At 42.2% G+C, this 72089-nt stretch overlaps 2 protein-coding genes across 5 annotated transcripts; both read right to left on the bottom strand.

Annotated features, from left to right (window-relative positions):
- Positions 1–2399: 2399 nt before the first annotated feature.
- LOC147897947 (late embryogenesis abundant protein At1g64065-like) lies at positions 2400–3182 on the bottom strand. Its single transcript, XM_087380154.1, has one exon. It carries the CDS (start codon positions 3180–3182, stop codon positions 2400–2402), a length of 783 nt encoding a protein of 260 aa, XP_087236280.1.
- Positions 3183–33959: 30777 nt separating this feature from the next.
- On the bottom strand, positions 33960–71576 carry ACDO1 (Protein kinase superfamily protein). Of its 4 annotated transcripts, XR_015541670.1 has the most exons (16): positions 71070–71576; positions 70780–70986; positions 69873–69962; positions 69592–69738; positions 51800–51964; positions 51456–51596; positions 51133–51312; positions 50801–50996; positions 45334–45461; positions 45148–45219; positions 44730–44833; positions 44497–44650; positions 35498–35567; positions 35293–35385; positions 35156–35199; positions 34432–35103 (listed from the first exon to the last, which is right to left on the bottom strand). XR_015541670.1 is itself a non-coding variant. In XM_087380298.1 (15 exons), the coding sequence occupies exons 1-14, from the start codon at positions 71439–71441 to the stop codon at positions 35321–35323; spliced, it is 2091 nt and encodes a 696-aa protein (XP_087236424.1). In that variant the 5' UTR covers positions 71442–71576; the 3' UTR covers positions 34432–35199; positions 35293–35320. The 4 variants fall into 4 exon arrangements, 3 of the variants coding, with proteins under 3 accessions (XP_087236425.1, XP_087236424.1, XP_087236423.1); XM_087380298.1 differs by having other exon boundaries at positions 34432–35199; XM_087380297.1 differs by lacking the exon at positions 34432–35103 and having other exon boundaries at positions 35185–35385.
- Between the last annotated feature and the right edge of the window lie 513 nt (positions 71577–72089).

Genomic DNA, 72089 nt, shown 5'->3' with positions numbered 1-72089 from the left:
TGAGAATAGTGGTCAAAGCCAGTCTGACGGGAACCTTCCCAATGGAATTAAATGCAATGGCTAGTGGAGATAGAGGAAAGACATAGGTGGGAGCTTGGGGGTGCACTACTAAGAAATCCTAGCTATCATGTGCATTCAAGAGGTATTTAGAAAACCCCTCAATTAAATTTTTTTCCTCAATAAAACCACCCCTCTTTACTTATATGAACTAATGGATTTCGCCCTAAAATTGAATTAAAAAACCCCTCCTGTTATTATAATCCTATAATGTTTTTCCCAAAAGTGGGATTAAATACCCTTCCTTTTGAATGCATGTGGTACACTAAAAGTTTTGGAGGTGAACCCTTGAGGGTGGGAGCAACTTCAACAAAGGCGAGAACAAAGGAAAAGAGGATGCAGAGGGGATGAAGCAGGACCAAGCAATACCGATGGATCTTCTTCGAGCCTAACGACATGGGATCTCTGATCTTACAGTGCGTGCACTGAGAGTATTCAGCCAGAGTGCTCCAAGTCCATGAATATTGTGGAAATTCTACTTGCACAAGCTCTCTAGCCCAAAATGATTGTAATGCAGTTTCACAGCACTAGTCTAACTTCTCATTAGGCCACAATTGTTAGTTGTGCCATGTGTTAAGGGATTAACAATGCGCGGGATTGTCGCAGATTTCTAGAAGTGTAATTACACGCAACCGCACGCAGATGGCAGTTGCAACCGCATGTATTTTCATGCGACCATCATCTCTTGGGACATTATTCTATACTATCTATTCACGCATTCGTGTATTCACGGAGATGTGTTTCTTTCCACATTCTTGAGTCTCTGTGTATTCCACATTCACGTGAGTATGTGTTCTGTGTACTTTGTAGTGCCTTTCACTTAGGGAGTTACATACCCCATTGTTATAATGATTCATAAATCAATAGTATTTGCCCCATCCCAAATTTATCCTTTGTCTTATGCATTGTATTCATCCATGCTTAGTCGGTACATCAATGCCAAGATGCTTAATGGATACACACTTTCAATGGGCTATACTACATGATACCTCGGGAGGTTCACCTCACAAAATTTTAGAATACCACATGCATTCAAAAGGAGGGGTATTTTAATGGAACTTTAGGAAAAAATTTATTAGATTTACAATAACAGGAGGGGTTTTTTATTTCAACTTTAGAAAAAAATCCATTAGTTCATAAGTAAAGAGGGGCATCTTTACTCGGGGGGAAATTTTAGTTGAGGGGTTTTTTAAATACCCTTTGAACGCATGCGATACCTAGGGTTTCTTAGGATTGCACCCCTCGAGCATGATACACACGGGAGTGCGTGGCTATGTTGTCTTTACTACCACTTGCTTACCACTTGCTTTGTTTTACTGACATTAGTAGCTAGCCTATTGTATGTGTAAAAGAAATGCAAAATGTCCTTTCATATATTCCTCATTATGTGAGAAAAATACCAAGGTCCACACAACCCCTCCTTGCATGCTATCTCCTCAAGTAGCTCGTCCAACCAAGTGTCTTTAATTAAAATTGTTTAAGGGAACCTATATATATATGTATGTATAAAGAGAGAGAGAGAGACAGAGAGAGAGAGAGAGAGAAGGGACCTTCAATTATCTTGTCCTAATAGCATTTTTTTAAAACACCAAGGGAAAGTGCTTGTAGGCACTTCGTTGCATGCATAGATTTGGAGAGAGAGAGAGAGAGAGAGAGAGAGATGTTCCCTATACATAAATTAAAAAACAAATAATCTTGATAAAAAATTACTAAGGTGGCATGACTTAGCGAAAGGAAGTCTCAATGTGAAGGTGGAAGGAGATTGGAAGACTACTAGGGAGGAAAGCTTTGAGGGTGAAGGTGGAAGGAGGTTGAGGTGGTTGTTATCATGAGAGACTTGATACTAGAGCTTGATTGTGAAGGGGCGGGTGAAAAGAACAATACAAAACGTACGTTGCAGTACTGTTAATTAGCAACAAAAAACCATGCCAATTCTTCTGTAGATATAAGACAAGAGACCAACTCTTTGAAGAAGGCGCTCTTCAAATTTCTTTTCTGCGTGGAAACAAAGCACTCTTCAATTATGGCAAGGAGCTAATAAACAGAGGTTCTATAATTTGTAGATAGAATAGCATCGAACAACTGTTAATAACTTCACCTCTTACGTCAACAAAAACGGATGCGACCTCCCAAGAGGGTAGACATCCTTGAGGTTAGCTAAAACTGGAAGACTATCAGGGCCGATTCTGCTCATGTACAGAGCTTCTCATGCACTACCACACCTAATAACAGATCTCTCAATAGTAAGCATAGACTCACCAGAACGTATCTGCTTCTTCTCCAAGCTTTAATATATATCTTGCTGTTGCGCAATTGCTTGTTGCTCAACCTTTTCCTTCTCCTTACAACTTCACATGATATTCACACGTCAAGTTCTGGACAGAACGCATGGCGACAGAAACGAATAAGCTGCAGTAAGAAAAGGATCTCGCATGGTGCTTGAAAATGTTGAGGACGTTTAGCCTGCCGGAAACTTCCGCGGTGGTAGTGATAGGAAAGATTCCAAGCCCCAAGTCCGTAGGGAAATTACGATTTGTGATCACGCTGCTTGGAACTAGTTGCACCTTTGTGCTCAAGTTCTCTGTACCCCTGGCGCCGATTCGTCCTGCGGGTATAGAAGCCTCGCCCACTTGCGTGCTATGGTAGAACATGTAAGTAGTGCTGTTGGTGTACTTGAAGCTAACGTGGTTGGGGTTAAATACAGTGACGTCGAGTCTCAGAGTCAATCTTACAGACGCATCGATGTTAGAGAGATTAATGGCACCAACATTCAGGTTCTCCAGCACAACATTGTCGATAGTAATGACAGGTTGCTTCGTTTTGAAAAAGGTGAAGGAGAGGATCAGAATCACAACTCCCAGAAGAACTACCAAGCCAACTACAATCCCACGGCAGATAGACGTATGTTTGTGGCGCCTGTACAAGGGCAAGTCCTCCTGCACTTCAGCGTCTCCCGCCGAGAGAACATTGGTGCCACCGACGCTCACAGTAGCAAGCTGGTCGACTGCCAATGGCAAGTTTTCCTTCTTATTGGCGCCACCCAACGCTAAGGTACCTTCACATTCAAAGCCGGGGTTCTTGTTGCCATCATGATCTGAAGCCAAGTGGCTCTTAGATTCCGCCATTGATGAAACACTCCTAGCAGGAAACAAGCGTTCTGAGGAAGGGCAGAAGTGGAAAAAGAGGAGGCGCCAGAACTTAGAAGCTGGTAACAGAGATGACAAGGAGACAGAAAACTGCCGGACTCATGAAATTCTCGTAGTCCTGAGAGAATCACAAGTGAAAGCTAAAAGGAAAGGCGAAAGTTTTGGCAATTCATGCTTCTGCAGCATAAGTGGAATGTTCTACAAGGACCACGGTCCACCACCCTTTATCTGCGTCTGGACTCTAGATATCGATCTCTCTTGGACTCTCTCACTGACCATCCTCCTGCGCGAATATATGGAGTAACCGAATTTATACAATTCGATGCAGCAGAGTTTTCCAACACACGAACGTCAATGAAGCAGTTACGAATCCTTGAATGCACCTTAAACGTTTCTGCCTTGGATTGGCAGGCGTGGGAGGCCATTGATGAGCCTGGGAAGAAGAGTCCGCAAAAGACAATCTGAGTGCCTAGCGTTGATTACGGAGACAATACTTGGCAGGCCATTGACTTTGCCTCTTCGTGAGTCAGATGGCCATGGCCCATATGTATTCTTTCCATTCGAAGAATGCTAGATTGCTTTACGATATGGAGGTAAAAGGAAGAAAATTCTTCTTAAAGCTTTTTGACCTTTGTTTTTATGTTTCTAATATTTCTTATGAGGAGTGTATGTCATTTGAGGTTTTAGTAGGCATTCTCTAGTGTAGTGTACAATAGTGAATGATGGATCCATAAGAAGATTCAATGCTCTCTTTCCCCCTTCTCTATTTCCTCTAACTCTTATTCTCTATTTCTGCATAAGCTCATGCATAAGCATAAGCTCATGCTTATGCTTCTCTCTTTCCCCCTTCTTTATTTCCTCTAACTCTTATTCTCTATTTCCGCATAAGCTCATGCATAAGCATAAGCATGAGCTTATGCTTCTCTCTTTCCCCCTTCTCTTTTTTCCCCCTTCTCTTATTCTCTCTTTCCCCCTTCTCTCTTTTTCCCTTCTCTCTTTCCTTTCCCTCTTATTCTCTATTTCCGCATAAGCTCATGCATAAGCATAAGCATGAGCTTCTCTTATGCTAAGCATAAGCATAAGCATAAGCTCATGCTTATGCTTCTCTCTTTCCCCCTTCTCTATTTCCTCTAACTCTTATTCTCTATTTCCGCATAAGCTCATGCATAAGCATAAGCCTTCTTTATTTCCTCTTCTCCTCCCCCTTCTCTTTTCCCCCTTCTCTTTTCCCTTCTCTTTTCCCTTCTCTCTTTCCCCCTTCTCTATTTCCTCTTCTCCTCCCCCTTCTCTTTTCCCCCTTCTCTTTTCCCTCTAAAAGAGAATGTGCTTCTCTCTTTCCCCCTTCTCTATTTCCTCTAACTCTTATTCTCTATTTCTGCATAAGTTCATGCATAAGCATAAGCCTTCTCTATTTCCTCTTCTCCTCCCCCTTCTCTTTTCCCCCTTCTCTTTTCCCCTTCTCTTTTCCCCCTTCTCTTTTCCCTTCTCTTTTCCCTTCTCTCTTTCCCCCTTCTCTATTTCCTCTTCTCCTCCCCCTTCTCTTTTCCCCCTTCTCTTTTCCCTCTAAAATCCTCTTCTTTCCCTCTTTTCCTTCCCTCTTCTTCCTCTTCTCCTCCCCCTTCTCTTTTCCCTCTTTCCTTTCCCTCTTCTTTCTCTTCTCCTCCCTCTTCTCTTTTCCCTCTTCTCTCCCTCTTCTTCAGATTCCTCTTGCTCTTCTTCCTCTTCCTCTTCCTCTTCCTCTTCTTCCTCTTCTTCCCCTCTTTGCCTATGCCTATGCTTATGTTTGTTTTTTTGTTTTTTGTTTTCGTGTTTGTGTCTATGTTAGACATGGGATCACGTCGCTCATCCGATGAGTACGGACAGCCTCGCAGGAGAAGAGCTCATGATCTTTATGCTCCAGAGGACTTTGATTCCTCTCAAGCGACTACCCCGAGGACTACCCCTAGTCCGACTCCTCTTGGACCTAGCACTACAACTACCCCTGGTCCGACTCCTCTTCCATGTAGCACTACGACTACCCCTCAGGGAACTCCTTTGCTAGCTGCGCATGGCTTTGTCGGGAGTCCCGACGAGTTTTAGCGTAGATGAGCGATGAGGAGGCAGCGAGATTCTTCTCTCTGCTATCTCAGAGGACCTTAGCAATTCCCTCCCCTACACCGACGGGTGGACATACTGCCCAGCCATCCCCTCGTGCCCCTTCGACCACGGGGTCATCACCTGCGCATGCCTCTCATAAGGGAAGGAAGAGTAGGAAGGGTGGCTCATGTTGTGCTGACTCGGGAGATGTAGACGAGTCAGCACACTCATGTTCCTACAGGTCTCCACTTGGTCCGGAGACACAGTATCAGTCAGGTCCCTTTCCCTCTCCTACTCCCACTGCTACTCCTCGCTCCAGAAGCGCTCGCGCAGCTTCCACTCCTTCTATCAAATCACAGTTGCCGAAGAGATAATAGAAGATAGAAAGGGCAAAGCAGTAATGGCCACCATGAGGAGGTTGATGAGTCATCACTTCAAGAGTGGCATTGCTACCGATTGGCGGTATCAAGATGGCCAAAAGAAGCAGGCGGTCATCGATGAGTTAAAACAAAGATACCCTAACCCGCCAAATGTGGAGTTTAATGATGATTATATGCGAGAGCGCATGGGTTTGGTCTTGAAGCATCGTAGATCAACCTTGCATACTTCCATCACAAAGGGGTTGGCTAAACCCAATTAGGTAGACAAAGCTGATTGGAAGTACTTCAAGAAGAAAAATAGGGACCATCCCGAATTGTTTGAGGGTTAGAGGAGGGATGCGAAGAGACGGCTGGACGTTGTAGGTACTTCGTACTTTGGTACAGGTGGACGGTATGCGTTCGAAGCAACCATGGTAAGTCTACTTCTTCTCATTTAATGTATTGTTCTATTTGTTTTACTACATATTACATGCACTTTAGCTAACTCTAACTCTCGTAAATTGGATCCATAGCAAGTTGCGATGGGTCGTCTTCCTACAGATGTAGAGATGCGACACGCATTTCGGATAGGAACAAAGCCGTGGTTTATTGAGCAAGAGGCAATGGGAGCGATGGTCGATTGGGTTGAGGTGGCTGCTCGCACGGTATAAGTTTACTCCTACTTGTAATCTCACTTTTTAATTCTTTTCTGACGCTTTTAGTGACTCTTATAGCGACGTTTGCGCCCGTGAAAAAAAAAATTTAATGTAAAAAGCGTCGGTATTTTCGTCGAAAAATGACCTATGCCTTGTAGTGAGTCAAGCAAGATGTTAGCTTATAAGAGAGAAAGAAACATTAGATCGACATTTTCTTTTGCATGTCAGGCACACCTACATGATATTTAGCCTACTCCAGATCAAATACAATGGATGGCCTATAGGCATGCTTGATTAACAAAGATGAAAGAGAACCTGCTTTCAAAATCATAAGATAATCGAAAGTAGCTCTCACCTTCAAAATAACATAAAACATTTAGGAAATCAAAAGTAAATTATAAGATAATCGAAGAAAATATAGCCTTCAAAACAATACAAAATATTTTGGAAGCTCCTTTGAATCAATCAGCTTATGCTGAAAGTAAAGCTTGATATATAATATTTGGCAAGTCTCTTTAACCGAGATTTATGAAAACTTGAAGCTGTAGCTAAACTTGCTAGCAAAACATAATAATACATGTATTATCATTGTGAATAAAACACCAAGCATATGAATGTACTGGAATACAAATAACATAACCTTTCAAGTAGAATATCAAGAACAAAGCATTGTACTGAACTACAATGATATCATGATTCCTAATCATGTACAACATTAAAGAAAGTCAGTTTATCTCTATACCAACAAGCAAAGAAAAGCTCCAACACATATATGCATGTCATAGTGATTTTGCTAAAAAACAATCAAGTTTTGTGAGGCACCCGAGTATAGATATTGATAGAGCTCTTTGGTTGAAGGACAGTCTATGAATGTTGAGTAGCAAAGCACTTACACAAAGACTTAGCAAGCAATGAACTAAATAAGAAACTGATCAGTAAAGGATGCACTAAATAAAAACTAGCTTACTATATGTGAAGCATCATTGGCTTTTACTTTTGCAAAAGCAGCATGAAGCCATGTGCTGAAGTACTAAACTCTTTTTTTTCATTGATGACCTAATAGAAATTAAAAATTGCTTTCATATGGTAGATATCTTTTGTCTAGGTGATTTTCTCAATCAACTTTCTGGTCTATTGAATGTATATAATTATCACTATAAAAGCATGTAGATTGGGCTACCTTACTCTTAATGACAAGATTGAGACTCTACTTGGCATCGATTAGATAAGATGTTGATCCCTAAAGATTGACTACGCTTACAACAATGATCCTGCACTCTTGGTTTTTATGGATATGACTGATGGGTGTTGGGTCTCCTCTTCATCTAAAATTTTATGGAGTCCTATAGCTAAAGAAGTTTGCTTTATGTGATTGAGCATCTTATTTCTTCATGTGGGAATGTAAAAGCATGATATGCTAGTGTGTTAAATCCAAGGGAACGCAAATACTGAGTGCAAGATGGTGTGATCAACTAGTGGAGACTAAAAGCGGGAGGGCGACACCGTATTAGGAAGCTACTTATCATTAAGTATATTTTTTCATTGCTTTTGCTTTTGCTTCAAATATTTTTGATTCTATGAAAGTATGAACCTTTTCCATCCTCATGTCCTAGATCAATTCTTCTCTATTATGACTGTTCATCTTCCTATCCAAACACTCTTCTACCAGTTTATTGACAGCAGGCAGCAAAAAGAATAATCATAACTTTCTTACCTAAAATCGGAATATAGTGATCTAGCCAGTTAAAATAACCAGTGCATACACTTCGAACAAGCGTATGTGGGCCGTTTTCATCAATCATGATCATAACGCTGATTTGCGATGCATCTTTGATAACTTTTGCATATCAACTCAAAACCTAGCAATCAAGTAGTCAAAACGATCAGAATGAATGTTCTCTGAATGATCGTGTTGCCAGATTGATAAAAAACATGTCGCTTTCTCCTTACAGTCACACTAGAGCATAGCCAGGCTCTAATACCATGTTGAGAGGAAGAGAAAGAGGAGAGAGACTGACACAAGAGTTGCTCCCAAGAAAGTGATTCTATTCATAGATCATAGGCATATATATAGTTGAGGACTAGGTTGAGTTAGGGCAAGCTATATATAGCTCTAACACTTATCAAGACTCTAGCGAATGGCATTGTAGAGATTGTCGCTTAATTCCTTGGCCGCACAATCTATCACAAGGCCTCCTACATGAAGCTCCTTATTAAGACTCTGCTAATACAGTTCATTGTCTATAGACACACCAACTATTAGACCCTCCACTCTCCAATTCAAAGCACCATATAGAGCTACAAAGCATCCACATGAAAATCCTTCTGAAAGTGTATGATGCTTGATAGTAGTCAGACGACCATTGTCCTTCAGCATAGCTACCCTAGTTATGGATGAGATAAGTGAATCCTGATCAACTCATCAAAAATTAGCTAGTAAAAATCATGCCAAAATCTTAAGAAATAGAGAAGAACTACAAATTGAACTTATGCTAAAAAAGCAAAGCCCAATAAAAAGAAAAATCTAGAGAATGTACAGCATTAGGTTTTCATGAAGATGAATGTCTCAATTGTGACAAGTGGCTTCATGAGAACTCAAAAAACAAAAACTTACCTCTAGGTTGCCTACCGTAAAAATGGAAATCCTTCACTCTCTCCATTTTGTCACACATTAATGTCACACCACAAAAAGAAGAAGAAGAAGCCTTGCATTTACCATTACCGCCTCACCTAAAAATAAAAAATTCTTCGAGACGAGAATTACTAGGAGTTTTCAAACAAATAATTCAACAAGGAAAGGAATGACAAAGAGTAGGCCTATAATGTATGTTTTCACAAGTAAAATATTCTCTCTATCTCTCTCTCTCTCTCTCTCTCTCTCTCTCTCTCTCTCTCTCTCACACACACACACACACACACACACATGGGGGGGGTTCACCTCACAAAATTTTAGTGTACCATGTGCATTCAAAAGGAGGGGTATTTTAATTTAACTTTTTGAGAAATTTTAATAGGTTTATAATAATAGGAGGGGGTTTTTTTTTTAGTTTTAAAAAAAATCCATTTAGTTCAGAAGTAAATAGGGGTGTTTTTATTAGGGCTGAAAAATTTTAGTTGAGGGGTTTTCTAAATACCCCTTGAACGCACGTGATATATCATATTAGGGTTTCTTAGTAGTGCACCCCTCGAGCATGCGCCCGCATGCGCGCACTCACACACACACACACACACACACACACTTATTTGTTCTCTTACCTCGACCCCTTGAGTAAAAATGGGAGTAAAGATTTAAAGACACCAATTGATGTGAGCACAAGAATGCATATTAATATCTTTTGATGAGAGGGTGTTCCATGATTAAGGATACGATACCCACCCCATTGATATAATGATGGGTTGTATAGGAGATAACCCTGGATAAGGAAGTTGCTAGGTATTGCATTCCATAAAGGAGAATCTTTTTTCAAAAAAATGACGAAGTCCCTCAAACATGCTTGTTCAAGGAGTGACATGAGGAGTAGGAAAAAGGGATTGACATATGGATACTATGCCGGTCAGTAGGCCTTCCTCCCCTCGACAAGAGTAATCCAACTTTGCATTCCCTTTTCACTCCCTTCCTCCAATCGTAAGCGGTTTATGCTTGCCTTTCCCCTTGAGGTAGAGCAATGAATTGGTGGGGAGATACGTTTTCAAAAGTATTTGGAAACTTTCCATCTTGATGAAACAAGAGCAGCATTGGCTTTGATGGCAATGTTTCTTCTTTGGTGACCCTCCTTCACAGTGAAATAATTTCAGTGAGCTCCAATTCATGTGTAACAGTTGCATAGCCAGTCTATGCACTTCTTTTCAAAGATCCCTTTTTAGACACTCCACTTTACTGGTGGCAATTGGTACCAAGTGCTACCAAGGGCTGCATTTCTGTTGCTCTAGCTTAGTGGCAGCAAGTGGCAGCAAGCGGTAGCAAGTGCTACATTTCTATTTCTCCCACTTAGTGGTAGTAAGTGATAGCTTGCACTCAAATAATTGCATGCTCTTTGTTTGTGGTAGCAATTGGTATCTTCCATTCAAGCAATTGGCCACCACCCATGGTCAATGGCAGCAATGAATGCCTAATGATAGCTATCATGCCAATTGGTGGTGGCTACCACTTTCTACAAGAAGAAGCACTCATACTTAACATATGTGGTAGCTACTACTAATTATTTCTTAACCACTTATAGAGCTCTTACTTCAGTACTACTGGTAGCACTCAGTAGCTAAGTGCCAGCAATGGATGCCTAATGATAGATACCAATTTGTTTAGTTGTGGCTATGATTTGGTACAACAATCACAACACTCAGTTAATAGATGTGGTAGCTAGTAGTTAGTTATTGCATAACCACCGCTCTGCTCCCTCCAACTTGAGTGCTACTGGCAGCACTTGGTAGCTAATTGCATCATTCAATAAGTAGTCATAGCAAGTCATAGCAATTCAAGCCATGGTAGCCACCATGTAGCTACCGAAAGGTAGAGCAGGGATCGTCTAACAACACAACAATAATGAACAGGTACTTATTCGCAGCAAGTCATAATGGTAGCTACGATGTACCCAATGGTAGCTAACGAAAACAAAACCTAAAAGCCACCATCAACTTGTTAACAATATACCATAGAGAAGTAAGGAATGAGATTATGATTCTTGAAGGGATACAACCTGAAGGAATATCACCAACCTGAGGCTGCTCAAGAAAATGCACTGGGTGTTTCCTACAAGTCTTTCTCCATGTGCGCTTTCGACAAACATCCTTCTTATTGGGCAAGACATGTGTATTACTGGTCCATAATGATAGCACTAACTCCTTACTCCCTTTATGTGTGGTTGTCTATCACACAAATGTAGTGGTATCATCTCCTGACACATTCGAGATCTAGCAGCATAGAAGCTTCTATGATGCACACCTAGAAGTCTTGACACAGCTGCAATATTGGGTTTCCTCGCTTAGGATTTGGTATTCAAGACCATCATCATGCTCGCGCTCTTCAAAAACAACTCTTTAGAGCTTTTGGGATTTTTCATGTACTTGAGGGTGTTCTAAAGGCCACTTATCAATAAACCTTTTTCATGATCTGCAACTGCCTATGAACATGAACCCTGCAGCTCTCCAAATATTGGGTGCTCAATAAGATGCATTGTGTTCTATTATTTGTAGTGTTAGTGATTCCGTCATGGCATTAATTCAACATGTCACCACAGCGGAGGAGGCATGGATGGTCTTGAAAAATCAGCACGAGACCACGAATTAGACATGGATTTAGAATCTGGAGACTCAACTCGCGAACAAAAAATTGTCTAAGTCTGAAGCGGCAGAGAAGTTCATCACCAGCGTGAAGAATCTGCACGATCAGCAGATGACTGCGATTGGCATCACCATCACCAGCGAGAATCTAGCACGAAGGTGCATACGGATTCTCCCACCAAAGTACGACGGTCTTGTTACGATGCTCAATACGCAGAACAGAAATCCGCCCCTCAACTTTAAGGATTTCATCGCGATGCTTCTAGAGGAGGAGATGCGTTAAAAGACGAGGACTGGAGAAGATTCGGCTTTTTGGACCGGATCAAAGAAAGGTAAGGGTAAGGACTCTGGTAACCCATCTTCTTCTGATGATAAAAAGAGAAAGAAGAAGATCAAGTGCTTCTATTGCAACAAGGCAGGGCACAAGCAGAATGAGTGCCGCAAGAAGATTGCAGATGAGAAGAACGGAGTAAAGAAAGAGTCCAGCAATAGCGTGCAGGCAGTACCAATAGAGCTGTTCCATCGCAATTGAGAAGATTTGCACAGAGGCAGTTCATGTACCTGCAGATGAACCGTGGATCATTGACAGTGGTGCATCGCGCCACATGACCAGTCGGAAGGATTGGTATACCTCTCTACAGCCGATAGGGAATGACATCATGGTAGCAATTGGCAATGATGCAAAATGTCTAGCAAAAGAAAAAGGTACGATTGCTCTCAAGTCAGATGGAGTTGTAAAACAGTTTTCCAATGTTCTTTATGTGCCAAATATCAAGAGAAACTTGTTGTCCCTTTTTGCGATCACGGATCGGGACCTCAAAGTTCAATTCGATAAGAATGGTGCACAGATCCTGGATCTTCAAGGAAAGGTCATTGGTAAAGATACGTGGCGCAACATCTACAAACTCTCAGATTTTAGTGCTCGAGCGGATGTGAAGAACACTAAGCTATGGCATGAGAGGTTTGGTCATCTAAACCTTAGTTCTTTGAAGGAGATGCATAAAAGTGGAATGATTGTAGACTTACCAGAAATTTTAGATCTGCCCGATGTATGTGAAGCTTGCATGATGGGCAAGCAGCATCGGCAGCCCTTTCCTAAAGAGGCCAGCAGGGCAAAGGCTCCTCTAGAGATCGTTCACACGGACCTCTGCGGAAAGATGGAGACGGAAGCTTTGGGTGGTTCCTACTACTTCATGATGCTGATCGACGACTACAGTAGAAGGATATGGATATACTTCCTGAAGACGAAAGGCAAGGCTTTCAGTAGGTTCAAGCAATGGCATGTAATGGTCAAGAAAGAATCGGGGAGGAAGGTGAAGAAGTTGAGATCAGACAGAGGTGGAGAGTTCACATCGACTGAATTTAAAAGTTACTGCAAAAGTCACATAATCAAGAGGCAGAAACCCCCGCCACATACATCACAGCAAAATGGAGTAGCAGAATGCAAGATGCACATCATCTGCGAAATGGGCCGGAGTATGATGAAAGGGAAAGATTTGCCAAAGGCTTTCTAGGCTGAAGCATGTAACATTGCAGTTTACATCCTTAATCGTAGCTACACGAAGGCTGTGAACGGGATGACTCCACTACAAGCCTTTTCTGGTAAGAAACCTTCATCTGCACATTTCAGAGTTTTTGGATGTGACTGTTTTGTTGATGTCCCTAATGCTACCAGAACCAAATGGGAACCGAAGAGCTGGAAGTGTATTTTCTTGGGCTACAGTGAAGAGGGGAAGGTTTACCGTCTCTATAACCCTATTACCAAGAAGAGTCGCGATGTGGTCTTCTCAAAACAGCCGCATCGATTGGAGGAGGATGCTTTCTTCCCAAATAACCAGGACCAGGATATCCATCCAGTACGGCCACCAACAACAGACCGAACTCCCCCAATGGTGCTTGGGAGGATTCAAGACAAAGAAGATGAAGAAGAGCCAACAGAACCACAACGGCAACGGCCATTCCCGAAGTGGGTAAAGTAGCTTTTGGATAGCAGAGAACCTCCAACCGTTGAGGAGGAACCATCCGAACACCACTGGTCCAAGAGATTAGAGGAGCAAAGAAGGGCGCAAGAACACTTGGTCAACCATGCTTTGATGACAGAAGTGATCCTTGCTGATGAACCCAAGTGTCTTGAAGAGGCACAGGGCGATGATAGGTGGATGGAGGCTATGCAGTCGGAGTATGGCTCCATAATGAAGAACAACACTTGGGACCTTGTGGATCGACCACCAAAACGCAAGGTAATCGGAACCAAGTGGGTGTACAAGACCAAGTACAAGTCTGACGGCACATTGGATAAGTACAAGGCTCGGCTCATGGCAAAAGGATTTGCACAGGTACATGGTTTTGATTATCGAGATACTTTTGCTCCCACAGCTCAACTAACCATAATTCACAGTGTTTTGGCTTTAGCTACCCAGGGAAGTTGGCCTGTGTTTCAGATGGATGTGAAATCTGCCTTTCTGAATGGAGATCTCAAGGAGGAGGTATACGTGGAACAACCACCAGGTCTTGACATCCCCGGTTCAAAAGGTAAAGTCTGCAAACTGAAGAAGGCACTTTACGGGCTGAAACAGGCCCCACGATCGTGGTACCAGTGAATTGATGCCTACTTTCTGCAAAATGAGTTCAAGAGGAGCCCATCTGATGCAAATTTGTATATCTTCAGAGAAGGAGGTAGGTGTATGATCGTGGTCCTTTATGTGAACGACCTTGTCATAACAGGGAACCATGAAGAGAAGATCTTGCAGACGAAGCATTTGCTAGGAAGAGAGTTTGAAATGACAGACCTCAGACTGATGCATTTTTGTTTTGGGATTGAAGTTTGGCAAGAGCCAAAACTAATCTTCATTTCACAGCTAAAGTATGCTGGAGAGATACTGAAGGCATTTGGCATGGCTGAGTGCAAAACAGATGGTACCCGTATGGAGGTTGACGTGAAGCTCTCAAACGAGGATTCATCACCACTGGTGGACGAAGCAAAGTACAGAAGGCTTGTGGGCAACTTGATTTACCTGTGCAAGACACAGCCGGACATCAGTTTTGCGACTGGTGTACTAAGCAGGTTTTCCACTAAGCCCCGAGAGAACCATTGGAGGGTAGGGATGCAGGTGCTGAAATACATCAAAGGCACACTTGATTATGGCATCACCTATACCAAGGGCAAGATCTTGACCGGATTCTGTGACTCGGATTGGGCAGGAGACGTGGACAGTAGGAGATCAGTGACAGGGTACTGTTTCTCACTTGGATCTGGAGTTGTGTCATGGGTCATCAAGAAGCAACTTACAGTTTCTCTTTCTTCTACCGAGGCCGAGTACAAATCTGCATGCTTTGCTTCTTGCGAGGCAGTGTGGTTGAGGAGGATTTTGGGGGACATGGGTGCAGTGCAGAACAAGTCTATGCAGTTATCATGTGACAATCAGAGTTGCATGGTGATTGCAAAGAACCCAGTGTTCCACGCTCACACAAAACACATTGAGATTCAATATCACTTTGTACATGAGCTCATCATGGATGGATAGGTTGACTTGGTTTACTATCTGACTATAGAGAATGCTACGGACATCTTCACGAAGGCTCTTGGAAGAGACTTGCTGGAGAGGCATCTTCATTGACTTGGCATTGGGCCGAAAAAGTAAGTTCACTTGCAGGTGGACATTATCAATGCTCCACTCTCGTGTAACTACACGGGAACCAGCTAACTCTACTTGTAAGCCCCCCATATGAGGAGAAGGCATTTGAGTAGCTCGGTTATCCGGTAGGTCCTAGTTTGGACACTAGATGGGGGCCATGTGTGGCCTGATGGCTAAACGACTTTAGATAGAGTTGGCACACCGCCAACTAGGCTACATGCAAGTGCGGGAAGCATCCTTGATTGACCGCACTGAGGTTAGATGGAGCATTTCCTGGGGCAGCCCATTCTCGGGTTGCGGGGCCCATTTGGAGCCTCAGATGATCTCGGATGGCTGTGGGCTGAACGGCATTCGTAGGTCAGTTGCTTTGTTTTGCGCACTGGTTCTATAGTATGTTCGGTGGCCTATTTCGGGACCGACCCCCAGTCGACCGTTTTGGGCGGACTGGGTCGGCCACCCAATTGAGCCTAATCGACTACGACTGGTGGCTATATAAGAGCAAGCTCGTGAAGCCCATTTCATCACTGGCTACAGCAACCCTGATTCCTTAGCATCCAGTCTCTGTCTTCTACTATTTCCGGCATGCCATCGAAGCTTCTTTCACAGGAGCGCACGGTTGGGAGGCAGCGCCATCTATTGTATCAGTTCTATAGTAATCAAATTTTTGATTCTCCATACTATCTTGTTTTCTCTCTTGCATACAAGATCCTATTATCTATTGAGCATAGACGTTGTATTATTTTCTTACAAAGGGAACAGCGTGACATGGATGTGGAGAGAGAACAGATAGATATGAGAGACAAATCACATCTAAGAGAGAGCTTGTGTGTGAGAGAGAGAGAGAGATCTGAGCTATAAACTGAGCAAAATTCAAACCATTGGACGAGAGAATTTAGACCTACTAGTAGCTTTCCACGTGGTCATTACTATACATAGTAGATTCCCTTTTCCAATTGCATGGCTTTCCCTATACCAAGTAGCAACACTGTGGCTACCACTTTGCTAATGATGTCTGGGACACAGCTATCAAGTCCACTTAATCATGCACACACCCTGCTATTCCGGTCATATACCACTATTAAATTGTGAAATTCAAAAATGAAAAGCAATATATTGTTATTTTCTAATGGTGAAATTCAGAAATGAAAAGCAATATACTTGTTATTGTCTAATATGTGAAGCTGAGACCATCAGGCTAAACCATCCCAGTGGTTGAAATTGTGGAAATGTCCTAAACCATCCAAGTGGTTGAAATTGTGACTCTGTCCTAAACGTGTCCTAAACCAACCCGATGGTTGACTATCCTAAACGTGTCCTAAACCAACCCGGTGATTGAAATTGTGACTTTCCTAAACCAATGCGGTGGTTGAAAATTGTTTTGCTTCATTATATATTTTAATTAGATTGTGTTTTGTCTTCTTTTAGTAGCAAAAATGGGGCTCATTGTTCTGTTGTTCCCGCATGTTAGGTCACCAAACGGAGTTGTATCTCAAGTTTATGGATGAGAATTTGGACATTTCAATTGGGCAAAGGAGCTTTAAGCATTGTAAGCCCTGGTACGTTAGGAAGCTCAAAGGCAGGAATATTTGTTGTTGCAAAACACACATGTTGGGCTCATCTACAGAAATAAGAGGATCGAAAAGGGCAGAGCAGGGTCAGGGCTTGAGGTCGAGGCTCCTCTTTCATGTGTACCTCATGGAGAAGGAAAATAAAGGTCATTTCCTAGGATAGGAACCTATTTCCTGTGTTTTCGATGACTCCACATCCTAGGAGGTTATCAGTGTCCACCTCCCTAAACCCTAGGGGTGTGAGATGTGCTCGAAAGCGATCTAAATGCTTCATGAACCTGGGTTCTTGATTGAACAAGTACTTCAAATAATCAATTGGGACCCATCTTTTTGTAGACTTGTACTCTTCAAATAATCAATTGGGACCCATATTTTTGTAGACTCATCAAGTTGATATGCAAAACTCGTGATGTGGTCTTGCATGTACTTGATGAGGTCTTCAAAATCATTTCGGGCTCCCAAGTAGGTGCCTAGGACATCTATGCTCTTATTAAAGACTGAAAATAACTCCTCCTCTCTATCAACTAATGGAGTGTGGGAGATGAAATCGTGGAAGGCAAACCTAGTAGAATCCATGGTAGTTTGGTAGCTAGGAGAACTATGGCTATGATAGTGAAACTTCGAAACTAAAGTAACTTTATAACCTATATATACCCAAATGTTCTAAATATAAATAATAAAATGAACTATATTTTTTTGGTGGGGAAAACTTGACATTGACATGAAACAAAACCATTCAAAACATCAAAATTAATTGCACCACTATAAATTGGAAAATGTCAAAATCCACAATTGCTCCACCCCACATTGTTTACCATCTTCAATATTGCAAGAGGGATAAAAGTGGCACTATGCATGTGCTTCTTTGCACGCTTTTCTACCTTTTTACCATTTAAGGTAAAGTGAAAGTATTCAAACATGCCATCCTCCATGACCAATAGGTGTTCCTGCACGTCCCTGAGAGTCCATTGTGATGTGACGATCACATTCTTGACATCTCCTACATGAGAATCAATACATAAATTTACCCCTGTATTATCATCATCGTTACAGTAAGGGGGAGCCAATTGCCACTTGTTTTCTTCCAGTGCCTATACTCAAAAGAAAAATATAACATTTGGTAGGAGAGTGGGGTACTTGACAACCACATTGTCCTTACATACATGGCATTGAAACAGATCACCCTTTTGTTCACTTGACTTGCTTCCCCTATTCACCCCAAGTAATTTTCCCTGGCTTGTTATTGCTTTACCTAGGAATATAGACAACCATATGGATTCTTAGATAATTTAAAAAACGTTTAAGTCACAAGTGGAGTAAGGAGTGAATGAGAGCATGGGTTGAGAAGGGATTAATGGAGATATGGGAGGATTAGTGTGCTTGGTGTGTGGGGTGGTTAAAAAAAGAGTGTAAAGGGAAGACTTCATAGGGTATACATAAAACAATAATTCATCATTAGGGAAGTATAGATGTGTGTGTGTTTGGATTCAAATATTCCATCATAATATGAACCATACAATCAATTCAGAATAGAATTGCCAAAATAATAATTCATATGAAATAATTTAAGAAACTTGCTTAAGTATATTAATAAAAAGTTAAGTAATTAAAAAAGACCAAGGTTACAATAGAAGCCCGAGCATCCACGTCGTTAACACCAATTATCTGAGGATTGAGGAACTATACCTATTAGCCAACCAAACAACAACCATTGTTAGAACAAATTGATTATTGTGTGGGTGACATGTATCCAAGCATCCCCCACACACTTGTTCTTGTTGTTGCAAATAATTAATATTAAAAACATGCTTAAATATAAATGGATAAAAAATTAATAAGCACTTGAAACATCTATATAGTTGGGAAGTGAGTATCATTTATTGGATACATGGGTGATCATCAAATTTTATAAATAGTTATAGACTTCTAGCCAACAATTAGAGATAAGACAAACATTTTCTTTTAACTATATCTCTATAGAAAAAATTAAATCCTAACTTGGAACAATGTTCATGAAAGTACGTATAAAACTAGTAGATCCTCTGAACACTAGCTCTACTCAATAAAATATGTTAGGATAGTCCAACTGATCAGTCGCTTCACATCAGATATTAGTTAAAGAATTGGCAAAGATGGGCGAATAAAAATACGAGTAGAAGCCATGCCACACCAAGTTGCTCATGTAATTAGAGAGAATACATACACAGCTGCCAACTATGCTAACTAAGGAAGCACACAAAGCCTAAGTGAAGTCCAAAGTAAGGTGAAATAAGCCTATACAGTAAGAGCCACTAATTGAGATGTCTGTTGGGAACACTGAGAGGATGTATGTACCATAGTGTGGAAGAACAATGAACATGAGAGTAGTTGCGAAAAGAGAGAAGGAAGCACAGAGCTCAAGAGAAAGCATGCCTGTGGATATTATGAAAAATAAAGGCTAACAAAGCATAAACTTGTTAGTGAATAGAAACTGGAAGATCTCAACCCCGTAGTAGATCTAAGGGGGGTCGAGAAGCGACAGTCTAGTAGCAAGGTAGAGAACTTAGTGTACGTAGGGTGGTACAGGAACAAAGAGATAAAGAGATGAACTACGAGGAAGACGGCAAAAGGGAATAGCATTGGCAAACTCTTGAGGTGATCAAAAGTTGTGGGAGGCTACAAAAAACATGAAGGCAAGGTTACGAGCCATTGCATCTATAGGGTGATAATGAAAAAGAATAGAGAATATCAACTGGGCACAGGATGTTTACAAAAAGAAAGGTCACCTGAGGGAGTCGAGCAGCCACGTTAGACAGCAAACAAGAGCATAAGGAAAAGTACTATGAGGAGAAGGGAAGCATGTGTCGAATACGTAGTAGCAAGAGATCATAACGTGCTAGTTAAAGGTAAGCAAGTGGATGTAATAAGGGTGGTTGAAGAAAACAGTGGGAGGTGGGCGGTGGGCAAATGGCCAAGTGGCAATCCGAAGATGGTGGGGTTAGGTTGGGAACGTGCAAGTGCATGCTAAAAGGGGGGGTTTAGTAAGAGTGACACACTAGAGTTAGTAAGGTTGGTCAACCAAGTGGTATTAAGCATTAAATAATGTCAAATTTTGCTTAAGGATAGTATATATCTCCCATGAATATATATCAAAAGCATTAGTTAATGTTGATATATGCTTATATATCTACCATGATTTATTCTTCAAACTAGTGGCTTATATAATCCACAATTAAGATCTTATATTATAAATGTATTAGTAGGCATAAACCATCGACGATTTAAAAAAAAAACTTACCTCTTGGGTAAACTCTTAGAGTATATAGTATTAGTTAAATCTAAATTGGAAATTTCCCTAGCCAATTATTTGTAGTACAAACTTCATAAATAACTCTAAGCTAGATAAAAGTATGATTTTAAATATAATCAAACAAAGGACTAAGTTCATAGCCATATAGTCGCAACATAAAGCGATTACTAGAGGCATATAGTGACCACCTTAGACCAATAGTAGCTGTCTATAGGAAAGTTGAACTCTAAACAATAATTATTCGAGAGAGTTAGTAAATTAATTTGTGACCACGTATAATTATGTGTGTAAAAGCTAGAGTATATAGTATGAGTGTATGTGAGTATGTGTTCTTGTGTGTGATTAAATACCTATGTCAACTAGCTAGAATGTGTGTGTGTGTGTGTGTGTGTGTGTGTGTGTGTGTGTGTTAAGGCGAGGTAATTCTGATTTGTGAAAGTGAGCCATCAATCAACCCTAACTGACAAAGACAAAGACAAAGAGTCAATTAAGGAGCAAAAATAAAGAAGATAATCCATAAATAATGTCTGAAAAAAAGTTTAGTCCACAACTATTAACAGAACCATTAATTGAAAATAGACCAAGAGATGAAGCTGTAAGAAAATAATACAACGTCTGTGCTAAACAGATAACAGGATCTCGTACACAAGAGAGAAAACAAGATAGTATGGAGAATCAAAAATTTGATTACTGTAGAACTGACACAATAGATGGCGCTGCCTCCCAGCCATGTGCTCCTGTGAAAGAAGCTTCGATGGCATGCTAGAAATAGTAGAAGACGGAGGCTAAATGCTAAGGAATCAAGGTTGTTGTAGCCAGTGATGAAATGGGCGTCATGGGCTTGCTCTTATATAGCCACCAGTGGTAGTCGGTTAGGCTCAATTGGGTGGTCGACCCAGTCCGCCCAAAACGGTCGACTGGGAGTCGGTCCCGAAATAGGCAACCGACCACACGTTAGAACCGGTGCGCAAAACAGAGCAACTAACCTACAGTCTCCGTTCGGCCCACAGCCATCCGGGATTATCTGAGGCTCCAAACGGGCCCCACAACCTGAGAGTGGGCTGCCGCAGAAATGCTCCGTCTACCCTCAGTGCGGTCAATCAAGGGATGCCTTCTCACACTTGCATGTAGCCTAGTTGGCAGTGTGCCGACTCTATTTGAAGCTGTCTAGCCATTAGGCCAAACTTGGCCCCCATCTGGTGTCCAAACTAGGACCTACTGGATAACCGAGCTACTCAAATGCCTTCTCCTCATATGGGAGGCTTACAAGTAGAGTTAGCTGGTTCCTGTGTAGTTACACGAGAGTGGAGCATTGATATCTAACAGAAGCACCCTCTTAAGAGAAAAATTAAAACTTGTTACAAGGGGGTAGTCCAGACCCTTTTAACATATGGGGGTAATCCTCACCCTTGATTGCACAACAAGGACCATCTAGACAAAGAAAAAATAATTTGCTTAAGAATTCCAACATGTATTTATGGCACTTAATTGATTTAAGGCAAATAATTAAAATAAATAAATTAGGGCTAGAAGAAAGGGAGTTTGTGTGTATGGATGTGTGTATGTGTGTGTGTGTGTGTTTATATTTAATAGTCCCATCAATAAATGAGCCATACAATTAATTCCACCATTTGGATAAAAAGTTATATATGAGAAGTATAAAAATATAATTATGACATCTAAGTTGGGAATTGCAAAAATTTTGAGAGTTTGCAAAAATTCTAACAAAATTGAGAATTTATAATCATATTGAGTTTAAATAGGAACACAAGATTGGAAAAGGGTGTCGAATCCATCAAGTAGTCCCTAGGTTCCAAGGTCAGGGTCCACTTACCTACCACTATCCAAGAAATCTAGGTGTTAGAACATCATTTGGGTAGACATGTAATGCCTGTGCTCCCTGGCTTGTTATTGCTTTACCTAGGAACATGCACAACCTTCTAGATTCTAATACATAAAAAGAGTCAATTAAGGAGCAAAAATAAAAGAAGATAATCCACAAATAATGTGTGAAAAAAAGTTTGGTCCACAACTATTAACAGAACCATCAATTGAAAATAGACCAAGAGATGAAGCACCCTCTTAAGAGAAAAATTAGACCTTGTTACAGGGGGGTATTCCACACCCTTTTAACATATGGGGGGTAATCCTCACCCTTGATTGCACAACAAGGACCATCTAGACAAAGAAAAAACAATTTGCTTAAGAATTCCAACATGTTTTTATGGCACTTAATTGATTTAAGGCAAATAATTAAAATAAATACATTAGGGCTACAAGTTCTACCAAAGAAATGGAGTTTCTGTGTATGTGTGTGTGTGCATGTGTGTATTTGTAAAGTGTAGAAAATGTGTGTGTGTGTGTGTGTGTGTTAAGGTGATGCAATTCTGATTTGTGAAAGTGAGCCATCACTCAACCCTAACTGACAAAGACAAACATAAATCTCTCTCTCTCTCTCTCTCTCTCTCTCTCTCTCTCTCTCTCTCTCTCTCATGCAGAGTGAGTGAATTTTGAATAGCCATCAATGAAAATAACAACAAGTGAACATGCCTTGAATTCTTTCCGTGTATCTCATAACAACAAGTGAGCATGCCTTGAATTCTTTCCATGTATCTCAATAATTAACAAAACATATAGAACATGTACATGAATGACACCCTCATGGAAAATATAGTATTCAACATCATGAGCTTTTGCAGGGGAGGCACCATGCACCTAGCTAGGTGTGGCTCGTGATAGGGGACTGCCAACATACAGTGGCGGGTTGGCAGTCCTATACACTTAGCCGCACCTAGCTAGTACATGGTGCCTCCCCTAAATAGTCTAATGATGATGTTATAATGTGGTAATATGTCTAAAACATCTTGTGAAGTATAGCATGATTGATAAAACCTGGTGTGGTCCTTCAACAGAGTGAAAGAAAACAAGTTTTTATCATGAGAAAAGCTAAGAAACGTTACTAATCAACTCTCTTTTTGTAGTCATTCCTCATTATTGCTTCGAAGAGCAAGGATACGATCCAAGCTACTACTTTTCCTAGAAAAGAATCATTATCTCATTTTGGGGAGGCAATCTACTCAAATAGAACTAACAAATGTTATAGATTTCAAGGCAATTCTTTTGCTAATGAATCACTCAGTCAGCCTAACTTCCAATATTGCTAGCTTAGGAGCTTCTCAGGAGCTCAAGATCCTTCTACTTCCTTCAACAAAATAGTCATTTCATCTCACCATAGTCAGGTAGGTCATCATGGTCATCATGCATATAATATGTATTCCCTAACGGCCTTAGCCTTGTGGCTCAAAGTGGATTGTTGGAGCAAGAAAGGAAACCAATGGAGCCAAGGCATCTAAAATGAAGGAGGGTTTTTCTTGTTTATGAAGTAGAGGACCAAGGTCAAATATGTTCTAACAGGTAATGAGGGAGGAATAGACCCATATCACACCTAGGGACCCTTGATAGCTTCACTAGATACATGTGTATAAAGTGGTACTCTGACTTGCTACAGTCACGCTTGCCACCATCTTGATTGTCAAGTAATTTGATAGCTCTTCTCTTTAGATGTAGTCTCTCTAGATGCAACTTGATCTCCTGAATCCCAAAGTTGTCCAAAGGCTTTAGGATTTCTTGAAGGCAATGAAGAGCTTTGAGTGTAGTGCCTTTCATTGAGTGAAGGCAATGAAGAGATTTGAGTGTAGGATTTCTTAGTATGGCTTCTGCAAGCTGAACTCCTCAAGGTGTGTGAGCTTTGAGGAGGCACCAAATTTGGTAGAGAGGGGAAAGAAATAATTACCCAAGTATTGAATGACCCAAAATGACAAATCACTAAGTCTTTTAACTCATATTTAGGCTCCATTTCATACTCATATATGCTCCATTTTCTCCTGTGCACCATTACCCTAATGGACCTCATGGTCCGGCTTGGTGTGTGCTGGGCAGGCTATACCCCTCCTAGATAATTGTTTTTTGGTACATTTATGGGGGTAGCAAAGATGGAGATCCTATTTTATCAAATTCCTTGGATATTATCATTCCAATATCCTCCCATGATATTAAACCACTCCAAATCCTTTCTTCCTTCATATCTCCATAATGGAGCACTGCATCTCCACTTTCTCATCGATGCTTTCTACTTCAATTTCTCTTCCTATCTGAGAGAAACTTTTTGCAATTCTCAGACTTAGAAATACAAGAGCTCAGTTTGCATGACTATGGCAAATGGTACTTGTCATGGTAGATGGCCTACTATCTCATTTTGCTAGACATGGATGACCCTGATATTCCACAATTTTGTGCAAGACATGCCAATGATCTTGTCAATTATAGAAGCTATGTCAAAGAAATTTTGGATGCTAACATGCATGAAAGTTTTGCCATCAACCTATATGCAGAATCGACTCTACAGCACTAATAGTCAAAGCTAGGGATGGATGCTCATGAAAAGGAGGAGAGGGAAGGACCATTGATAGGAGTAGAGGCTCTGGAGTAGAGGGTTCAGAGCTAAAACCAAGTGTCCAAGGCCCCAAAATGGAGTACTAGAGAGTGACTAGATTGGAAATGGTTTTATATTAATAGCAACAACCAGAACCAGACACTACTTTAGAGATTAAAGAGACATTAGTGACAGATGTCCAAGATCGAGACTGAGGAGAGCTTCTATTGTATGAAGTAATGTGACAAGGTCTCTACCCCCTATCATTCTAGATGATGAAGAACACATTTTTTTGCAAGACATACAATTCCTAAAAGGATTTCATAAAGATGAGGCTCTATCCACACTATATTGTTGGGAATGAAGCAATGCCCTAGGTATTGTAGATGGACTACCTAGTAGCATAGATCTAGCAAATCATGGAGTATTTGGAGAGGGAAATCTATGCAAATTGGGAAGAGATGATTCATGCCGAACAAAGCTACGTCACAAAAGAATAATATCAACAACAAGCCCAAGATGTGGTGGTGGAGAGAACACAAGCTACAAAACGGCATCAAGGGGAATCGTTTAGAGAGGCCTCTTCACTTGTTGGACCTTTGACAATTGCTCAGACAAAGAGCTCTATTGACCTTCATAGGAAACATCTTGAGGATGTGGATGCATAAGTGTTGGTATGTATAATTTAATGTATGTTTTAGTTTTCAATTTCAATTCATAGTTGAAAATGATCTAATCAATATGTTTTGTTGTATTTCTCAGGCTGCAATTGAGTTTGACAATTTTGGAATGTTGAGGGAGCACAAGGCAACGTTTTGGAAAAGATGCCTCCCTTGCCCGCTACATGGGGCTTTTTTAAGGGCACACAATTCTGTGCATGCATGAAAAGTTTGCACCCCATGGAAAAGAGGAACCAATAAATTGTAGGGAACTATCAAAATTGACATCCTTTGCACTATTATGACATGTAAATAAAGAAACTTTGGTGCATCAAGAAGTAGCACTTGGATGTTTTAGAAAAGAGGTCTCTAAACGGATCTTGGCACTTGCAAGAGTTGGTGTGGCAATTGATGTTAGAGATGCTCAAGTACTCACTCAAGACTTTGCAAGTCCAACGATCTTACCATCTCAAATACAAGCTTCAATTCAATATAGGCTAGAAGAAGCACAAAAAGAGGATAAGGATTCAATATACTTATAGAGATACAGTTGTATACTACAATTTACATTTTAGTACAAGCGCATAGCAAATGATTACAAGGTTATAGTCGTATACTTTTATCAACATTGTTTGCATTCTTCAAAGCATTAATTTTTCTTGTAATTCTATAGATTTTCACATTTAAAATTGTAAATGTTAATCTGAGAGTTTGTAAAAGCCTCTTGTGACCAACCATGTGAGGATTGCCAATTGTTGTACTAAAGGAAATGTTCAACAACATTTTTGTGTACTGCAAGGGCCATTAAAAAGGGGCATTATTGAAGGGGCCAGTACAAAGGGCCATTAATGTAATGTTGTGCCCAAAAATCTATATATGACAGGTTAAAATAGGGCCACACTGGCATAACCAAGGGTTGGTTAGCCCTTGGGCATGCTAGTGTGCCTTTTTCTTGACTTTTTTTTGGGGGGGGGATTTTCCATTGCATTATTTGCAATGGAAATGCAAACGAAATCAATGGCAAAGCAATGGTAATGTACCAAAAAAACATTTGACATTTTAAAAAAAAGTTGGTGCACTCGCACGTCAAAGAGAGCATCTAAGTTGGTCTCTAGATCCTCTATTGCATCGTCAGACTCATCCCTTTCTTCCTCTTGTGATTCAACATCTATGTCCACATCCCTTTCTTCCTCTTGTTGCTCTGCAGTCTCCTATACTAGGATTTATCTTCTCCTAATAATCTCTTTTGCTACCTGGTCACTTGACTTCTTAGTGTTCTTGAAAGTTTAGTCCTTGCCATGGAAGTACGAGAAAGGAAAAGAGGATAGATGATTATGAAATGAATAGTGTGATTAGTTAGCCTCTTCTTTTTAATAGTTGTTTGAGTGTTATTTTAAGTAACCATTAATGAAGACTTAAGGTTTAAGGCCTAAGCTTGGGTTTTAATAAAGTCCTAGCTTTTAAGGTTTAAGTTTTGGGCCTTAGTTAAGGCCTAGGTTTAGGACCTTAGCAAGGCCTTACGGAAGTTGATGAAATAAAGCTTCACAACATATTTTTGGACATGATTAACATACAATTGGGAGACTAGTTTTGATTGAATAGGTTATAGGTTAACATCACAAGTGGGGTGATTAGATCCATTGTTTTATGGCCTTTTTTCAATACAAAGAAATATTGAAATTTGAAATACTTCACCCCTTACTTTTCTCTTTTTTTCACAACTTCAATCTATTCATCGACACTTGAAAGTTCAAAAGAAAAAAGTTTTGAGAGGTGTATCATTGAAAGGCCTTTTTTTTAATAAAAATATATTTCCAAACTTAATTTGCAAATATCCAAATGGCCTACAATTGAAAGTCATAAGAGAAGGGTGGCTCAATCCACCATCTTCCACAGTGAAATCTTTTGATAACCTAGTGTTTGACTTTTTGCATGACACGTGACTTGTTCCAAAATTCTTGCCTCCTACTTTTATTTGCTTCGAGGATGGCTTGACCTATGTGCATTTGTAAATCTTTCTCTGTTTTGTAAGAAGACCAATAATTCCATTATAAAACCATTCCAACATTTCATGGAGAGCATTACTTTGAGCCATCCCCCCACCCCCATGATGTGTGTTCATATAATATGCACCTCATGCTCTAAAATATGACTTTTCCATACCTTGCCCGCTCTAAACATTCAAAGAATAATAATTTTTAGTAAAGCATGGACCATGAGTGTAAAGAATGTGCTACAACCAACATGTAAACACTTGAGTTTAAGAGAAAAAAAATTTCGTGTGTGCGTGCATACGTGCATGCATGCGCGCGCGTGTGTGTGTGTGTGTGTGTGTGTGTGTGTGTGTGTGTGTGTGTGTGTGTGTGTGTGTGTGTGTGTGTGTGTGTGTGTGTGTGTGTGTGTGTGTGTGAGAGAGAGAGAGAGAGCATGAACAAACTTGAGAAAACATGCATGCCTCAAGATCTATGGAGCTCTCTAAGGTGGATGGAACCTATATGGAAACATGATGAAGAGAGTGCTCATGACATGTACCTCAAGTCAATTAGGTTCCAAGATATATTAGCTTGGACTCATAAACAGAATCTTGAGTGTATGTGTATTTCTCTACTCAACAATACATGATAGGCCTCTTATATAGAGAGTTCCTTTAAAATAGTCAACATTTGTGGGATCCTCTGATCCACATCTCTCCTTATGGATATCCTTGATCCACATCTGCACATCATGTAGTCCACATCCTAGGGTGGCTACTTTAATTCTTTTCTATACCATACCTTAGCCTTCAATCTATGTGCTCATGGCACCATATCTCAACACCTCCCTTTGGTGCCATGATCCATTGGCTATTGCAAGGTGGTCAGATGTGAGTTTACAAATCCATCACCTCCCCTTAGTGCATACATTGCTACTTAAGGTGGTCAAGTATGGGTATTACAAGATCAAATCCTCCCTTGGGTGCTTACATGGCTACTCTCAAGTGGTCAGGCTTGATTTTACAAACATGTGGGCTAAAGGTGGCAAGGCTTTTGCTTCTCAATGCTTGATGTCAATGGCGTTCTCTTCTTTGCTTGATGTATCATAATGCATGATGCTTTGTTCTATCATGTGCCTTAATGCTTTATGTGTGGATGCCATGTTCTGTGCTATGGTCATCTCATACACTTGTGCTTTTGGCATGCACTGGTTTTCCATTTGTTGCAAAGGTCTTACCATGAGCTTTGTTTTGCTTCAATGGCAGTGTCTAATTGCTAACAATGATTCTGACTTGACGACCACATAGAGCTCAAAAAGACGATCACTTTTTCTTTTTGGAGAATGTACAAATTCTTTCTAAATTGAGAGTTACGGCTTGTCAAAATTTTTTGTATAACAAAGAGGGGTCTTTGATGATGTGGCACATGAATTCATATGTTGCTTATAAAGTGTGCTTTTGAAGGGGTCAGTGCTTACATGTGGACATTGCATATTTACTAACCCTTAACCTAGCCATGGTTATTGTGGGGTTGGGTCCTATGTGCCACATGGCAAGCCTTATCTGGTGGGTGAGGTAAACTGTGCCATGTGGTGGCCATAAGATACTATCAAAATATCTCGTGACACCGTTTGATGCAAAGAGATCGTTGGCATGGGAGGCAGGAGCAGTTCGCTGCTCGCTCGTTGTTGTTGCTCTCAGGCATCCGCTTAGTGCGATGGCGCTAGCGCTATGGCATGTGGAGCAAAATCATATGGGAGCGTTGGAGAGCTAACTAGCCGATGGTGGTCGTGTTGGAAGGCATCAATGGATGGTTGTCGTCATAGAGTAGGCACTGTGTTCGTTCTTGGATTAGAAGCGATACAGGAGGTAACTTTCAAGCTATGGAGTTCAATAGGTGGCGAGGTGTTGGATGAGCGCTTGAGAGTGTTGTGAAAGGTTGTTGATGCAATCAACATTGCAGAGGCTCATTCCTTCAATGGATGGCCTGTGCGAAGAGCCGTTCGACTGAAGATGCTGTAGGGTTGTTGCCTTTGGAGTTTATGGCTGTCCATGAGAGTTGTCTGTTCGCAGAAGTCAATGGCAGTTGTTGGTTGTTGTGCCGCCTTGGGGTCACCTCGTTTGTAGCCTTTGAAAGCGTTTGGTCGAGCTCGTTTGAAGTCGAATGCTTTGGCAATGGTGAGAGTCCAAGGCGTTGTGTGCTTGCTACACTGTTGAAGTCATCCGCCAGCTAGGTCGCGATTGTGTTGGCCACACCTGGAGGTGTGTTGCTTGAGAAGTTTCTGGTGGATGACTATTGTAGAAGGTCGACTGAGTCGTCTATGTATGAGGCGTGGAAGCTGCCTTTGCTTGGATGGAGTTGTGGGGTTACATGCGGGTGCTGAGTTGGAGAGTCATGTTGAAGGAGCTGCAAGGGTCCCTGTAGGAGGAGTTACGCCCGTTGATGCAACATGTTGGTGAGTAATGGGACGCCATGAAGGAGCGTTGATGGGGCTTTGAGCCTTGGCTGCTCTAGTTGCTTGGTTAGGTTGAAGTAGATGTAGATAGGCTCACAAAGCTCTCTTTTCCAAGTTCTCTATGAACAGAAGTGTCTCTTTGGATACTCAACACACTCTTTCTCTCTCACAATGGGAAGACAGAAATTTCAAGAACTCTCTTTCACAAAAACATCAAGAAACCAAGAAGGAACTCTCTCACTCAAAGAAGATCTCTCAATGAACGGAAATACATGACGAAAATTTCTCTAGGTAGAAGAGAACTCTCAATCTAAAACTAAAACTAACCTAGGAGAACTCACGAGCTCCTAAGGTATGCCTATACCTGATCTAGGAGACTAGACCTAAGCTCTGATACCATGAGAAAACATGAGTGTCTCTGGATCTATAGAGTGCTCTAAGGTGGATGGAACCTATGTGGAAACATGATGAAGAGAGTGCTCATGACATGTACCTCAAGTCAATTAGGTTCCAAGATAGATTAGCTTGGACTCATAAACAGAATCTTCAGTATATGTGTATTTCTCTACTCAACAATACTGATTGGCCTCTTATATCGAGAGTGTCTTTAGAATAGTCAACACTTGTGGGATCCTCTGATCCACATCTCTCCTTGTGGATATCCTTGATCCACATCTCCACATCATGTAGTCCACATCCTAAGGTGACTACTTTAATTCTTTCCTATACCATACCTTAGTCTTTAATCTATGTGCTCATGGCACCATATTGCAACAAAACTCTCTTGCTTGGCTATCTATGCATTTCCTTCCAAAAGGATTGAAGACTAGCCTCTAAAAAGTCTAACAACATTATTTCAAGATTTCCACTCAGCAATTGGGGAGTTGATGTTCCCAGGGCATAGTTCAGTCTCCCTAATCGATTTAGTGTTTCTTCCTATAATGCATGTTATCAAGTGCCTTGAAGAGATTGAGAATTTGGAATTCTTCGCCCACTATGTGTTCCTTCCTTTGATAGTACATAATGTCCCATTCATGATGCATTCACTATAGAGAGGAATTTAGGATGAAGATGCAAAAATATATCCAAGCATCCATGAAATTCACTTTTGGTATGAGTTGATGTAGGCCCTCCTCGGTGTTTTCCATTGCTTCAAATCGGTCTTCATTCATAGAATACAAACGTGTAAACAAATGGCACAATAGTTCTTTGATAATTGCCTCTATCCCGGTTGAGATATTAAGGAAGGTATTCAAATAGGGGATCGATGTGTGGTTTCCACAAAAATACTAGTGACAAGATACCCGGTCTTGCAAGGGAGTTGCCAACATGAGGTATATGTACACAGGTGTTGGAAGGATAATCACAATACTTGGATTGCATTGGATTGTGTTGGAGAAGAGACACTAGAGGCACAAATTTGTATGCCACGTGTGAAATCGAGTGCCTTGAAGATACAGATAGTTGGACTAACCTTTTATGATTATGAATTTTTCTCTGGATGGGAAGAAAGTAAGAAGACAACTGGAGGCTATGTTATTGTACAATAATTAGAAACCTCCATGTGAACTTGCTCTCCACATTTTGATTGAATATATATATTGATATTTTGATCTTTCTTTCTCGTGAATAATGTCAATCTTTGGGGGATCTTTTGATCTTATTTAATTGTAACCATGTTTCCTCTTATATGTTTTAATAGTACGTATGATTAATTTTTAAATAATTTAGACTTTATAAAAGGTGGCATCTAAAAAGGCATAATACTTTTGTCATTGTCTCGTCACTCTTTGCTATGTTCCCTCACATCCTCACACTGCTCATGGCCACCCCACACCTTGCCTTTCACAACTTTGTAGCTGCTACTCCCTACACGAGTAGGGAGGATGAGATCTTCAAGATCTTTGATCAAAAGCTCGATATAGAGCATACCCTCCCAAAGCACCACTAGGTTTTTACTTATGTAATACGAGTCATAAACGAAACCATCAGGCCATACACTATTCGTGTTGGCATTGAGGGAGGTGACTGGGTGCCTTGTGACCTATTGTTTGAGTGTCTCCACAAAGATTTAGCATTCAAACACACAATGAAGAGGTTCTGCAAGGAACTATTTGAAAGACACTTTTTGCCATTCTTAGACTTAGATGTACAAGACCTCTATTTGCATGACTATGGCAAACAGTACTTGTCAAGGCAAATGGCCTACTGTCTCATTTTACTAGAAATGGAGGACCGTGATATTCCACACTTTGTGCAAGAAATGCTCTTGTCAATTAAAGAAGCTACTAATGTCAAAGAGATTGTGGATACTACCCACAATCAAAGCTAGGGGTGGGAGCTCATGAAAAGGAGTAGGGGGTAGGACCATTGATAGGAGTAGAGTTCAAAGAGCTAGAACAAAGTGTCTAAGGCCCAGATACGGAGGAACAGAGAGTGACTAGACTGCGAATGGTTCTATATCAACAACCACCAGAACCAGACATTGCTTTAGAAATTGAAGAGAGATTAGCGACAGATGTCGACGATTGAGAATGAGGAGAGCTTGTATTGGATGAAGTAATGTTACAAGGTCTCTGCTCCCTGTCATTCTTGATGATAAAGAATACTTTTTTTTGCAAGACATACAATTCCTGACAAGATTTCATAAAGATGAGGCTCTATCCGCAGTGTATTGTTGGGAATCAAGCAATACCCTAGGCATTGTAGATGAAGGACTACATAGTAGCACAGATCTGGCAATGGTGGAATATTTGAAGAGTGAAATCTGTGCAACTTCAGAAGAGATGATGCATGCTAAACAAAGCTACATCACAGAAGTAGAATATCAACAAGCGCAAGCTATGGTGGTGGAGAGAAGACAAGTAAAACGACATCCAGGAGAATTGTCTAAGCGAGGCTGGAGTGAAGCGAGGAACTGGATCAAAGGGCGATTGCAATCCTCAAAGGACGTGACACAATTGCGATGGAACTCGTGAGATCGAGGCTGGAGTGAAGCGAGGAACTGGATCAAAGGGCGATTGCAATCCTCAAAGGACGTGACAGAATTGCGATCGTCTGGATGGATGGTGGAACTAGTGAGATCGATGGTAGTGGCGAGGTGGCCATTGTTGTGCAAAAGGTCGCTCGCAAAATTGTATCACCAACTGCAAGCATGATGGACAGCAGTATTGGCGATGTGGAGGTAGCGTTAATGGGTCCTTATCAAAAAAAGGCAAAGGCCTTCCCTGCCTTTTTTATGGTTAAGGATCAGAGGCAAGAGTATTCTACCTCCCCAAACAAGCCGTGTTGTTTTTGGACCCTTCCCTAATTTTAGACCAGGGTGGTTGTTTATATTGTTTATAGACTTGAAATCTGATGCTTTAGAATGCACCACATGGCTTCAAAGGATTTCAAAATGCTACAAACTCTCTAGTGCTAGCCAAGTAAAAATCTAGTTTCATTTTCACAATGGTTTTGTTTTTTAAAGCCAGCTTTTATTAAACCATCAAAAAATTGAGGGGTCAGACCCTGTACAAACCCCAGCCAAAAGGTGACTCAACTCGCGTAAGCATCTAGCGCCAAATTCTTTGCAACTTTTGTTACTCCATAGCCTATCATGCAATCGAAAGTATGAAAACTGTTTACTCCATAGCCTATCATGCAGTCGAAAGTATGAAAACTGTTCACACAAATGCGGCATAATATTGAGTTGAAGAAACACTCAATGGACCAAAATACTAGTAGCTAGGCATGCACTTGGGAGCAACTCTTATGGGGCAAGATCAAAATATCTAGTTTTGCCCACCAATACCGATTGTCACAATAACCAGAAAAACACTACGATCATCCAACATTTGTCTATTTTCCAATTGAATTTGGCTGATATTAAATTAGATTTCTCGAACACGGTGCCTCTTTCCATGTATCCTTGATTCACATGATCTTTCGTTACTTTCCCTCTGTTTATAAGTTTAACAAATTAAATGGTTGAATGATTGACAAGCTTTCCAGATTGTCAGAGATGGGTTGGGAGGTGAAAACTTTTGAAATTTTGAAATAAATAAAGAAACTCTTGACGCGGCAATAGCGTAAATATGCAGCACAAAATTAAAGTTTTTATTTCCATGTAGTGGATTCTTGTTACAGGAAGCCTTTCAAGATATACACATACTGCACACCGCACACCTATTTCTTTAGTAGTGACTCTAGCCATACGAATAAAATTGCTTGCATTCCTTTCGCAGCAAGGAGACACGAAATGAAATATATGAAATTTGAAAAGGTTGACTACAGATCTCAGCCAAATTTCAAAAGACAGTATCATAGTTGATGTTCATAACCAAATATACAACAGGGATTTTTCAAAATCATATCACCAAACAGCCTCAAAAACCATCTCAAAAAAACCATATAGAAGCAAAGTAGGCCCTGCTATTGAAGGCTGTTTATCCAGCGCCCATTTAAGTGTAGGGTAGTAAGGTGTAACTGACATTGCACAACTATGACCTCAAGCCATAATCTTTTACACTCCCCCAGACCATGATCCACATTGAAGATCAGACCTGGCTCATCATAATGCTTGCATTGACACAATATGAAGCTGAGCTGATAAATATTGTTCATGTCCCAAGCAGGAACCTGTGTTCCCAGCTCAATCCCTCACGATAAATAAGATTCAAACCTTTTCAGCCTCCTTTGGAGATCCTGATGCAGCAATTCAAGATATTTTCTTGCATACATAGTCCATCAGCTGTTAGAAGAGCCATACCTGCTTCCAATGAAACATTAAGGGAAAGGCAAGCTCAGCCATAAAATTAAAGCTTTGAAATGCAAACTTCGTTTCTCATTCAGCTGTGTGTGTGTGGGGGCAGGGGGGGGGGGGGGGGGGGCGGCGTAGGGAGAGAGAGATAGCACTAACAAACAAACCAAAATCTCACCAATGGAGCTACCTAGAGCAATTTTAAAGGATAATATTTTGGAAACGTACTTGCTTGCTTCAACACATAAACAGCATCTGCGCACAGAACAAGGGCAAGAAAAACACTCCCGCAATTTTGTTTAGTCAATTTTCCCGTTAAATATAAACAATCCAAGTGGCAGACCTGTCCCTGCCCTTCCAGACACCAGCCTCACGTTCAGAATTTCAACAGAATCCTTGCCAAGTACTTTCAATTCCAGTCTTGACATTATGGATACATCCTGCAAGATCTCTCTGTCCACTCATGAACAGATGGATATTATGTATGCAAACTTCACATTCTTAGACTTATATACAGAGAATCTCTGAGAATCCATCACAAGGTGAAGTGTAGACTCAGCTACAAGGCCAGAAACAATATCTTTGCAACATTATATCAAGGCATGATACTTTTCTTACAAAAAAGATGTGTTCATGCCAGATTGATGGAGAGTACAAATAGTGTCCCCATTCCCTATAAATCAATGAATTTATCCTTTCTATTGAAAAACCAGTTTATTGTATGATCTTCAAAAACAATAAGCTCCCGAAGTGTGTAAAGGCTCTTGTATATCTGCGCTCCAAACACAAGCTATGCTTGGTTGTTTCTTGAAATGTGATGTATACTTAAAGCATCTCCTTAAATGCATCAAAGGGGACCAATTGAAATTGCTGCACCTGATAAAACATTGTGCGAGAAGATAGTATACAAACATAACAACAGAAAAATGCTTTCCATCGAAATGCGGAGTAAGAATTGACTAATATTACATGATGTCCATGCTCATACACAATTAGGTCACCACTCGACAAGAACTGAATCACTCCATGACAGCATTAAGTCTCTCACGACAGTAGGTAGACCTGATGAAAAAAGTTACTGTTAAACTCCAATACAAGGTCAGCCAAAATAAATCTTGATAAACATACCAACAGCAAGAGGGGGGGGAGAGAGAGAGAGAGAGAGAGAGTCGACCTTGAGCAACATCTGTAAATAGATTCACAACGTCGAATTCTCCTTCAACTAGTCTGTATATGTCCATGAGCTAAAGCAAACAGAGTAAATAATAACTAAATGTTTCTAAACCACAGAATGCCTGCAGAAAGATAGAGGGACTGAAACTTATTTAAATCAATTTTTTCTTTTGATTCCTGTCCTCATTACTACTGGCAACAATGTGGACAGGCTGAATGAGAAACAAAGATATGTCTTTATAAGATGTCGAAAAAGAAACAAATGTCATTGCTTTTATTATTATAGTATTTCCATTGGGAAGTGAAAGACAACAAGACTGCATCACAGACAATCTAACATGAGGATGCATTATTAGCTTCTACATACTCAACATTAAGGCTTGTATGGTGAAGTTTCTATTCGTCCTAATATGTACTCAATCACAAACTAACTGAAATATTCCGCAATTTACCCATTGAAAAATCAAAAGAAGCAAGCATTTGGAAAGTTTTTATATCATGTAACCTGTCTTTGGTCTCCGAAGACCAACAAAAGCATCTCTCTCTCTCTCTCTCTCAACAAGAAACAAATGGATGCACTGGAGTAGTGATGTTGTTTAACAGCTCTCATCCAGGCTTGCAAGGTTTCTCTTTCTGTTTTGGGCCCATTTCACAGGGGATACATGGCCTTCTTCATTCTGATGAGGGTAAGCACCATCAGCCTTAGTGCTAAGAAGCCTGGCGCTCTTAGTATCACTCTTTTGTGCCTTCAGCTAGCATATCTTCATGGCCAGTTTCACAACGTGTACTATTGATTTATGATTTTTCTTCTGTTTCTAATGTAAAGCACTAAGTCTTTCCTTGCGATGGGGTCTATGCCTTGCATCGTATTTTGGTCTGACAAAATTACTCTCTGTGTATATATATATTTTTGGCCACACAGACTGTGTTTAATCTCTGTAGCCAATGAGAATAAATAAGCCTTTGTCAAGGGAAATGTTTGTCCTTAGTTCAAAGTCTAGGGTTCTGAAACGCTTTGCAAAGATGGAACTTATTCTCTCTCACTCTCTCTCTCTCTCTCTGTGCTCCGCCTCCCCCTCCTCACGGGCACCGCACCTGCCCTGTCTGCTGCCCACTGCTGCAGCCCCTTCCACCCTCCCTCTGCAGGCACTTCCACCTGCAGCCCACATGCCGGGCTGCTGCTGCAGCCCCCCCCCCCCCCCCCCTCTGCCTGCACGGCCTGCTTGCCACACACCACCCCGCACCATGCCTGCTTGTCGCACCCCCCTGGCCTGCTTGCCGCACTCCCCTGCTTCGCTTGGGTGCTGGACACCCCGCCACCTGACGCTGCTATCGCCTCCTGCCCTGCCGACTGCCCTGCCACCTGGCCTCCCTTCTGCCACAGCCTCTCCACCGGGGCAGCCCCCCTCCCTTCCACCCAGTTGCTCCCTTTGCCTCCGGGCAGCCTCTCTCGCCTCTCCACACCTCCACTACCTATCCCTCCACCACCCTACAGCCCACCCCCTACCCCTCCCGCCACATTTCACCTTGAACCTAACCCCTTACAGATCTCTCTCTCCCTGCCCAGCATCTCTCTAACATCCCATCTTCCCCCAGCTGAGCTTAATTGAGGAGTATCGAGGGAGGGCTGTCCTACAAAATCTTTGCTATGAGCTAGGGCCCTATACAAATGTGTATATTGATCTATGTATAGACCCTGCCTATCTAAAACTCCCCCACACGTGGACTGTCTTTCCCAATCGCCAGACCCAGCTGCATTACATACATGACGTTTGACATCTTACCACAAGAAAAATATTCCCAAAATAATAGAATGATTTACAAAAAATGAAAAAGAGTCACTTCAAATAGAACTGAAGCTACTGAAGTAATTGTTTCAGCACCTATGTCCGACTTCAAGTCATCTCACTCAAAGCGTATCAAATCAGTTCTGCTCAAACAGGAGTGTGGACGCTCTCTCTTTTGAAGCTCCTCGGTCAAATTATTGACTTTCTTCTCTTAGTTAGCATCCAACAGGATGCCACTGGCAACCTACTTTGACAGACAAGTGTGATTAGCCACATCTTCCTGGTCCTAACTGGGTCCAATGCTTGGGCCTACATGACCCAACAAACAAAAAGAACTATCCTGTCTGGTGTCACTGGTACTCCTCATTAGGGGGCCTTATACATGGACAAATACAAAGTGACCTCAACCCTAAACCCTAAACCTTTGGCTGTGATTACTAGGATATCTCAAAGGCCATATGGAGCCTGAAAGAGATCCTAAAGCCTCATACTAATAAGCACATAGAGTATATCGAGAGGCAAAATATCATATTTAAAAATCAGTCTCCCTTGATAAAAGGCTATTGGAAAGGATTTTTATGTAGAGAATTGTGCATCCAGATATGATGCCATTCATCATTAGTAAGAGATATGAAGCTCTCACTTCTAAGCTAGTATTCCTACAGAAGTAGGTCCAAGAAATGTGCTCACAGCACTAATACAGCAGAAGAGATGCAAATCATTATATTTTAAGTTCCTTGACTTGGATTGTCAACAATCTTAGCAACAAGTATTCCATATGTGACTTCTGCATTTGGAAGAAAGAGGGGGTGGGCACCACTGACTCCCCTTTTCTATCTTTACCATTTTGTAAAAAATCAGGTCTTATAACTTACCTTAAGGAATATGTTTAAGATTGAGTACTTGCAAACCATAATGTTATGCTCTAGCCGAGATAGCATGACCTCGGAAAGATCGGTGGGCATTTTCTCTTAGATGACCGACTTTTGTAATATTTTATGTGCGTAAATAAAATGGTCAAGGGAAGTAACTCCCAAGGTCCTAGGTGAGGGTGTAATCGACTAGGTGGTTCTGAGTGCTAAGGCCTAGGTGCACCTAAATGTGTAATAATGCCAAGGGGCAAATGTTTTAATTGTGCCCCAAGAGAGGGGTAAATGGTGTACCAAGCTAAAGGTCTAAAATGATGACATGTGGCAGAGGGAACCATCTAGGGAGTTGTGGGCTTGTGGATATGCATGAGGAAAGAAAATTTCGTATTTTTTTCGTACATGCAATCCACAAGGAGGCTGGGAGGATATTCGAGATGCCAGCGCCTGTGATTTTGGATTAGCTAGTGAATCAACGAGAAGGACGAAGGATTAGAAAGTGACTGTGCCATTTGGTATTAGAGCGGGTGAGCGTTCAGGTTGGATGAGGAGTGCGTATGAAGGGAGCGCAGACGCGGGATATGTGACGACGACACAGCCAAGCTCTAGGCTTATCAGCTGTCGCAGGAGCAGAGGGTTCTCGTAAGGCATGTGACGGAGGATTACTTCGTGGAGAGAGGCTGGCGACGGGCTCTGACGGACTCTTGGCGACGACTGGATAGAAAGGGAGCGTTTCATTTGTTATCGCCTCATCCTATCGTGCTCTTTCAATTTGTCACCTTTGCCCTCTGCTGCATCAGTTTTCTCTGGACGCATCCCAGTTGTTAGGCTTGTCAGATTTCCTTCGGAAGAGATCACGTTGTTAGGCCTTTTAGAGGTGTTGGCGGTGTCAAGCGTATCAGTGGCCTCATCGACGAAGGAATAGAGCCTATCATTTCGTTGTGATTGACTACGATATGAATGAAGGAACAGATAGTAGAATTAGCCGATGAATTGAGGATGCCCGTGAATTGACAAGAGAACCAGATAGCCAGCAAAAGTCAGGCTTGACGAAAGGAACTGAAAGCGAAATAGCAGCGTGTCATTTGGTATCACCCTGATAGTGATACCGGCACAAGCGGCTGATCAATCCGAAACAGAGAGCGTGCTTCGGGATATCTACGTTATGTGGAGCTTCCAAGGAGCATCATTTATTTCTTCTGTATAAATTTCAATTTTCAAATTGCAGTCGATTTATTCCTATACAGTAAAGGGAAATCTGAAGTGAAAAAAAAAAAACTATTTTTCCTTTTGAAAGAATGGAGACAGAGGGACAAGATTCCAGGGTAAATTCTAGTGAATCTAGAGCGCGGTCTACGCAAGAAATGTCCCATCACACAACACCTACTCTGGTGGGTAGAATTTTTGTATTAGAAGATGCTTTACAACAGATCATGAACCAGCAGCTTCAAGTGAACGCTGGTCAAAATGAAATTAGAGAAATGGTGCAAGCCTTGTCGGCTAGGCCATCTAGAAATAAAAAGGGCAAAGCTCCAGCAGAGCCAGAGCCCAGTATACACTCATTAGAACGTGCGAAGGTCAAGGTACCTAATATTGCCAACTGTAGACCGGAAAAGTACGCTGGTCAGATGACCGAGCGCAGTTCTGATGTGATCGAGGTTTGGTTACACAAGTGAGAAGAAGCCTTCGCCATTTGTGAAATCAGATCTGATCTAAAGAAAATCAGCGAGACCACTCACCTGTTTATTGAGGCAGCGGATAGATGATGGATAAAGCAACAGAAAGATCAAGTTCCCTCTACCACTTGGGAAGGGTTTAAGGCTGAATTCAAGAAACACTTTCTTCCACCTGATGAAGAGTCCCGAGCTTGGGATGCTTATAGAAACCTTCGCCAGAGGAATTTGTCGGTGGCAGAGTACACTGACAAGTTCAGGGAATGTGTTATGAAAATAACAGACCCTCTCCCTATGTTGGTTCAGTTGAAAGACTATATCTATGGACCGAACGACAAGATTAAAATGGAAGTTCGGGCTAAATATGTGACTACATTAGATGAATCTATTGCAGTAGCCCTAAACTATGAGGATGCCAGAGGCAGACCTAGTGGGTTTGTGCAGGCAGGGACTCAGCATGAGTACCCGAGAAAAGGGATATTTCAGAGGAAACGGACTTCAAAGACAAGTGTCTCGTAGCCAAGTGGCCAAACCAAGCAGGTGAAGCCGGTTGAGGAACCAGCAAAGACAAGTACCACCATTGGGGTGAAATGAAAAGTAACTCCAATGGCAGCCCGGGCTTGGTCAAAGTCCTCGTTGACCCCTGAGCAAAAAGAGAAAGCTAGAAAAGAAGGATTGTGCTTCGGCTGCCTTCAGCGACATCAGTGGAAAGATTGTCCACTAAACAAAGACCGTCGCACGGCCAATATGATAATATCTGAATGCGACGCGGAAATGCAGGAGAGTCCTAATGCGGAATACATGCAGATTCAATTGGCGGGACCTTCTCAGAGGTTAGTACCTGTGTTGTTAAGTGTGTCTGTTACTAAGTTAGTAAGCGGTGCACCTGATAACATCCTTTCAAAGCCCGTAGCAACGGGGTATACGTTTTTCGATGAGCCCGAGTTGATTAAAATGAAAGTGCAAGTAGCCAATCATGATGTGATTGTGTTGTTCGACTCAGCGTCCACACACAATGTAATTAACTCGAAGCTTATTAAGAGGCTCAAGTTGAAAACTAGTCCGTCTGACTACGCTTATACGGTCAGGATGGCGGACGGAAGTTCAACTGAAGTATGGGACCAAAGGGTTACCCAGTTGGAACTTCAAATTCATGACTATGTTGAGAAGCTGGACTTTGAACTGACCAGGCTTGCTCATGCAGATATAGCCTTAGGTATGGCTTGGCATTTTTGGAAAAATCCAGCCATTGATTGGAAAAAGCATATTTACCAGTTAAAGATGAACGGGGTAGAATATGTTTTGAGAGGTGAAAAGGATTTACCTCGAGGACCATTGATTTCAGCCATGGAAATTCGAAAGACTCCGAAAGAGTTTCTGTGTCTGTGTATAGCATCGGTAGAGTCGATTGATGATGCATCAGCTAGCACTGAGGCTACCCAAGCTGGGGAAATGGCCGAGTTGGCTAAAGAGATATCGGAGAAGTTCTCTGATTGTTTTAGGGATGAGTTACCTTATGGGTTACCTCCAGAGCGGAATGTTCAACATAAAATTGAGCTTATCCCGAGGGCAGAACCTGTAAATAGACCTCCCTTTAGATTAAGTTTTATAGGAGAAGCGAGGTGCGAAGACAACTGGAAGAATACCTCAAGCTGGGGCAGATTCAACCAAGTTTTTCACCTTTTGCTTCGCCAGTGATATTAAAGAGGAAGAAAGATGATACTTTTCGCCTCTGTATAGATTACAGAGCATTGAATAATATCACTGTTAAGCACAAGTATCCGATGGCTCGGATCGATGATTTGCTAGATGCATTGCATGGGGCCGTAATTTTCAGTAAGATAGATCTTAAGTGTGGCTACCATCAGATCCGTATTAGAGCCGAGGATGTGCATAAAACCGCTTTTAGAAGTAGGTTTGGTCATTATGAGTTTTTGGTAATGTCCTTTGGACTTACCAATGCTCCAGCTACATTCGTCATGCTTATGAACGATTTACTACGTCCGCATATCGGAAATTTTGTAGTACATTTTATTGACGATATTCTGGTATTCAGTAAAAGTATTACTGAGCATCATGAACACTTAAGAATAGTGTTCAGTACTTTGAGGAAAGCCAATCTTTATGTAAATAAGAAGAAAACTATACTCTGTATGGTTAGACTTGAATATTTAGGATTCATAATTCTATGGCCATCAATCCAAGGTTTTTGGCCCTACAAGGAGCTAAGGTAGGAGTCAGATAATAGTTTTAAAATATAGACAAGGATATAGTATGATTCTCCAGAGGGGGTAGAAATGGATCCAAAGAAAGTGGCTGCGATACTGACTTGGCCAAACCCTAAGAGTTTGACCGCTTTGCGATCATTCTTGGGATTTGTCCAATTTTATCGAAGGCATATCAAAGGATATTCCGAAATAGTATCGCCATTGACTAATCTGACCTCAGATAAAGTACCTTTTATATGGGGACAGAATCAATACGAAAGTTTTAACACTATAAAACAAGCTGTGTTCTCAGGACCGGTGTTAAAAATAGTTGATCCCCAGAAACCGTTGTTCCTGGAAACCGATGCAAGTGGCATTGCGGTAGGAGCAGTTCTCCTCCAAGAGGGAAGACCAGTAACCTTTGAAAGCAAGAAGCTTTCTCCCTCTCAACGGAATTGACCAACTCATGAATTAGAGTTGTATGATGTTGTCCATGCTTTGAAAACATGGAGACATTATTTGTATGGATCAGAGTTTTATGTGGATGTTGATCATGATACTCTGAAACATTTTTGTAAACAACCTGACTTGAGAGGCCGCCAAGCTAGATGGATACAGCTCATGCAGGAGAAGACATATGATCTTGTGAAGCGAGATGTCTTTTGGCCAAAGATGAAAAAGCATATTCATGAATATGTGACACGTCGTTTTTCGTGTCAGGTAAGTAAGGCAGAGCAGGTGAAGCCACCCAAACTTTTACAGCCCTTGGAGATACCACTAAGTAAGTGGGAGAGCATTTCCATGGACTTTATTTAGGACTGCCTATGACACAAGGTGGATATGATTCTATCCTTGTGGTGGTTGATCGTCTTACCAAGATGGCTCACTTCATTCCAACTAGAGAGTCTGTTAGTGCCCCGCAAGTGGCGGATTTGTTTATTAAACATATATTTCGTCTGCATGGATTACCCAAATCCATAGTGTCAGACAGAGAGGTCAAATTTACCGGTCATTTTTGGACTACGGTATTTGAGACACTAAGGACTGAGTTGGGAATAAGTAGTGGGGATCATCCAGAAACGGATGGTCAGACAGAAAGAGTCAACCAAATTTTAGAGGATATGCTTAGAGCATATGTGTCATTGAGACAACATACATGGGACAAGTGGTTGCCATTGTTGGAGTTTGCCTACAATGATAGAAAACATCCCTCTACAGGGTTCAGTCCGTTTGAGTTGAACTATGGTTGTAGGCCAGTGAATCCAACTATAGTTGGAATACCTCAGAAAGTGCCTAGTGCCGCGAACTTTGTGGTTCAGATGCGGGAGATGCTAGCACTTGCGAGAGCTAACATCCGCCAAGCTATGGATAGAGCTAAGGCGTATGCGGATGGAAACCAATCCGTTAGGGAATTTAAGGAAGAAGAAAAAGTTTTCCTCAGAGTTCCTTCGCACTCTTAAGTCTTTGACTGCAGGAGAGTGTGCTAGGTTATCACCTCGATATTGTGAGCAATGGTTAATTCTAAAAAGAATAGGCAAGATAGCCTATAAATTAGAATTGCCACCGGGGTGTAAGGTGCACCCAGTGTTTCATGTTTCTCGTTTAAAGAAATTTTTGCATACTGATGACTCACTAATCGAAGGTGTGGTTTTGTTTCAGGAGATAGAGGATAATGCAAGATGCAAACCAACAAGAATCCTGGACCGAGGAACAATACAAGTGCACAATCGAAAGATACCCACGGTGTTGGTTGCATGGCATGGTCTACCTCTATCGGAAGCTACCTGGGAATCCGTATACCAGTTACGGAGAGTGTTCCCAGATTTCATCATCGAGGACGCTGATGCTTGAAGAGGGAAGGAATGTTATGCTCTAGCTGAGATAGCATGACCTCGGAAAGATCGGTGGGCATTTTCTCTTAGATGATCGACTTTTGTAATATTTTATGTGCGTAAATAAAATGGTCAAGGGAAGTAACTGCCAAGGTCCTAGGTGAGGGTGTATTGGCATCGACTAGGTGGTTCTGAGTGCTAAGGCCTAGGTGCACCTAAATGTGTAATAATGCCAAGGGGCAAATGTTTTAATTGGGCCCCAAGAGAGGGGTAAATGGTGTACCAAGCTAAAGGTCTAAAATGATGACATGTGGCAGAGGGAACCATCTAGGGAGTTGTGGGTTTGTGGATATGCATGAGGAAAGAAAATTACGTATTTTTTTGGTACATGCAATCCACAAGGAGGCTCGGAGGATATTCGAGATGCCAACGCCTGTGATTTTGGATTAGCTAGTGAATCAACGAGAAGAAAGAAGGATTAGAAAGTGACTGTGTCACATAACTTTATCATACATATTCAATTTGAAAGCTCAGCTTGCAATGTCTTTATTCAAACAATATATGCATCCATTTCCAGCCACAAAATGCCAAAAGCCTGTTGTAACCTCTAGTTCACACGAAAGAGTAAGATCTACCTCACGGATGTGTAGCCTGGAGTCCTCTGTAAATGCCATGAGCAGCTGGCGCCTTATCCCAGCATCTGAGATCACCACTCTTGCACCATCCTTTATAGTATCTGTAAGATCCAGCTTTGCCCCTCCAAATGTAGATGTTTTTCCAATGTCACGCCTGCTAATATTGACCACGCATGAGCATGCGGTAATTGACGATACATACATGTGTGATATTAAAGAGAACTTTTGGCTACCTGCTTCTTGCTTGTAACGGAGTCATCATCTCAACCTGCTCTCTTGCAAGAACAATCAAATTCTCCAAGCGCTTCCATTGAAATACTCCATCCTTGAAAAGAACCTATACCGTTGAATAAACACACGTAAAAAATAGAGATCTGCAAAACCATCTCACCCTAAAGAGCAACAATTCTAAAACAGGGAAGATCAACACCTCACCTTTTAGTGAAATACCAAGATACTTAATCACTGCTTTAGGTGTGCACTGCTTTGTAAATTAATGTGGAGCAAATTACATTGCTGATCATAACTTTGACAAAATTCAATTCAAGTTGGACTAGAACAAACATAAATTTTTTAGCTATAGCAGCTGTGTATGCACAAATGAGAGAGACTAGATAAGCTAGGCAGTTTGTAATTCGATCACAACATTACCTGAAGTAGTCGTTCACGTAAGGCAGGATCTGGATCAGTCAATAAGCGCTTTGCAACATACGGGTAAGCTACCTGCGCCTCTCACCAGTGAATTAACCCACACAATTGAAGCCAGTGAATTGAAGAGAACAATTCTTGAATCATGCTTCTTAAACCATGTTTCTGTTTGAAAAATCTTTACCATACCTCAAGGAACTTGAAATCTGGCTGCAAAGTCAGGCATATTCCCTCTTGAGTCAAAAGTGAGCGTATCACTAATGAAAATCGTTCAGGTATGCGGATAGGATACTGGTATACGAGCTGATTGAATTTAGCTGTCACATAAAGAGAATCAAACGCTTGTTAAATCAAGATAAGTAAGTAATCATAATTCAAATATTCATGTGCTTCAGATGCATGCTCTTGCCACATTTTTTTAAAGTAACAAATTGCTGTCAACTCACTGTCAAGACAGCAGTTCCAGATTCATGCGGCACTCAGTCGTTACAAACTTTTAACCAACTTCCAAGCAACACTCTGTTTTCCCACTATCTTGCAAACAAGCACTCAGTTGAGCTCATATAAGTGAACCATTTGGAAAACGAAAATCATAGGTTTCATGTTGCTTGAAAAGAGATTGTTGTTAGCACCTATGCTGTATATAGGGTTTCTCAAGCCATGAGGAGTGAAAACCTGGGCCTTCATATTTAAAATAATATTTGTACCTTAAGACCAACAACATCAGATATTCAAAATCAAGACAACTCATGTTCTCAACTGGAAGTATCATGAATAAGACAACAATTACAGACTAGTCTGACCCACTACTTCACATCTCTGAAAAGGCAATGACATCGGCCGCGGATCTCATAGTATAGGGGACATCAGAATGCAAAGTGCTCCTCTGACTAGATATCCTGTCGATCACACAACGTGCAAATGTGGCCCTCCCTCGGAATCCCCTCAGCTCGTCCCCCAAGAGTGGGCAGCCCACAGCTCCAAATAGGGAGCTAGTGGGGTCGGTTGAGGGCCTGATCAAGTTGGCCATTTATGGGCAGACTGGTCGGGTTTTTCAGGGGGCCCTTGGGCCTATAAAAGGGAGGCCTAGTGCCTCATTCACATCATCCAATTGGAGGAGCAATTCAGCAGCAGATTGCAGCAGGAGGAGGTCAGCCGGAAATGCTTCCACAAGCCTCAGGAAGGTGTCCAGGACCTGCAGACAAAGAGCTTGGAAGAGGCTTCACCCTTGGCTGTCATCTTGGACAGCAAGGTGCAAGGATCAAGGACAGAGAGTCTACATACGCTCGAGGTGGAGCACTCGGGCTCAAGTTCTAGAGATATCCGGCAAATAGTAGAAGTACGTGGTGGTAAGATCAAAGGACCACACTCCGGTGGGACTTTGGATCTATCTCTTTTGTATCGCGTCCATAGCTTTGGACAGAAATATATTCTTTTGGTAGCCTCTATATCTAGCTGGATCATTGTCTATTTATGAGTCTGCACATCTATTTGAAGCACATAAGTTAAGAAGTTTGTGATCAACTCCCCACACATTGTGTGTGAGCTACTGGGCTATTCTATCAGTCTTCCGCTGTGCGTACCCTCTGTTGGTCGATTCCTAACATTAAGCATCAGTCTGCAATTCCATACACACCTCATCAAAATGGTTTTGTTGAGAGAGAATAGGTCTCTGATGGAGAGAGCTAGATGCATGATCAAAGCAAAGGGGTTGCTCATGTGTGCTACAAGTGGCTTGAAGAGATGCTCCACAAGAGCTTTAAAGACTATCATGCCTTTTGAGGCATGGTATGACAAGAAACCCAAAGTGTACTAGCCTATGCACACGTGCCTCCTTGGATGGGAGGCAAATTTGATGATAAAGCTGTCAAGTGTATTTTTGTAGGCTGCAGCAATGAGAGTAATGGTTACCACCTCTGCGATACAAAGGGAGGACTTTGAAGCTTTCTGCAAAGCCTTAGGCTTGATACCTTGTAGTGATTGATCTACTTTCTTGTCCATCTTCACACTATCACTATAGAGGGGGATCTGTTAAATTATGAGTAGTGTGGTGGGAGCACACCCTTGGGACCTTTTTCCTCCAATCAAGAGGTTTTCCTTATAGGGCTACCTTCTTTGTAGCGGGTATATTCCTATTTTGGGCATTCTTTGTAACACAAACCTTGCAATACACCTCCATTTTTTGGTTTTCTCCTCTCTCACATTCCCAACATGGAGCTGGAGAAGAAGTAGTGGGAGGATTCTGTCCATTTTACAAATTAGCTTGGATGTTGAAACTCAAGTTTCAGCCTTTTTATCTCAAACTCAAGTTTGATCCTCAAGAGGCGTGTCTTTTCATAAAATAGCCTAATAGCTCAAACTTGAGTTTGAGCCTTCGAACTATTGGCATGCATGAGATTGTGGAAGCCTGGCAAGCATGGCTCTCTAGTCTGAGACTCAAGTATGATCCTCATGAGGTGTTTCTTTACACAATAATGGCCATGGGGGCTCAAACTTGAGTTTGAGCCTTAGGAGTTGTTGCTTTTCACATGAATTGTCTTAAAAATGGCCAGGGATGCTTAAACTTGAGTTTGAGTCTCTAAAGCTTATGTGAGCCATTGGCACAAATAAAGAGGCCATGGAGGCTGAAAATTGAGTTTGAGCCTATAAAGTTTACTTGAGATATTGGCACAATTGAAGAGGATGCATGAGATTGTGGATGTTATCTAATTTTGTTTATTTCACAAATTAGCTTGGAGGCTCAAATTGATGGAGGTGGATGTGGAAGTGGAGGATGAGAAGATCAATACAATGCATGATATTATGGCACAATATGTCAACAAATGAAGTTGGTATAGTGGTATAGACATTGAAATATGAGTGCAAGGTCTTGAGCTATGAGTGTTAGAGTTATAGCTCAAATGTCCACATCTCATGTAAGTTACCATCAGTATTCTGAGTACGCAATGTTATAAGGCACCCATATGAGAAGTCATGATGGGCACTAGATATTGGGAGGGTTCCCAGTGTTCCTTCTAAGAGCTTGCAAAACTCTGCTGTGGTAACAGCCAATCAGTTGCATTAGCTTTGGTCAAAACAGGGTCATCGCCAGGAGACGAGACGGACTACATCCACAGACAATCGCCAGCACTCCATCATGGGCTACATATCATCACGATCTCACCCTTCTCCCGAGCCTCCCTTAACACCTACACCATCATGAGGTCATATTGTGCTGACCCAAAAATAAGGATTGGACCCCCCCAAAGGTCTTTATTGCAATAGAATAAACTTTGTACAATTGGCTCATAAAAGAGCATTAGGCTGAGAACAGCTCTTGAATGAATCTAGGAGAATTGAGGCTCTTCTTTTATAGACTTGGCCTAGCAAAATGCTAGACCTACTTTTCTAAAGCTACTTTTACAAAAGCTGAGCTTTCCTACTTTTAGCCCACCTTGAGGCAACTTTCTTTATCTATATGGAACCCCATGGGGCCCTCCTTAATGGCGCCATCTTCTTGGTACTTTTTGGCTTTGTAGGACCTACTTTTTGCCACTTGCTCCATCATTTGTGAGCTTTTCTGCACTCTTCCAAGTCCTACATAAACACCAACACCTTAACCCATTAAAGGTTAGCGAAATGCATTCATTCCTAGTTCTTGGACTAATTCTAGTCCCTTGTGGGTGTCCCCACAATTCTCTTTTACCAATGCAAAGCAAAAGTAAAGACAATAAAACTTATGTAGTTAACCAAAGTTAACTTTCTTTGACCGTAGTCAATCTAATAAAGATTCCTCTTTATTTCTTGGGAGAAATACCAACTGGTAACATCCCCTTGGCTTCTCGTCAGATGTCCTCAACTAAAAAGCTTCTTGATACAGTTGTAAAAATTGAGGATACTTCGAGAAGATCTCCTCTCTTGGCATCAATCGCCTTATAGTTCTGGTACTTGGCAAGATACCTATGGGTAAGCTTGCCTCTAGGTGCCTTTCTTCTCTGTGCGGTACAGTCTGTTCTAGTTGGCGGATGTACTCAATCTCTTTCACCTTGGGTGGCTCTTGGAATCTAGTACCTTCCGATCGTTAAATTAGATCGATCTTGTGGCATTCTCGGCTTCTTTTGGCCGAGTAGCCTTCCAAGGCACTAGGCAGCCACACGCCCCTCTTTCTGCATCTGCAACACTTTCTTTCCTTGCAGATATTCCTATTTTTCTTTGGCATTTCTTGCTCTTTAAGAGCACTGGGCAGCCAAACGTATGTCTTCTCTTGGCAAATCCATGCCTAGTTTCTTGGCAAATACTAAAACAATTGGCCAATGATCACTTGTATCAATACTTGAGCATATATAAGCTCCATGGACTTCTCATGTATGAGTAGTGTCTTCCTAAATCAAATTCAAGAAAACAATCCATATTCTCGTTGCATCGCCCTTCCAAATAAACATAAGGCAAACCTTATCAACATAAAAGAAGAGCGGCTGCTGCTGCACCTGGCTGTTCCCACTGCCCCTTCCCCGCCATCTCCTCCTTCCCGCAGCCTCCCCCGTCGCCTCCTCCACCATCACTCCCCTTCTCCCCCGTCTCTTCCGCCGCCTCCTCCCCCGACTCCTCTACCTTCTGCGTACCCCCTCCCCGTCTCCTCTCGCCTACCCTCTCCGCCTCTCTCCCGCCTCGTCTCCCCGCCTCCCCCCTGTTAGAAACTCACTGTGCCCACCTGTGAGCCCCCGATTTGAGGGGACAAGGGGCAGTGAGAGGTAGGAGGGCTGGGGAGAGAGACTCATGCCGGCATCGGAGGGAGAATATAGCGACCATCACACGGGCTGGGTCACAGCCTGCAACAGCAGGTATAAGGGCTTTAGGCCTCACATGGAGGCTCCAGCAGCAGCGCAGACTGGCTGCCCACGGCACCCTTATATAGGGGCCTGTGGCAGGCCAAGTCGGCCCAACCAGGGCCACCGACCAGGGCCAACCCTGGTCGGTTTAATGGGGCCCATATGGTCGGCCACCAGACAGGGTACCGACCCTGCTGATCGGTCATCTGAAGGGGCCTGGGCAGTGCCTATAAAAGGCCCACTTCTCCATTGAGCCCAGCATCCAGTGCATTACAGAGAGCCTTCTCCAAGGCAATGTTCAGCACTCAGATCTGGGAGAGTTTGTGAGAGATAGTTCATCAGTTTTCTCCAGCACCCTGCTGTGATTTGTACTGCTCTCTTGGAGCCATTTTCTGCCCACCATCCGGTGGATGAATATACTCTCTCTCTTCCCTCTAAAGTTCTGTTGAGCACATAGTATCTTAAACCTGATTTAGTCTTGTGGCTTCCTTACACTCTTACACCTAGAGCACATGGACCTTCGTCATCTTCTACATATTTCAACAAGAGAGTGCCTCACCAGGATAGTCACATCAGTCAACCAAGCCAGCATCTCGCAAATGACAAAGCTGATAGAGATCACAAGATATCTGCCATCTAATCCCACACTCATGTGGCAGGAAAAAGAAAATATAAGTACACTATTCCCAAGCATTAAACACAACATTCCTGTTTCCCTTGTGTTAAGATTCAACGTCAACATGGCCAAAATCACATAATAGGTATGCAAGCGTTTGGTAGCACTTGAATGTGCCACTTGCTATCAAACTTCAAAGGCTCCCAAACATCAGTATATCAATTAACCTTACCAGTCACAGAGCGGAAATTAAAATCAGACAGTCCCTTTCCAGTTGAATTTTGCCAAATTGCTTCCAAAGCTGGCACGATAGGCGTCAAGTCGGTCCCAGGTGCAAGAAATCCCAGTCTAGTAAAGTCATTGGCCATCTCAACATAATCTTCATTTACAGCATGCACTACTGCATCAATCAAAATCTGTTTGTTTTGCTGTTCACCCAAACATATGTACAATTTCAGACTTGCCACAAAGACATGCAAATATGTTGTACTTTATTTCTTAACAAATTAGACCATAATATCAGCTTAATTTACAGATTATATTGAAAGATGGACATAAACGCACCTGACTGAGAACTGCTACATTCCCAAAATCCACATAGGCAATGCGCCCATCTCTCATCGCAAAAATGTTCCCTGGATGTGGATCACCATGAAATAATCCAAACTCAAGCAATTGTCTCAAAGCTGCACTGACTCCAACAGTAATAAAAGCTGGCACATTTACTCCAGCCTCCTTGATTCCCTGCTACCAAGTAGACATATGCTGTTACTAAGCACAAACCTTAATCCACTTAGCACAAGCCAACTTATCTCTCAGATCTGGTTAAACTTGCAATTTCTTTCTGCCTGTAAAATACCAGTGAAACAAGAAAACAAGAACAATACCTGAGGATCTGTGCAGCGTATTCCATCGATCCATTCCATTACAAGTACTCCTGGCCCACTTAGATCTTGATATACACATGGTATTTTGACTGTGAGATCATCCTTAAAATTTTCAAGAAAATCCTTGATATTGCGAGCCTCCTAAACAATAAGCACAAGCACACCGCATTAACAATAAATACCACCAAGAGACAACCAGATTCATAGGTTTAAACATTCAGGTTTTAATTTGATTTGTAGCTTTTACTAATGAAACCAACTTGAAGAAATTAAACTGGAGTAATTTGTTGACTCATCCTCTAAATAAAATCTTTGCACCTCGCATGTAACCAAAGAAGACTCACAAGGGTATAGTCGAGTTCTTCAAGAAGTTTCTCCCCAAATTCATCAACGATAAGCTCCGCATTGCAACCCAACTTCTTCAAACTTATGCCATTCAAAAATGAGGCTAATGTTCTGAAGAGAAACAAATCCCTGTAGATTATGGGCTCTATTCCAGGCCGTTGAACCTGCAAAAATCAAAGACATAGATATAGTAAAGTGGAGATTCGGGCCCTGTTGCTTATGAAGAGGTTGCATGTCAATATTTCTAGCCTCGTGATGCCAAATGCTTCCTAATCCTTTCAATGCAAGTACTCAAGAAGTTTTTATGTTTTTATTTAAGCATATCACCATGCCAGATCAGGGGTATCAGAAGCGCGCTTGCAGAACTTGACTTCTCATATAATACTGAACTTGAAATTCATGACAACAAAACTTCACACATGGCATCCAAGAGTTAGGGTTTGAAACTATTGACAATAAAGAAATCAACACGGCATGGCATGCAAACAAGGACTTACCCCTACTAGGATGTCAAATCTTGATATATTTCTTTATTTCAGTCATACATAATTGCAAAACAATAATATCCAATGGTGGGTGGTAGTTCTGCTCATTTTTCTTTGGATACATGTTGGTGGACCTCTCTTGGAAGGTTGAGCTTATGCAGCTGCTACAGTTGGGGGGGAGATTGTATGTGAAATTTTATTTTGTTGCTACTAGGGGTGTTAGCGGGTTTTAGTGACACTATGTAGGAGGCTGTGTTGGGTTGTTTTGTGAGTCCACCTCTGCTATGAAGTCCAAAGGGAGGTGGGGTGTTGAGTGAGCTTTCAAATGGGACCCCTTTCATGTTGATCAGATAACGGGGCCCCAAGATATGTAATTAAATGTGATTGTGCAAGGTCGTGCTCCCATGAGGGGGGGTAAGAGTGTTTTAATTAAAGGTTTAGGACCTAGTGTAAAGAGGAGGATGGGGAACTCTTAGAGAGTTGGAGGTGAGTGTGTTTCCATGTACGTGGGTGTGTACAGACTTGGATGGAGAGTTTTCTTTGGATATACAGGAAGGCTTTTTGCTGTGCACGATGGTCTCCTCCCTCGCTTGCATCCCGAGCTTGAAACATGCGTAGCACACGAATAGATAAATCCGGTTTCATTTTGGTGGAGACGCCGAGTAAGCTCGAGGTCACGGTGAGAGAGGAAAGTTTGTAGTTCGGTAGGCATAGTTCTGGTCACATAGGAGATAAGCGTGGAAGCCTGCGATAGAAGAAAAGGTGGAAGGGTGATGGCGGATATTTGATAGTGACATGGTGGTTGGCTGCATATAAACTGAAGGGTGGGTTTTAAGAGAAGGCGATAGCATAGCTGCAGGCTTGATAGCTCCACTCAAAAGCAAAAGAATAGTTCGTGTATATGATTCAAAGATTGGAGAAAGCAAGCGCAGAGTGCAGATCAGCATAAAGAATTCCAGGGTGATTCCTTCTTTGCGTGCATTGATTGCGTAGGAAGCACTTCCAATTATTTGTCGATACGATGAGGAGATATGTAGGCTGCTACTGTTCATTGCAAGCAATTGTGATTTACCTTGTATACATTCCAAGGTGGTTCCACGTTGATTGGCGAAGGTAGACTGTATTGCTTGCAATGATTCTTGCTATGGTAAGGGAAGGGCAAAATTGTATCACAGGGAGAGAGGTGCTGAGGAAATGCCAGGAAGATAATGAAAATTTGATGACATGCTGTGGGTGAGGTCACGGAACCAGAAATTGATGTGACTTGCTTGAGAGAAAGTTGCATGTGGAAACGACTCATAAGAAGCCTCGAAGCTAAACACGAGTAAGTTGGGGAGGGGATCAATGCCAAAGCGTAAGGAATGATAAGTGAGGAAGGACGGACCTGAAGAAACGTTGAAGAACTTTCTTTCAGATATCTCGTGCCTTGTTTTGTAAGGAAGCAATTTCATTGTGAAAGATAAGTTGCAAGAGCTTGAAGCGTAGAACAGTTTCGTGTGTAGTAAGTGTCTGTTGCTGTGAGACGATCAACATCACCGTATCAAGGGAAACCAAGAGATAAGCACAATGAGCACAGAAGAAGCCCCAATGCACGGCCGAATTCTGTACTGTGTTTTTTAAACAAGGTTACAGATGGTGAATTGATGCATACCTAAGGTATTGGAAAGCCTACAGTGAGTATATGCTTTTCGGATAGCTTGGGAGCTGGTTGGTGTTCATTGAGTGACAATTTGTGGCTTGCTTTTATGGATTTGCCAGTGTATTGTGAAGCCAGGGAAGACTGACCTTGAGGTGTATTTATGGGCTTTTCAACATTCATGTGATTCATACAAGTGGCCCGCGGCAAAATGGGCCAATATCTTGGGTGATTTTCTTGAGGGTAGTGCATTTATGTGGTACAAGTCCTTGCCTGTGAGATTCAAGAGCAGTTGGATTGCCTTGTCAAATGCTTTGGTTGAGCAGTTCAAGGTACAAGAGTCTTCTTCAACCATTGTGTGCCAGACTGGGAGTGTTAAGCAACATGAGGAACATAACGAAATGGCACAGAAGAGTGGTGCGTTTGGATTCATATAATCCCCTCTATTTCTTATATACCTTTGTTAGACTAGAATAAGTCCAATCATACAAATTTAGATTTTTTGTTGTTCTAAAGATCAAAAATCTACAAAGACTTCCGAGATGACAGGAGGATGCTTTGGTTTTTAGTGTCCAGGATGGTGGCAGATTGCTCAGGTCCACAGAGGACATCTTGCTTGAGTGTGTTTTTCAGCCTATCAGGGTTATAGGTCTTTTGATGCAGGGATCAGATTCAGAGTGGTTCCTAGACCCAGACCCCCGGCTACTCTCCACCGGGTCTTGGAGGCTCTGGCTTTATGGGGGAGTTCCCATCAAGTATTTACAGTAGGACCCCGGAGAGTGGGAGTGGATTGACGCAGGGCATCGAGAGAAGAGCATCCCCTTCTTTCGTTACACGGTCAGTAATGCCAGGAGATTTCAGCTCAGTAGTAGAGGTTGGAGACCCTCCAGAGTTCCTCATTGGGAGACTTTTGGTATTACTGCAGATCAGCAGAGGTGCTTCTGGAGGAGGCTCTGGAAGTCCCACAGGAATAGAAAGATCACTATCTTCTTTTGGCTTTCTATCCATGGAGGGATTGCAGTGAACCTTTGGAGATCCAGGTTCGGAGCCGACCCTACATGCCCTCGATGCCTTTCTGCTTCGAAGTCTATTCAGCATTGCTTATGGGATTGCAGACAGGCGAGGTTGATTTTGATGGGGGTAGCCAGGATTTTCAGTCACTTTGCCCATTGCCTACTTTTTATGACATAGGGCTCGGTGGCTTGGCTTTCTCTTACAAGACCTCAGGTTTTCTATGAGGGAGTTGACTCCTCTCGGGCCATTTCGGTTCGACGTCATCGGATTGAGTCCTGTTCGTTGGATGTGATACCACACCTTCCTTTTATAGCTGTACATGCCTCTGAGGATACTTCTTGGGAGATTCTAGCGAGCATAGCAGCCTGGCATATCTGGAGAGCCAGATGCACAGAGGCTATGGAGGGTACTCAGGTTCATCCCTCGCACACATTGGCTAGTATCTGGACAGACATCGTACATACTTTAATGGCCGTATGGACGGGTATGCAGGGGGACTCCCGTGCAGCCTCAGCTAGGAGGGCTTCTTTCTTCAGGGAATGGAAGGATTCTCCTTTCTTCTCCGAAACTACTACAGGGTTGAGATGGCACTTTCAGCCTCAGCCTTAGTTGTTTTCCACCTCACTCTGAGGGATTTTTTATTTATCCTCATGATTTCATGATGTATTCCGCTTTGAGCTTGCTCTCGCGGGTTTTTTTCTTACTTAATAGAAGTCTTTTTCTTGGAAAAAAAAAATCTACAAAGAATATAAAAGAGAACAAAAAAATAAACAAAAACTTTTATGAAAAACAAAAGGAAGACATACTTAGCAAGCAAAGCAACACTTATGTCGTCATCAGTGCCCAAGCATAAGCAACTATACTGGGTTTCTAAAGACCTGCGGTGTCACGGGGGCGTGAAATTCTAAGTACTTTAATGTACTACAAGACCGTGACAACTTTGGTTTTAAAAGTCCAAGCGTGGGCTTAATAATGTGTAATTAAACGCGGCATGGTGCCTAGCACATAAGCGTAATTAATCCCTAGGCCCAAAGGCATTCCAAGGAATTAAAAGATTGGTTGTTGGGAAATGATGATGTGGCATTTTTAATGGGCCCCCTAGAGGGCCATGTACCTTCAGTGGCCCCCCTAGAGTTCCAGGTGGCTCTAGTGCCTTCTACATGCTCCTTTGCCATTCCTGGACCTTCCTGGGCCTTCTAAACTTCACATGTGTGGTTTTCTCTCTCATCTTCTCCCTTTGTTGAGATTTTGGACTGGTTTTTCAGCCTCCTTCAGCTGAATTCCGTTTTTCTTCATAACTCCTCACCCGTTTGGATTCCTCGACTTCCGTTTGGCCCGATGGCTTCCCCTCTGCCTCCCCTTCGTAGTGATATGCTTTTCCCTCCGTGCGTTTGGTAGAACGGGCAGAGCTGAGCACTTCTTTTGCTGGTCGAATTTGCAAAAGTGGCTTTTTCTGGACCTTTTTTCTTCTACCGCCTCCTGGGCCTCTCCTCTTGCAAAGCTACAGCTTTCTGTTGAATTTCGAGTGGTCCGACGCGCTGGTTGACTGGTTTTTCTCAGTTTTGGAGGACTTTCCGGCGATGAAACTTCTCCAAAACCTTCTCAATGCATTCCTCTCTGAAGCACGCTTCTTTTGAGCCCAAGAACTCCCACTTTTTCGCGATAGAAGTGCTTCTTTTCGCATTTTTCAGTGGAATTCTTGCTGGTCGGCTCTTGTAAATGCTCTTTCTTCATGCCTTTGCACTCCTCTTTGGCTGAGAATGCAATTGGGCATTGGCTACTATGTCCTCTTGGCGATTGAGGACTTGGTTCGAGTTTTCAGGGCTTGGTGAGTTGTGATTTTGCTACTGCAATTTCTTTTGGCCATAAGCTATTGGTTGGCCTCGTGTGCCGCCTCTTTCTTGGCTCACAGGTGCCCAAGCAGTGCTACATGAGTCATTCTTTGGTTGGGTACTTTGCTGATTTTATTTTGGAGCTTTGAAAAGCTTTGTGAATGCCATCTGGAAACCACTCAAAGAGAGTGCAGCTGGGGTGCAGTGTGAATGCGTCTGGACAGCCAATGGAATTGCACTCGGAAAAGAGAATGCCTTTGGGTTGAGCCTACGCATTAAGTGCACTTATGTGATGGTGTTATATGCTTGAAAGCCTTGCGAAGGCTTAGTGAATTGGGGCTGCGTGCTCAGTTGCAGGGAAGGTCTCCCAGATGCAACTTGTAATCATTTCACTGTGAAATATAAAGAAATACCGAAAGGGGCGCCACAGTGTTTGGGGCCAATCGGGTGCACTTGTCTATGTCTGTTGAGCAGGGGCATTCTAGCCTCCATCCCTTTTTCAGTGGTTTTGTTTGTGAACAAATGGGTAAATGCCAAATGGTGATCATGCAATGGTTAATGGTTGTGATATATGCTTTGTGAGCTGTAAATAAGTGCTGAAGTGATTAAAGGTTTAGTTCCACTGCCCTCTGAGTGATTAGAGGCCGGTTTCATTGGTTCCATTGCCGGGATACCACACACTCTTTCTCAAGAGGTGGGCCTCGGTAGTTTGGTGGAAGGATATCTTTGCTGCACTTTTTGACAGCTAAATATTACAACCATAAACATGGTGAGTACCCATGAGCAAGAGAGCTCCACAACTCCTCAAAGGAGAAGGCAGGAAAGCCTTAATGATCCAGCTAGTGTACAGCTGCAGGGAGCACAACAAATGCCTTTTGAGCAGGCCACACATGAAGCTACAACTGAGCTCAACGGTGATACTAGTTCTAGCAGTGAGTCAGATGATGCTACTATGTTGAATGCATAGCTTGCAAGTGCAATGACTGCTTTGACTCAGCTGGCTCAAAATTTGGCTCAGATTGTGCAAACAAATGCCAAGAAGAAGAAGAAATCAAGAAAGCACAAGCACGGAAAGAGTGAGTACACACATGCATCAACTTCTCATGGCGGACCGCACACTCATGCATCAGTTTCCCATGAGGGACAGCCATCAAAAATGACTCAGAAAGTGACTTCCAAGAGAGAGGAATCGCCCAAAAGAGCACTTGAGAAAGAGATACAAAAAGTACATCCAGTGCAATAGTATGAGCAGCCAGCACAAGGCCTTGGTTTGGGTATTTCTACTCCTCAAAATAATAATGTGCAGTCCATAAATGTGGCTCAACCACCTCAGCCATATTTGAGGCAGCAACCTGAATATTTTGGTACAGATTCTATCTTTGATGCTATGTTGATTTCACCGCCAATTGGGCATAGAAAACAAGCCATGTATGACAATGTGGGAATGCAGCCAGGCATGCAAGCCACAGCATATGCTCCCATGCCTAATGTTCAGCCAAGCATGGCTCTCCCTGCAAATATACAGCCATCTTTGGGACAGCCAATATCAAATGTATATAAAGAATTTAAGGATGGTGGTTCTCATGTCAAGTTTGATACATATAATGGAGTACAGGACAGGTACAAAGCCCTCACATTCCTTCAACAGTTTGATGCTGCATTTCTTGGGGGTTTGTTTACAGAAGCATCCAAGATGAGGAAGGTTGCCACATTTTTGAAAGGCAATGCACTTAAGTGGTACACCAACCTTATGCTTCATGGAGATGCACCTGCTACTTGGTTGGAATTTAAGCAAGTGTTCTCTTCTACTTGGCTTACTCCAACTTTTGAAGTTGAAGTACTTTCACACTGGCATGACTTGTCATACAAACTTTGCAAGAATCTTGATGATTACACCCAGAGGTTTTGGGATGTTTTGCTGCCATTGAGCTCTTACAGGCATGTTTCTTTGAAAGAGCAAATAGACAGGTACTGTTGTGGATTGCCTAGTGAGCTACGTGATTATTGCATCAAAACCAAGGTGGGTTCTATGACTCAATTAATTGAGAATGCAAGGACAGCATATGCATGGATGCAGGAGAAGAATTTGGGCTTTATGGACAGCAAGAAAGAAGACAACAAACGGGCTGCCAAACACCAGGATAAGGACATCAAATCTGAAAATAAAAATTATGGCAAACGACCGTTTCAAAAGAAAAAGCCCAATTCAAAGCTGGTCAAAGGCGTGGACAGCCTAATAAACAGCCCCGTACCAAGTTATCTGATGAAGAGAAAAAGTCACTCATGGAGCAAAACAAATGTTTTATATGCAAAGGAGAGGGACACCGCTCTTATGATTGCCCATTCAAGAAAAGAGACAGGTCAGATGATGATAAGAATGGTGATAAACAGGCTGATCGGAAGGGCAAAAAGCCTAAACCTTCTGCAGGACTTCTTCCAAATGTGATTGGGAGTTTGCCACATGCACATGATGAAGAGGAAATGAAAAAAACTGAGATGTGCAGAGCATGGGGAAAAATCAGAAATCAAAATTGTTTGTTTTTCTTTGATTCTGGGGCAAAGGCAAATTTCATAACTCCTGATATGGCAGGAAGGCTTGGCATCGAGCCTGAGGAAATGGGGCCATCCGGCATGTGTGATATGGCCAACCCTGAACTCAACACACCTGTCACTCCTATCATTGGCAAGTTGAGGATGCATATCCAGGGATATCAGGATGCAGAGGACTTCTACATTATGCCTTTGCCAGGGTGTGATGCTTTGCTTGGGATGCCTTGGATGTACAGGGTGGGGGCTGATGTGCAGATGAGAAACAAGAAGATTTCTTTAACTCATAGAGGCAAAAATCATGTACTTGATGTAAAGTTGAAAGGGGAGTCCATCCCTATAGTTTCAGCTTCTTGTATTTCCAATGTAATAAAGCGTCATATTTCAGCGTACTTGATTTTTGTCAAAGAGGACAACCAACCAGTTCATACTATCGGAGGTTTATAAAGTACTTTGCAGAAATTGCTTCTCCCTTGCATGCTTTACAAAAGAAAGCTGTACCGTTTCGGTGGGGACCAAAGGAAAATGCAGCTTTTGAAGAGCTGAAGCAAAAATTGTGTTCTGAACCCGTTATTATCTTGCCAGATCTTGCAAAACCCTTCGCTGTAACTTGTGATGCATGTGGGAACAGCATAGGTGGCACTTTGATGCAGGATGGCAGAGTGGTTGCATATGAGAGTAGAGTTCTCAAAGATGCTGAATTGTACTTGCAGACATACGAGAAGGAAATGTTAGCAGTGATACATGCTTTGACCACATGGAAACATTACCTTCTTGGAGCTGATTTTTATGTGCAAACTGATCATCAGTCACTTAGATATTTTCTCACGCAGAGAAAATGATATGAAAAGCACATGAGATGGGCTAACTTCCTCTCAATGTTTCATTTTCAAATTGTACATGTGCCGGGTAACAAAAATGTCGTCGCTGATGCACTTTCCAGGAAACCACAGCCTGAAGCAATCTCCAAGAAACCTAGTGTTTCAGCAGTGAGCATTGCTTACAACAATGTGTTAGATGTCATGAAAGATCAGTATGTTAATGATGCTGATTTTTCAACTATTTATGAACAGCTTTCTGATGGTCAAAGGCATGATCACTATATGTTGAAAGAGGGTTTCATTTTGATGCATGGACGACTCTGTGTCACTGATCAGATGCGACAGAAAGTCATAATGGAAAGTCATGCTCCTCCATATGCAGGACATAGGGGAATTACAGCAACAATTACAGCAGTGGAGCAATACTTTTATTGGCCATTTTTGAGGAAAGATGTGGAAGAATATGTGAGAACATGCATGGTTTGTCAGAAAGTAAAGTTTGACAGGCAGAAGGCACCTGGGTTGTTACACCCTTTGCCAATTCCGGATAGACCATGGCAAAGCATAGCTATGGATTTTGTGTTTGATCTTCCACGTACTCCTACTGGACATGATGGATTGTGGACAATAATTTGCAGGTTTAGCAAACAAGCCCACTTTGTGCCAATAAGAAAGAAAATTACAGCAGATCAAATGGCCAAATTGTTTTTGCAGCATGTCTTCAAGTATCATGGGATGCCTGAATCCATAATCAGTGATAGAGATCCGAGGATGACCAGCCTCTTTTGGAGAGGACTGTTTGAAAATATGGGCACTACGCTGAATTTTTTGTCATCTTTTCACCCTCAGTTTGATGGACAATCGGAGCAGGAAAACTCTACCATCTTGGATATGTTTAAATGCTGTGTCTCAGACCACAAAAGCAAATGGGAGCATTATTTGCCTTTGCTGAAATATGCTTACAATAATACGGTGCACACATCCACAGGTAAAGCACCTTTTGAAATAGTGGAAGGTGCCAGGAAGATACCTCCCATTTTGCATACAAAAGAGAAAATCTTCGAAGCTGATCGTTTTGTGGAAAGCCTTGAAGAGGCTTACAAGAAGATCAAATATGCCTTGCAAAGAAGTCAAGACAAGCAGAAAAGAGCAGCAGATAAGCACCGCAGGGAATTGGTATTCACAGAAGGTGATTGGGTTTTGCTGCGTTTTCAAAAGGCAAGGCTGAAAAATAAGAAAGGCAAGGAAAGGTTGTACACAAAGCTGAACATGCGTTACTATGGTCCTTTCCAGGTTTCTGAAAAGTAAACGAGGTAGCTTACAGGCTGAAGTTGCCTCCGCATTGGAAGATACATAATGCCTTTCATGTGAGCTTATTAAAGCAATATCATGGAGATATTCCCGAGGATGTACTTGATGAGGTGCAGCCTGAAGTGGAAGAACAGGATGAACTTCTGGTCCCAGAGTAGATTCTGGCACACAGAGATAGAAAGCTCAAGGGTAAAGTTATCCGTCGCTACTTGGTAAAATTTCAAAATTACCCATCACTTGATGCGAAATGGATGGAGGAAGGTGAACTGGCAGATTCACCTGGGATATTGCAGCTTTACCTTGATGCTTTCCAATTAGAGCCGACTGCGGTCCGGGCTCCTACAGGTAGTTCAGCAGAGCGAGCGTCTGGAGCATTACCTGATGTTCGAGAGGGGGGTAGCACCTCCACTCCCTCAGTACAGACGGGCTCACTGTGATTTCATGAGGTTGCTTGATGACATTATATGTTTCATCCGAGATACTGAGCTGCCAGTATTTTTGCTGTGAGACTTCATGATATTGATGCATCTTGACTATTGATCGCCGAGGATCACATAGATTTTGAGCAGTATATATGGATGGATGCATGCCTCTCCTAGCCATATTTTCACTGTCTCTGTATACTATAGCTGCGGCTTTCTTGTATACTCTTTTATGCTATATTTCATGCTCGCTCCTGTGTTTTGGGGCAGCAAACTGTGGTTTGCTGTTTCAAGAGAGGGGTATGTCACAGGGGCGTGAAATTCTAAGTACTTTAATGTACTACAAGACCGTGACAACTTTGGTTTTAAAAGTCCAAGCGTGGGCTTAATAATGTGTAATTAAACGCGGCATGGTGCCTAGCACATAAGCGTAATTAATCCCTAGGCCCAAAGGCATTCCAAGGAATTAAAGAGTGGTTGTTGGGAAATGATGATGTGGCATTTTTAATGGGCCCCCTAGAGGGCCATGTACCTTCAGTGGCCCCCCTAGAGTTCCAGGTGGCTCTAGTGCCTTCTACATGCTCCTTTGCCATTCCTGGACCTTCCTGGGCCTTCTAAACTTCACATGTGTGGTTTTCTCTCTCATCTTCTCCCTTCGTTGAGATTTTGGACTGGTTTTTCAGCCTCCTTCAGCTGAATTCCGTTTTTCTTCATAACTCCTCACCCGTTTGGATTCCTCGACTTCCGTTTGGCCCGATGGCTTCCCCTTTGCCTCCCCTTCGTAGTGATATGCTTTTCCCTCCGTGCGTTTGGTAGAACGGGCAGAGCTAAGCACTTCTTTTGCTGGTCGAATTTGCAAAAGTGGCTTTTTCTGGACCTTTTTTCTTCTACCGCCTCCTGGGCCTCTCCTCTTGCAAAGCTACAGCTTTCTGTTGAATTTCGAGTGGTACGACGCACTGGTTGACTGGTTTTTCTCAGTTTTGGAGGACTTTCCGGCGATGAAACTTCTCCAAAACCTTCTCAATGCATACCTCTCTGAAGCACGCTTCTTTTGAGCCCAAGAACTCCCACTTTTTCGCGATAGAAGTGCTTCTTTTCACATTTTTTAGTGGAATTCTTGCTGGTCGGCTCTTGTAAATGCTCTTTCTTCATGCCTTTGCACTCCTCTTTGGCTGAGAATGCAATTGGGCATTGGCTACTATGTCCTCTTGGCGATTGAGGACTTGGTTCGAGTTTTCAGGGCTTGGTGAGTTGTGATTTTGCTACTGCAATTTCTTTTGGCCATAAGCTATTGGTTGGCCTCGTGTGCCGCCTCTTTCTTGGCTCACAGGTGCCCAGGCAGTGCTACATGAGTCATTCTTTGGTTGGGTACTTTGCTGATTTTATTTTGGAGCTTTGAAAAGCTTTGTGAATGCCATCTGGAAACCACTCAAAGAGAGTGCAGCTGGGGTGCAGTGTGAATGCATCTGGACAGCCAATGGAATTGCACTCGGAAAAGAGAATGCCTTTGGGTTGAGCCTACGCGTTAAGTGCACTTATGTGATGGTGTTATATGCTTGAAAGCCTTGCGAAGGCTTAGTGAATTGGGGCTGCGTGCTCAGTTGCAGGGAAGGTCTCCCAGATGCAACTTGTAATCATTTCACTGTGAAATATAAAGAAATACCGAAAGGGGCGCCACAGTGTTTGGGGCCAATCGGGTGCACTTGTCTATGTCTGTTGAGCAGGGGCATTCTAGCCTCCATCCCTTTTTCAGTGGTTTTGTTTGTGAACAAATGGGTAAATGCCAAATGGTGATCATGCAATGGTTAATGGTTGTGATATATGCTTTGTGAGCTGTAAATAAGTGCTGAAGTGATTAAAGGTTTAGTTCCACTGCCCTCTGAGTGATTAGAGGCCGGTTTCATGCGGAGTCTCTTGGGCAAACCCAGTGCTTACTAAAATACGTCAAATAAACAAAAGAGAATGAAAACAAGAAATAAATAAGAAACGAAGCAGGTGACTAAGCAAAAATAAACAAGCAAGTCAAGAAACAAAATCTTCCAAAAAACTAGAAACTCTCTCTCTCTCTCTCTCTCCCTCTCTCTCTCTCTCTTATTTAAAACATAAAAAGCTAAATGGCCCTTTACACTTATGTATCGTTTCTACAAAGAGGCAAAAATACATTTCTAACTTAGAAAGCACAAGCATACTCAAACAAACTCTCTTTTGAAACTAAAACTCTCAAACAAACTCTATCTAAAACTATATCATCTTTCATATAATTTTCATTTTTCACACATTATCGAATTTGGCCAAAAGTTTACAAAGGCATTTGAGAAGGCCTATCACAAAGTTGAGTGGTCCTACTTAGTGCTCAAGGACTTTCAACATTGTTTCAATCATACTCATGGGTCTAGTGGGTTACAAGCCTACATTCTTGCTGCACCAATATAGTATTTTGTTGGTGAAAGCATGAGCGACTCTTTCAAGGTTTGAATGTTGATCAGACATGGTGGCTCGTACTCGTACATTCTCCCTTCATGACACTCTAGCCGTTGGCATACCACTCGAGTTGTGTCAAGAAATTCAAGTAGAACGGGTTCACCTGGTCGATGTTTCTTCTTGCTTCGGCGATAATGGTTTTGGCCACAAAGGCCCTTGAAACATTGCATGTTCTTTTCTTTAGGCCAAGGTACTCGGACAAAAGCCAAAAATAAGGACACATAGCTTCATTGAGTGTTCGGCTAAATGAGATATCCTCGTGAGGAAGAATCACTGCAAGGTGGAAGGTCTCGCATGTTGGATGTTGGGACTCTTGCTAGCGTGGATGAGGTTAAGATCTGTGGATTGGGCTAGTCTAAGAAGGGCATGGCTATGGCAAATCTCTGTGCATTCAATTCACAACTACATAGTTGGAATTCCACTCCACTCAACTCACCTATCTTTTGACAGCTGTATGTCCCACCATGATTGCCAAATGTTGCCAGAAAAAATTTTCACTTCCTCTCTTTGCATGCTCCTCTTATGTGCCAACTATCCTATATAAGCTGCTCGCCTACTGGAGATGTGTGTGGACTCGTGGGAGAAATGATTACTGTTCGTGCTACCATGAAGGTAAGAAGGCATAGCAAGACGCACTACGTGAGATTGCCATGCCTGAATTAATCATGTACACACTCACTCAAGTATAGACAAAAGGCAGATGCTCCCATCACTCCAAACCAAGTTGCAAAGTGCCGAGACTGAAATTCCTAAGCTCAAGGAAAGCTAGACACCGATGTCGGAGTTCCACTATATTCATGGACAAACATGGCCCGTAACCAGATTACAGTAGTGTTTGGTCGTCGGACATGGTCTTGACACCATTCATCTCCTAGAGCGCTCTTGGCTGCCATTTGGGCAACATAAGCAATGCAAAGCAAAGACATGGGGTTGCCACATGGACAGCACATAGGCTGCCAGGTGGGCAGCACACCTAGAAGGTTCTTGGAGGTCCCCAAGTGGACAGAGGCTGTAGGGAACTGCCACCTAGCAGGCACGATGGGACTGAAGGATCTGGTTGGCGGATGTCAGGCAGAGATCACGGGCCAGAAATGGGCCTGGGTAAATGGTCAGGACAAAGGCAGGAGAGCATGGGCCAGTGCCTGCCACATGGCCAGGCGCGACCTGCAAGGCAGCAAATAAGCCACCCCACAGGTCGGTTTTACAGATTGAGTCTGTGGTTGGCTAGGTCAGCAGATGTGGCTGATCCAGTCGGCTATTTTGGGGGGCCTATGGCCCTATAAAAGGAGCCCCTCCAGGCTCATGGATCATCCATTTGAAGAGCTAATTTTGGAGTAGATTGGAGCTGAAGAGAGCCTGCCTCAAGGACCATTTGAGGATCAAGGTAGGTGGCTGTTTGGAGCAGCCAAACAGCTCACAAGGACTTCATCCCTTGGCTGTCTTCCAGGCCAGCAAGGTGTACAGATCAAAGGGGCAAGCACTGCCTTGTGTTTTGGCTGTCCGGGAGGGGCAACGTGAAGGTGCGTTTGTGGGCACAATAATGGGGCTAACTCAAGTTTTATGGGAGCACGCAGGCTGAGTGTTCTAGAAGAGGTAGGAGAACAGCATATTTTGTTAATACAGAGGTCCACACTTTTGGTGGGACTCTGGACTTGTTTCTTTGTCTATTTCTTGGAGGACAATATATATACCGCTGATTCTACATTTTAAGTTAACTATTTCTTTTGAAAATGTCAATATCGTAGAATCCCGTAGGATAGAATAGATGCATCTTGCAAGAGGTGTGAGAGCACAATGAAATCTCTATATGATTGTGAGAGAGAAGACTCTCTCTTATAGAAAGGGGGAGAAGGTAATACCTTCCCTACATAAGTGGCAATCAGCCCCTACATCAGAGGGAATCAATCTCTATATCAGTGGGATTGCCTTTGTCTTACATCATCACTTAGGTCACACACTAGACACATCATAGCACTTGATGTGCCTTTACAACACACACAAACACACATGTGACTCCCCTAGATGCACACATGCGCCATAGAGCAAGCCCTTGATCATACTTATCCCAACATACCCTCCCTCAAGGATTTGCCTCTTGCAGTGTCAAGGATACATTTAGTCTCATAGTTTCTCATGCCATCTCATGGCGGTCAAGGATAAATCTATGGCTAGGATCTCATGCTAGTAAGGGTTCCCAAGGGTGTGAGGTTCACAGAAATGGAATAGACAAAACACATATCACATGGCCTACATCATATGGTGACCAGAGGTGATTTACATAACATATTCTTTTTGGAGTACTACTCCAAGCAGAGAACCTCAAAATTTGACCAAGTGATGATAAATAAAAAAGTCCTTAAAAAGCAGTCTTCATAGGAGGCCTCATCTTGTAGAGGCACATCAATTGAAAGTAGATTGGCAGTTTCTGACTTTGTAGTTGCTTCCTTTTTTGCTTTACAATACTTTTCATGGTGATTGTTTTTGCCACAATGTTTGCAAGGATTGATCTTGAAGCAATCTTTTGAGAGGTGATTAGTCTTCCCACAATGTTTGCAAGGTGAAAACTTCCCCTTTTGAGTTTTTATGGCATAGGCTGTGTCATTGCCTCTCCAGAGTTCCATGTGCCTTTCTTCTTCTTGAAGAGTAGTAATAAGACCTTCAAGAGTAGGACTAGGAAGATTTTTCAAAGTGGTAACAACATGATCATAATCTTCAGACATACTTTTGAGCAACACTGCCATTGCATCATCTGTAGTGATTGGAGAGTTGATAGAAGCAAGTTGAGTCATGAGACTCTGCATATAATTGACATGGGCAGCCAAAGGAGTGCCACTAGCCATCTTCAATTCAAAGAAAGCAATCTTAAGTGACAATTTTGAGATGTGAGAGCTAGCACCAAAAATAATGTCAAGCTTCTGCCAAGCTTCAGAAGGAGACTCTAAATCAGAAATGTGATGAATATAGTCATCTCCTAAGCCAAGAGCAATGATGCCATAGGCTTTCTCCTTTCTAGCAGGATCTCTTGCCAGGCGTGTTGGGGCTGAGGATTCTCCAGCATTAGAGACTATTGAAGAAGAAGTTGAAGCAGGTTTGACAAGCTCCCAGAGGTTTTCCCTCATCAATGCAAACTTAACCTTCATCAGCCATGTGTGAAAGCCTTTACCATTGAACTTATCCATATTCAAGATGGTAGCCATGAGAGGATCTAACCCAAAATGGGCAGTGTCTACTCTCTTACAAGGGTAGAAAGAGTTGAAGAGCTTCAAAATACAAGCATTTAGAGTAGCAAAGACTTGTAACCAAATTCCATACTACAAAACATAATGGAAATGATGCTTCCACTTGCATGCTTCATAGAGGTGGCTAAATGAAAGTATTCCAAGCAAATCCACGTATAGCAACTTAAAGGAAAGCTGTAGCCACAGTTATACTGATGCTATTCAACATTTTAAAACATCAGAAATGCTAAAGTAGCATCTAATGTAGCATCAAACTCACAACATTGTCAAAACTGTCCAAAACAGAGACCAGAACTTGGAGGGTGCAATTCTCACAGCTCATAGCTCTATTCAAGGGGATTTTTATGCAGGAAGAAGGGCCTTATACCAAAGAAGGGCTACCAGCAAGGAGAGGCGCAATGTTGCGTCAGGTTGCCATAGCCAAGCTTGAGAAGACCGATTGGTTTTTCGTCGTTTTCTCCTCCATCTGTTGTCCAAATGAGCTCAGATTTCAGCAGTAGCTTGCCCTCAGTGTCGTCCAGCACGGGCTCAGAGGAATTTGCAGATAGGTAGGTACAGAGGCGGAATTGCGCGAATGTTCGTCGAGGAGTGTGAGTGTTGGCATTGTGCATACAGACGAAATTTCACCAAATGCTTGCAGCTGGAATTTCACCCATACGTGAGGAGTTTGCAGCTCAAAGGGTTTGGGCAATGGTCGTTTGTAGGCAGAGAACAGAGCTCTCAAAGATTTTGGGAAGAAGGAGGAAAATGGAGAAGATGAAGAAACTTGTAGTTTATGCTTGAGATAGCATATAATGCTAGGCTAGGCTAGATCTAGAACCTAAAGCTCTAATACCAAGTGTAGAATCCTGTAGGATAGAATAGATGCATCTTGCAAGAGGTGTGAGAGCACAATGAAATCTCTATATGATTGTGAGAGAGAAGACTCTCTTATAGAAAGGGGGAGAAGGTAATACCTTCCCTACATAAGTGACAATCAGCCCCTATATCAGTGGGAATCAATCCCTACATCAGTGGGATTGCCTTTGTCTTACATCATCACTTAGGTCACACACTAGACACATCATAGCACTTGATGTGCCTTTACAACACACACAAACACACATGTGACTCCCCTAGATGCACACATGCACCATAGAGCAAGCCCTTGATCATACTTATCCCAACAAATATTTCAGGCTCTTTTTGTGTTAGTTCTAGGTCTTGAATTGTCTCGACCCGCAATTAGGAGATGTTGGAAAACAAAACTTTTGTCATTGAATTTTGAACCAGCAGAGAGGGTGATTACACTAGAAAAAATAAAGTGCATTGCACTAGCGCCCATATGACTATTGGGCTTGCTCCTCTGCCCTATTCCAGGGCCACTGCCAGCCATAGCTGCTGGCCTGTGTAGCCTACATGGCTGCCCTGATGAAAAGGCTCAAGGACATAAGCCTGCTGCCCATGTGGCAGCCAGATTGCTGCCCACATGGCAACGTCATTCCTTCCCTCTACATGTGCACATGGCACCCATGACATCTGCCCACCTGGCATCTTTCACACCCATATACCTACAGGTGTCAAGCCCTATAGTCCCCCACATTTGGGGGCTCACAGGTGAGGCATTGACCCTTATACTCCAACAGAGAGGAGCTAGTTACAAAAGCCTAAGAGCCTCGTAAGATAGATAAACACCTTAGATAAACTGACCAATTTTCTTGTACATTTGTAACAAGTACAAATGCTAATTCTGCATTTGAGTTTTATATTCAAAGATACAAATGCTGTAAACTCGGAAATCCAAATCTTAGCAAACCGTATTGAAGCGACAATGAAGAACACAGGAAGCAGTATTAAGCGCGATAAAAAGACCCAAATAAAAATATATTTTGTATGATTTATTGAAAGGGGAAAATTAACCATGACATTAAGGCATCGTAGAGGTTCTTCAGTACTCTACAGCTAGAAAATCAGTTTAAAGCCTCTCCTAGAATAAGTAGCAGAAAGGCAAAGTTCAATCATACCTTCACAGCAACCTCTTTGCCTGACTTACGCAGCATGGCCCTGTAAACTTGTCCTAAGCTTGCAGCTGCCACAGTTTCTGCAGATATTTTGCTGAAAACCTGCTCGAGTGGTGCGCCTAGCTGCTCCTCTATGATCTCAAAAGCTAGCTGTACACATGCTTAAGAAATAAAGATGTTATGACTTATATACGTGGAATGAACGGTTTCCCATGTATGCATAATGATTCTACGATTGCCTAAGTTCAAATGCTTGTACATATATAAAGCACCGGAAATAACACCTTATTAGAAAATGCAGGCACATCATCTTGCAAAATGCAAAGCTCATTCATGTAGTCTTCACGAATAATGTCTGGTCTGTTTGCCAGGACCTGCAAGAAGAGCACTTTATGATCAGATAATATGACTGTAATGCTATGAGTGGTGTGCACTCATTCTTCTCTCTAACACTTGTGCAGCTAATCTTACTTCTACACTGGATGCACTCAAAAGGAGGAATTTTTTTACTACTCAACAGATCCGGCTAGGCCCCCATCTCAAAGGGCTGACCGAATACACACACGCACATTTAATTTTTGTGAAAGCTATGTATCCTTATATTACAAAGAGCAGTCCTCAAAGAGAGGTCCTGCTATTACAATATCAAAAGATTTCATCGTAAGACAAATAGACACACACACACTTCTTTTTTGTAGAACAAATTTTGCATTAAGAAAGCATTTACATTCCTAACAATACACACACACACACATGCGCGCGTATAAAGCTTTGAATGCAATCTTTAAGTCAAATAAGATCCAAGATGCTTGCAAAAAGAAAACAAAACAAAACAAAAGAGATCTGGATAGCATTGATTTATATATCATGAAATGTGTTAGAAACATGCGACAATTCCTGTGTAACAAACGTTCTGTGTGACAATCCTGATCCCTGTGTAACAAACGTTCTATGTGTGACTGCATAAACAGCATCCCATCAAAGCCTGAAAGCAGCCGTCAACGTCGACGCACAGTCCCATTGATATGGTTTACCGGATTACAAAAAGCCATACAATTATATGGCCAGCCTGCAGTCTACATAGGTCACATGGTTTGGTTTGGAGACAAATGAAAAAAAAATTGGTTGAGGCATCTCCTTTTATGGATCACGGCGATTTAACAGGAATAACGTTAGTGCATCAAGGATGACCTGGCCGGCTTTGATAAAAGAAGGTCCAAGGTCACACAGCAAGTTGCGAAGCTGCTGGGCTCTGAATGGCACCCTTTCTTCGCCTTTTCCAATGAGGCAGTCGTAGGAGAGGCTGCCCCAATAGTAACCCAATTTCCAAAGAATTTCAACACCGCGAGAAACGACGGAAAAGAATGCTGCTGGTGAGTTTAACACCTTCTGGCGGACCTGCCAAAAAAATCATTTATAGATTGGGAATCCCGGTTGATGACCTGTTCCTGTTGTTACTCAGAAGCTTGTACGTTACTCACCCCTTCTGGTGTGTACTTTCTAAAGGGAATACAAACGCCACGCTCGAAGTCGAGTACATCCATCGCTGTGCTGGATTTTTCCTCAACAGGGGGGTTGGCAATGAGATTTTCTGCGGTTCCACGGCGCTGCAGCACCGACCGATTTGCAGGGACGCCTTTGAACTGAGTGGTGGCTGGAGCAGCGACGGCAAAGACGAGGGCGGTCGGGGAATTCCTCGAGGCAAGCAGGGAGTGAAGGCTTCCAGAGGCGTCTGGGTGGAGGAGAAGTCGAGTGCCCACAAAGCTACAACGAAAATGATTGCAGGTGCAGCGAAGCTCCGCGGGGAAGAAAGAGGAAGGATGGAGGAGAAAGGATTGGGAGGCAGAAGCCATGAGTGGCGAGGAGGAGATAGGCAATTCGAATACGAATCCAAAATGTGAAGGCAAAGATGAGCAGGCAAGCAACAATTTGAAGCAAATGCAGAAGATTATCGATAGATGTCGTGAGAAGCAACGATTTGATTGAAGGTCGGGTGGCTGATGATAGTGATCATAGCTATATTCATCTATATGGCTGTGGACACACGTACGTCAAATCCAATAATATTATTTTCTCACGTTTTCCCAATTTAATACGTATCTTTTTCCCTCCTTTTCAGATAGCTTCACACGTGCCCTTTCCTGTGTGGTTTGCACCATATCCCGTTGACTTTTACCTCACCCTCCCTCCTCCTTTTCGACAATGGATATGTTTGCCACATCCTGCACATACGCCTTCCATTTCTCGATACAGAATCCGAGAACTTTCCACCTCTTGGGTTTCTCCTATAACTTTTTTACGTTTTGGGAAAAATGTAACTCAAACATGGACAGTTTTTCGGATTTTTGAAATTCGAAAAATAAATTTATCCACTAGAGTCAAAAGTTTGCAATTTCATTCTACATAATTTGCGGTCTGTTTATCAACACTAGGGTCCCAGTTCCCATGCAAAATCAAACAATTCTCACTTAATAAAGGAAAGTTTTTTTTTTAACACGCAC

Source organism: Dipteris shenzhenensis, chromosome 10 (genome assembly GCF_047967505.1).
Source record: "Dipteris shenzhenensis isolate YYH24624 ecotype China chromosome 10, Dip_SZ_1.0, whole genome shotgun sequence".
In the NCBI taxonomy this organism is placed as follows: Eukaryota; Viridiplantae; Streptophyta; class Polypodiopsida; order Gleicheniales; family Dipteridaceae; genus Dipteris; species Dipteris shenzhenensis.
The sequence above is the reverse complement of the archived record's forward strand: the minus strand, read 5'-3'. Positions and strand labels throughout refer to the sequence as shown.

Excerpts from the sequence above, each read along its gene's own strand:
- LOC147897947 (XM_087380154.1), bottom strand. The coding sequence starts at position 3,182 with ATGGCGGAATCTAAGAGCCACTTGGCTTCAGATCATGATGGCAACAAG.
- ACDO1 (XM_087380298.1), bottom strand. The coding sequence starts at position 71,441 with ATGGCTTCTGCCTCCCAATCCTTTCTCCTCCATCCTTCCTCTTTCTTC. Across the intron at positions 44,834-45,147 it reads TACGTGAACGACTACTTCAG|GTTCTTTTCAAGGATGGAGT; the intron begins GTAATGTTGTGA and ends TCAACGGTATAG. Across the intron at positions 44,651-44,729 it reads CCGTTACAAGCAAGAAGCAG|GCGTGACATTGGAAAAACAT; the intron begins GTAGCCAAAAGT and ends CAATATTAGCAG.